Here is a 72,089-nt window from a genome sequence, read left to right as displayed (position 1 = left end):
AGCTGGAGTCCAAGGCAGCAAAGTGGTATGCCACCATTGATATTGCTAATGCATTTTTTTCCATTCTTCTGGCAGCAGAATGCAGGCCTCAGTTTGCTTTCACCTGGAGGGGTGTGCAGTACACCTGGAACCGACTGCCCCAGGTGTGGAAACACAGCCCCACCATCTGCCATGGACTGATCCAGACTGCACTATAAAAGGGTGAGGCTCCAGAACACCTGCAATAGATTGATGACATCATTGTGTGGGGGAGCACAGCGGCAGAAGTGTTTGAGAAAGGTGAGAGGATCATCCAGATACTACTAGAAGCTGGCTTCGCCATCAAGAAGAGCAAAGTCAAGGGACCTGCCCGAGAGATCCAGTTCCTGGGAGTGAAATGGCAGGATGGACGGTGCCAGATTCCCACTGAGGTCATCAACAAGATCACAGCTATGTCCCCACCAACCAGCAAAAAGGAAACACAAGCTTTCCTAGGTGCCATAGGTTTCTGGAGAACGCACATTCCCGAGTATAGCCAGATCGTGAGCCCTCTTTATCTGGTTACCCGAAAGAAGAATGATTTCCACTGGGGCCCTGAGCAGCAACAAGCCTTCACCCAGGTCAAGCAGGAGATCACTCATGCTGTAGCCCTTGGCCCAGTCAGAACGGGACCAGAGGTCAAGAACGTGCTCTACTCTGCAGCCGGGAACCATGGGTTGTCCTGGAGCCTTTGGCAGAAAGTGCCCGGGGAGACTCGAGGCCGACCACTGGGATTCTGGAGCCGAAGTTACAGAGGGTCTAAAGCCAACTACACTCCCACAGAGAAGGAAATCTTGGCTGCCTTTGAAGGAGTCCAAGCCGCCTCGGAGGTAATTGGCACAGAAACACAACTCCTCCTGGCACCCCGACTACCAGTGCTGGGGTGGATGTTTAAAGGAAAGGTTCTTACTACCCACCATGCCACTGACGCCACATGGAGAAAATGGATTGCCCTCATCACTCAGCGTGCCTGTATTGGAAACCTGAATCGCCCTGGGATTTTGGAGATAATTACAAACTGGCCAGAAGGTGAAAACTTTGGTCTCACTGATGATGAGGAGCAGGTACAAGTGGCAAGGGCTGAAGAAGCTCCACCATACAACCAACTACCAGCAGAGGAGTCCTGCTACGCTCTTTTCACTGATGGTTCCTGTCGCATTGTAGGGATGAACCGGAAATGGAAAGCAGCCGTATGGAGCCCCACACGCCAAGTTGCACAAGCTACTGAAGGAGAAGTTGGATCAAGCCAACTCGCTGAACTCAAGGCCGTTCAGCTAGCTCTAGACATTGCTGAAAAGGAGAAGTGGCCAAAGCTCTACCTTTATACTGATTCGTGGATGGTGGCCAATGCTCTGTGGGGCTGGCTGGGAAGGTGGAGGAAGGCCAACTGGCAACGTAGAGGAAAGCCAATCTGGGCTGCTGATATATGGAAAGACATTGCCTCTCGGGTGGAAAAGCTAATGGTGAAAGTCCATCATGTAGATGCCCATGTTCCCAAAAGTTGGGCTAATGAGGAGCATCGAAACAACGAGCAGGTAGATCAGGCAGCAAAAATAGAGGTGTCATAGACTTAGATTGGCATCATAAGGGGGAGTTGTTCCTGGCTCAATGCCTCAGGTCATCAGGGCAGAGATGCCACCTACAAGTGGGCACGAGACCGAGGGGTGGATCTAACCATGGACAGTGTTTCTCAGGTTATCCATGACTGTGAGACGTGTGCTGCCATCAAACAGGCCAAGAGAGTGAAGCCCCTATGGTATAGTGGGTGGTGGTCCAAGTACAAGTATGGGGAGGCCTGGCAGATTGACTACATCACACTGCCCCAGACACGCCAAGGCAAGCGCTACGTGCTGACCATGGTGGAAGCCACCACTAGATGGCTGGAGACTTTCCCTGTACCTCATGCCACTGCCCGGAACACCATCTTAGGCTTGGAAAAGCAAGTCCTGTGGAGACACGGCACACCTGAGAGAATTGAGTCTGACAACGGCACCCGTTTCAAGAACAGCCTTATCAACACCTGGGCCAGAGAACATGGTATCGAATGGATATGTCATATTCCTTATCATGCTCCAGCTGCCGGCAAAGTTGAACGGTGCAACGGACTCCTTAAGACTACCCTAAAGGCACTTGGTGGGGGAACATTTAGATACTGGGAAATTAACCTGGCAAAAGCAACCTGGATGGTCAACACCCGAGGGTCTGTCAGTCGAGCTGGCCCTGCCCAGTCAGAACCCTTACACACAGTAGATGGAGATAAGGTCCCTGTAGTAGATATGAAAGGTATTTTAGGGAAATCTGTTTAGATTAATCCCACCTCAGGCAAAGGCCAACCCATTCGTGGGGTTGTCTTTGCTCAAGGACCTGGTTACACTTGGTGGGTAATGCAGAAAGATGGTGAGACCCGCTGTGTACCACAGGGAAACTTAGTCTTAAGTGAGAACTGGGTGTAAGATTTCATTGTGTGCAGATGGAAATAGAATAAGGGGTGGATAATGTCCTGGTTTGTAAGATAAGCTTGTATTCTATTTGCCATCTGTTGGAGGTTAGGCAGGTTTGTTATCTCTTCCAAGAACAATGGTTTGCTACGAAGAGGTAATGGTTTGTTAATGGGCCATTGACTGAATCACTGCAGGGCTGGTAACATAACACCATCCCATTGTGAGATGCTCCACCCAGAGGGGGAAGCCAAGCACTCTGTTATTGTATAAAGTGGTACCTTTTGGGGAGACAGAGCAGCTCTCTCTCTTTGAGAGATTCCCAGAGAAGCAGCTCCTTCGGCAGGACTCCCGAGAGAAGCGGCCGGAGCGCGGTGAGGCAGCGGCGGCGGAGCTCGGAGGTGGCCCCCGCGCAGAGGAAGACCGGCCCAACTGCCACCAGATCTTCAGAGAAAACTGTACCATTCTAAAGATCACCATTTCAGCTGCAATTCATCAGCCACTGAAGAGGAGCAGCTGTAATTACAACTGGACTGCTACCAACACCCCGAATCCTCAGAGCGAAAGGTTGTAGAATTTATCACTAGTTTTGTTTGTACCAATTGCATTTGCCTTTTAAAATTGTTCTTTAGTTTCTCCTAGCAAAGAATTCTTACTCCCATTCCCATATCTTTGCCTGAAAGCTTTTAAATTTAAAAATCCTGGAAATTCGGAGGGAAGGGGTTTACCTTCTCCATTGCACAGGAGGCTTTTGCCCTACTTCACAGACTCCTGTCTTGTCCAAACAAGACACACAGACACTGGGACAGTTCTTGACTAATTTTGGGGTTGATTGCCTGGATTATGTTTGGTTTTGTTTTTGCTTTGTTTCCTTGGTGTGCCTGAAGTGTCCAGTCAGGAGCAGAGTGACTCTTGCCAAGGAACTCTGTGGTGCTGTCAGTTCATATTAAAGCTGTTTTATGCTACTCCACTGCTAGGATTTCTAAAGTGCTCTCAAGCCCTCCTTCATAAGAGGGTGAAGGAGCCCTGGCCAAGCTCTGGCCCTGGGGGCACAGGGATGCTGCTAGGGGGTCCCTGTCTCCCTGTTCCAACTGTGACGGCCCTGAGCCCCTGTCCCCGTGTCAGGCTCTGGGCTTGATCTCCTCGAACATCCTCAGCGGGAGGCTGCAGCGCCAGGGGCAGGGGGACCCAGAGGGACACGGAATGCCACTGTGCACCAGCAGCTTTGGACTTCTCTGGGAGGAACTGTGAGTGGGAGCTGGCTGAAGTGACCTCCCCAGTAAGGTCACAGAGCCCCTGAGATGTCACACTGCCTCCTGTGATGTCACAGCCCACCCTGGGATCTCACAAATCCCCCTTGTGATGTCACAGAGCCAGTGCTGCTCTATCACTCTGGGATGTCATACAGTTGCGCTGTGATGGCACAGAAGACTCTGGCATCACAAAGTCAGCCCGTGTCACAATCCTCTAGTGCAAGCGGGAATCATGACAGTTCATTTTCCCCGTCTCAGAATTAGCAGAAGTAGATAGGCTTATCATGAGAAACCGAATGTGATAAACATGTTAGAAATGCAAGGCTCCAAGTTATTAGTTATTATTTTAAAAAAAGTTATTAAGAGTACCAAATATAAATTTTGAGAAAAATGAAAAAATGCCACTATAAAAAAAAGTCAGCGTGGAGCCAGGGATTGCCACCGGGTGAGACACAGGTTTGACAGCTGCAGCAGAGGGTCCTCTATGCTTCACACCGACCGTCCTGTCTGACCCATTTTTATACGATTTTCCTTGCCTGAGCCAGAGTCCCCTTTCTTCCTTTTTGGAGTGCATGTATTCATGTGGAGTTCTTTTCTCTGTGGCAAGTTGAACAAGACATGTCCGGAGACTGATGAACACCTGTGTTTGCAGTCCCGGAATTCGGATTTGAGATGTACATCCCTGATGGCTCTGACTATCTCGGTCTCGGATATTTATCGTGTATTTATCGTCCAGGTGTTTCTCGGACAACCTTGATGCATGATCCCCCTCCGGGCTGGCCACTTTCATTTGCTTGTAAATAAAGTCCTCCCTCTCTTGTCCAGGTGGCTTTGACATGGTGTTGCAATCGCTGTTGCTGACTTGTGCGATTTAAAAACTCCCGATAAGAGTATAATTTAACAGCACATAACTATAAATTAGATGACAATTTTTCTTACTGACGTATAACAGTCCTAATGATTCCATGAGGCCTTGCAGTGTCACAATGTTCTCCATGGTTCCACAGGCCCCACAGTGTCATGTGACTCCTCTGTTCCATGAGTCCTGCAATGTCACAATGGACCTTTGGACCAATGGACCATGGGGCTTTGCAGTGTCACAACGCTCTCCTTTGGCTCCACAGGGTCACAATGGAGCACTGATTACAGGCAGCCTCTCTGTGTTACCCTGGAGCTTTGTTTCCATGGGGTCTCGCAGTGTCCCAATGGAGCCTTGGCTGGATGGGGCCTCACAGTGTCACAATGATGCCTACATTCCACTGAGGCACATGGCGTCACTAGGTCCCCTTGCTTCCATGAGGCCCAGCAATGTCACAGTGGTATCCATGAATCCATGAGGACTCACAGTGTCCCAATGGTCTCTTGATCTCACATGGTCCCACAGTGTCCCAATGGTCCCTTGATCTCATATGGTCCCACAGTGTCCCAATGGTCTCTTGATCTCACATGGTCCCACAATGTCCCAATTGTCCCTTGGTCTCACAAAGCCCCACAGTGTCCCAATGGTCACTTCTTCTCACATGGCCCCACAGTGTAACAATGGTCCCTTGGTTCCATGATTCTTGGTCTGGTGCATTCCCCTCTCCCCTTCTCAGGCCTCCCTGCCATCTGAGAAATGCTCACTGGGCCAGGGCCTTGGCCAGCAGCCCCTGGGCTCAGCTCCTCTGGAGCTCATCGCAGACACTGTCTGCTCCAGGCTCAACCCTTCATCCCCTGGGGAGATGCCAAAGCCTCCAAAGGCAACATTTCCCTTTGCCCAGGGGAATTTATCACAGGTGCCTTGTAGTGACTCTCTGTGTCTGTGTGCACACAGGAGTGCCTGTGCTCAGGGAAAGGTGGCACAAATGCTGCTCTCTGAGGGCTTTCATTGCCTTGGATAGCTGAGCCTGTCAGGCCTGGAAGTAAGGTTAAGTCATGTCACCCTGATTCTTAAGATTTTCTAAAACCTTCTGAGTTTCCATTCTGTTGGAGAACCTTCCCACACAATTTCTGTCAACAACATATTGTTTACAATCTTTTATGGGGCTGGACAAACTTGATGTACTAGTGCTTTGTCCAATGTCTTTGGACAGGTGGTCCATTCACTCTCCAATCCAATGTCACCTTTGGGAAAGTATAAAAGTTGGAGTCAGAGAATAAACTTTTCTCTTTACCTTGAAAATAGCAGGTGGCTCGCGCCGTGCTTTCACGTGTCTTATAGCGACAAAGTCACAAGCTGTAAGCAAAGTTAAATGCTGCTAAGAGTTGTTCTTTTGCTAATTTGTGAAGCTTAATAGAAGTTATAAGCGAAGTTGAATATTGTTAAGTGTTATTCCACAGCTCTCTTTAGCTTTTAGGCTGTATTCCTTTTATCCTTGCCCTCACTGTCCTTTCGTCTCACACACACACACACACACACACACACCCACACACACACACACACACACAAACACACAGAGACACACAGACACCGGGACAGTTCTTGACTCCTTTTTGGTTTGATTGCCTGGATTTTGTTTGGTTTTGTTGTTGCTTTGTTTCCTTGGTGTGCCTGAAGTGTCCAGTCAGGAGCAGAGTGACTCTTGCCAAGGAACTCTGTGGTGCTGTCAGTTAATATTAAAGCTGTTTTATGCTACTCCCCTGCTGGGGATTTTTAAAGTGCTCTCAAGCCCTCCTTCATAAGAGGGTGAAGGAGCCCTGGCCAAGCTCTGGCCCTGGGGGCACAGGGATGCTGCTAGGGGGTCCCTGTCTCCCTGTTCCAACTGTGACGGCCCTGAGCCCCTGTCCCCGTGTCAGGCTCTGGGCTTGATCTCCTCGAACATCCTCAGGGGGAGGCTGCAGCACCAGGGGCAGGGGGACCCAGAGGGACACGGGATGCCACCGGGCACGAGCAGCTTTGGACTTCTCTGGGAGGAACTGTGAGTGGGAGCTGGCTTGAAGTGACCTCCCCAGTAAGGTCACAGAGCCCCTGAGATGTCACACTGCCTCCTGGGATGTCACAGCCCACCCTGAGATCTCACAAATCCCCCTTGTGATGTCACAGAGCCAGTGCTGCTCTATCACTCTGGGATGTCATACAGTTGCGCTGTGATGGCACAGAAGACTCTGGCATCACAAAGTCAGCCCGTGTCACAATCCTCTAGTGCAAGCGGGAATCATGACAGTTCATTTTCCCCACCTCAGAATTAGCAGAAGTAGATAGGCTTATCATGAGAAACCGAATGTGATGAACATGTTAGAAATGCAAGGCTCCAAGTTATTAATTTTTAATTTAATAAAAGTTATTAAGTGTACCAAATATAAGTTTTGAGAAAAATGGAAAAATGCCACTATAAAATAAAGTCAGTGTGGAGCCCGGGATTGCCACCGGGTGAGACACAGGTTTGACAGCTGCAGCAGAGGGTCCTCTATGCTTCACACCGACCGTCCTGTCTGACCCATTTCTATACGATTTTCCATGCCTGAGCCAGAGTCGCTTTTCTTCCTTTTCAAAGTGCATGTATTCATGTGGAGTTCTTTTCTCTGTGGCAAGTTGAACAATACGTGTCCGGAGAGTGATGAACACCTGTGTTTGCAGTCCCGGAATTCGGATTTGAGATGTACCTCCCTGATGGCTCTGACTATCTCGGTCTCGGATATTTATCGTGTATTTATCGTCCAGGTGTTTCTTGGACAACCTTGATGCATGATCCCTCTCTGGGCTGGCCACTTTCGTTCGCTTGTAAATAAAGTCCTCCCTCTCTTGTCCAGGTGGCTTTGACATGGTGTTGCAATCGCTGTTGCTGGCTTGTGCGATTTAAAAACTTCTTATAAGAGTATAATTTAACAGCACATAACTATAAAAGAGACGACAATTTTATTTGCACGAATTATCCTATAGACATATAACAGTCCTAATGATTCCATGAGGCCTTGCAGTGTCACAATGTTCTCCATGGTTCCACAGGCCCCACAGTGTCATGTGACTCCTCTGTTCCATGAGTCCTGCAATGTCACAATGGACCTTTGGACCAATGGACCATGGGGCTTTGCAGTGTCACAACGCTCTCCTTTGGCTCCACAGGGTCACAATGGAGCACTGATTACAGGCAGCCTCTCTGTGTTACCCTGGAGCTTTGTTTCCGTGGGGTCTCGCAGTGTCCCATTGGAGCCTTGGTTGGATGGGGCCTCACAGCGTCACAATGATGCCTACATTCCACTGAGGCACACGGCGTCACTAGGGTCCCCTTCCTTCCATGAGGCCCAGCAATGTCACAGTGGTGTCCATGAATCCATGAGGACTCACAGTATGCCAATGGTCTCTTGATCTCACATGGTCCCACAGTGTCCCAATGGTCCCTTGGTCTCACAAGAACTCACAGTGTCCCAATGGTCCCTTCTTCTCACATGGCCCCACAGTGTAACAATGGTCCCTTGGTTCCATGGTTCCTGGTCTGGTGCATTCCCCTTTCCCCTTCTCAGGCCACCCTGCCAGCTGAGAAATGCTCACTGGGCCAGGGCCTTGGCCAGCAGCCCCTGGGCTCAGCTCCTCTGGAGCTCATCACAGACACTGTCTGCTCCAGGCTCAACCCTTCATCCCCTGGGGAGATGCCAAAGCCTCCACAGGGAACATTTCCCTTTGCTCAGGGGAATTTCTCACAGGTGCCTTGTAGTGACTCTTTGTGTCTGTGTGCACACAGGAGTGCCTGTGCTCAGGGAAATGTGGCAGAAATGCTGCTCTCTGAGGGCTTTGATTGCCTTGGATAGCTGAGCCAGTCAGGCCTGGAAGTAAGGTTAAGTCATGTCACCCTGATTCTTAAGATTTTCTAAAGCCTTCTGAGTTTCCATTCTGTTGGAGAACCTTCCCACACAATTTCTGTCAACAACATATTGTTTACAATCTTTTATGGGGCTGGACAAACTTGATGTACTAGTGCTTTGTCCAATGTCTTTGGACAGGTGGTCCATTCACTCTCCAATCCAATGTCACCTTTGGGAAAGTATAAAAGTTGGAGTCAGAGAATAAACTTTTAGCTTTACCTTGAAAATAGCAGGTGGCTCGCGTCGTGCTTTCACGTGTCTTATAGCGACAAAGTCACAAGCTGTAAGCAAAGTTAAATGCTGCTAAGAGTTGTTCTTTTGCTAATTTGTGAAGCTTAATAGAAGTTATAAGCGAAGTTGAATATTGTTAAGTGTTATTCCACAGCTCTCTTTAGCTTTTAGGCTGTATTCCTTTTATCCTTGCCCTCACTGTCCTTTCGTCACACACACACACACACACACACCCACACCCACACACACACACAAACACACAGAGACACACAGACACCGGGACAGTTCTTGACTCCTTTTTGGTTTGATTGCCTGGATTTTGTTTGGTTTTGTTGTTGCTTTGTTTCCTTGGTGTGCCTGAAGTGTCCAGTCAGGAGCAGAGTGACTCTTGCCAAGGAACTCTGTGGTGCTGTCACTTAATATTAAAGCTGTTTTATGCTACTCCCCTGCTGGGGATTTTTAAAGTGCTCTCAAGCCCTCCTTCATAAGAGGGTGAAGGAGCCCTGGCCAAGCTCTGGCCCTGGGGGCACAGGGATGCTGCTAGGGGGTCCCTGTCTCCCTGTTCCAACTGTGACGGCCCTGAGCCCCTGTCCCCGTGTCAGGCTCTGGGCTTGATCTCCTCGAACATCCTCAGCGGGAGGCTGCAGCGCCAGGGGCAGGGGGACCCAGAGGGACACGGGATGCCACCGGGCACGAGCAGCTTTGGACTTCTCTGGGAGGAACTGTGAGTGGGAGCTGGCTTGAAGTGACCTCCCCAGTAAGGTCACAGAGCCCCTGAGATGTCACACTGCCTCCTGGGATGTCACAGCCCACCCTGAGATCTCACAAATCCCCCTTGTGATGTCACAGAGCCAGTGCTGCTCTAGCAATCTGGGATGTCATACAGTTGCGCTGTGATGGCACAGAAGACTCTGGCATCACAAAGTCAGCCCGTGTCACAATCCTTTAGTGCAAGCGGGAATCATGACAGTTCATTTTCCCCATCTCAGAATTAGCAGAAGTAGATAGGCTTATCATGAGAAACCAAATGTGATAAACATGTTAGAAATGCAAGGCTCCAAGTTATTAATTTTTAATTTAATAAAAGTTATTAAGTGTACCAAATATAAACTTTGAGAAAAATGAAAAAAAGCCACTATAAAAAAAAGTCAATGTGGAGCCTGGGATTGCCACCAGGTGAGACACAGGTTGGACAGCTGCAGCAGAGGGTCCTCTATGCTTCACACCGACCGTCCTGTCTGACCCATTTCTATACGATTTTCCTTGCCTGAGCCAGAGTCCCTTTTCTTCCTTTTCAAAGTGCATGTATTCATGTGGAGTTCTTTTCTCTGTGGCAAGTTGAACAATACGTGTCCGGAGAGTGATGAACACCTGTGTTTGCAGTCCCGGAATTCGGATTTGAGATGTACCTCCCTGATGGCTCTGACTATCTCGGTCTCGGATATTTATCGTGTATTTATCGTCCGGGTGTTTCTCGGACAACCTTGATGCATGTTCCCTCTCTGGGCTGGCCACTTCCGTTCGCTTGTAAATAAAGTCCTCCCTCTCTTGTCCAGGTGGCTTTGACATGGTGTTGCAGTCGCTGTTGCTGGCTTGTGCGATTTAAAAACTTCTTATAAGAGTATAATTTAACAGCAGATAACTATAAAATAGACGACAATTTTATTTGCACGAATTATCCTATAGACATATAACAGTCCTAATGATTCCTTGAGGCCTTGCAGTGTCACAATGTTCTCCATGGTTCCACAGGCCCCACAGTGTCATGTGACTCCTCTGTTCCATGAGTCCTGCAATGTCACAATGGACCTTTGGACCAATGGACCATGGGGCTTTGCAGTGTCACAACGCTCTCCTTTGGCTCCACAGGGTCACAATGGAGCACTGATTACAGGCAGCCTCTCTGTGTTACCCTGGAGCTTTGTTTCCATGGGGTCTCGCAGTGTCCCAATGGAGCCTTGGCTGGATGGGGCCTCACAGTGTCACAATGATGCCTACATTCCACTGAGGCACACGGCGTCACTAGGGTCCCCTTGCTTCCATGAGGCCCAGCAATGTCACAGTGGTGTCCATGAATCCATGAGGACTCACAGTATCCCAATGGTCCCTTGTTCTCACATGGTCCCACAGTGTCCCAATGGTCCCTTGGTCTCACAAGGCCCCACAGTGTCCCAATGGTCACTTCTTCTCACATGGCCCCACAGTGTAACAATGGTCCCTTGGTTCCATGGTTCCTGGTCTGGTGCATTTCCCTTTCCCCTTCTCAGGCCGCCCTGCCAGCTGAGAAATGCTCACTGGGCCAGGGCCTTGGCCAGCAGCCCCTGGGCTCAGCTCCGCTGGAGCTCATCACAGACACTGTCTGCTCCAGGCTCAACCCTTCATCCCCTGGGGAGATGCCAAAGCCGCCACAGGGAACATTTCCCTTTGCTCAGGGGAATTTCTCACAGGTGCCTTGTAGTGACTCTTTGTGTCTGTGTGCACACAGAAGTGCCTGTGCTCAGGGAAATGTGGCAGAAATGCTGCTCTCTGAGGGCTTTGATTGCCTTGGATAGCTGAGCCAGTCAGGCCTGGAAGTAAGGTTAAGTCATGTCACCCTGATTCTTAAGATTTTCTAAAGCCTTCTGAGTTTCCATTCTGTTGGAGAACCTTCCCACACAATTTCTGTCAACAACATATTGTTTACAATCTTTTATGGGGCTGGACAAACTTGATGTACTAGTGCTTTGTCCAATGTCTTTGGACAGGTGGTCCATTCACTCTCCAATCCAATGTCACCTTTGGGAAAGTATAAAAGTTGGAGTCGGAGAATAAACTTTTAGCTTTACCTTGAAAATAGCAGGTGGCTCGCGTCGTGCTTTCACGTGTCTTATAGCGACAAAGTCACAAGCTGTAAGCAAAGTTAAATGCTGCTAAGAGTTGTTCTTTTGCTAATTTGTGAAGCTTAATAGAAGTTATAAGCGAAGTTGAATATTGTTAAGTGTTATTCCACAGCTCTGTTTAGCTTTTAGGCTGTATTCCTTTTATCCTTGCCCTCACTGTCCTTTCGTCACACACACACACACACAAACACACAGAGACACACAGACAGCGGGACAGTTCTTGACTCCTTTTTGGTTTGATTGCCTGGATTTTGTTTGGTTTTGTTGTTGCTTTGTTTCCTTGGTGTGCCTGAAGTGTCCAGTCAGGAGCAGAGTGACTCTTGCCAATGAACTCTGTGGTGCTGTCACTTAATATTAAAGCTGTTTTATGCTACTCCCCTGCTGGGGATTTTTAAAGTGCTCTCAAGCCCTCCTTCATAAGAGGGTGAAGGAGCCCTGGCCAAGCTCTGGCCCTGGGGGCACAGGGATGCTGCTAGGGGGTCCCTGTCTCCCTGTTCCAACTGTGACGGCCCTGAGCCCCTGTCCCCGTGTCAGGCTCTGGGCTTGATCTCCTCGAACATCCTCAGCGGGAGGCTGCAGCACCAGGGGCAGGGGGACCCAGAGGGACACGGAATGCCACCGGGCACGAGCAGCTTTGGACTTCTCTGGGAGGAACTGTGAGTGGGAGCTGGCTTGAAGTGACCTCCCCAGTAAGGTCACAGAGCCCCTGAGATGTCACACTGCCTCCTGGGATGTCACAGCCCACCCTGAGATCTCACAAATCCCCCTTGTGATGTCACAGAGCCAGTGCTGCTCTAGCACTCTGGGATGTCATACAGTTGCGCTGTGATGGCACAGAAGACTCTGGCATCACAAAGTCAGCCCGTGTCACAATCCTCTAGTGCAAGCGGGAATCATGACAGTTCATTTTCCCCATCTCAGAATTAGCAGAAGTAGATAGGCTTATCATGAGAAACCGAATGTGATGAACATGTTAGAAATGCAAGGCTCCAAGTTATTAATTTTTAATTTAATAAAAGTTATTAAGTGTACCAAATATAAACTTTGAGAAAAATGAAAAAAAGCCACTATAAAAAAAAGTCAATGTGGAGCCCGGGATTGCCACCGGGTGAGACACAGGTTGGACAGCTGCAGCAGAGGGTCCTCTATGCTTCACACCGACCGTCCTGTCTGACCCATTTCTATACGATTTTCCTTGCCTGAGCCAGAGTCCCCTTTCTTCCTTTTCAAAGTGCATGTATTCATGTGGAGTTCTTTTCTCTGTGGCAAGTTGAACAATACGTGTCCGGAGAGTGATGAACACCTGTGTTTGCAGTCCCGGAATTCGGATTTGAGATGTACCTCCCTGATGGCTCTGACTATCTCGGTCTCGGATATTTATCGTGTATTTATCGTCCGGGTGTTTCTCGGACAACCTTGATGCATGATCCCTCTCTGGGCTGGCCACTTTCGTTCGCTTGTAAATAAAGTCCTCCCTCTCTTGTCCAGGTGGCTTTGACATGGTGTTGCAATCGCTGTTGCTGGCTTGTGCGATTTAAAAACTTCCTATAAGAGTATAATTTAACAGCACATAACTATAAAAGAGACGACAATTTTATTTGCACGAATTATCCTATAGACATATAACAGTCCTAATGATTCCTTGAGGCCTTGCAGTGTCACAATGTTCTCCATGGTTCCACAGGCCCCACAGTGTCATGTGACTCCTCTGTTCCATGAGTCCTGCAATGTCACAATGGACCTTTGGACCAATGAACCATGGGGCTTTGCAGTGTCACAATGCTCTCCTTTGGCTCCACAGGGTCACAATGGAGCACTGATTACAGGCAGCCTCTCTGTGTTACCCTGGAGCTTTGTTTCCATGGGGTCTCGCAGTGTCCCAATGGAGCCTTGGCTGGATGGGGCCTCACAGTGTCACAATGATGCCTACATTCCACTGAGGCACACGGCGTCACTAGGGTCCCCTTGCTTCCATGAGGCCCAGCAATGTCACAGTGGTGTCCATGAATCCATGAGGACTCACAGTATCCCAATGGTCCCTTGATCTCACATGGTCCCACAGTGTCCCAATGGTCCCTTGGTCTCACAAGGCCCCACAGTGTCCCAATGGTCACTTCTTCTCACATGGCCCCACAGTGTAACAATGGTCCCTTGGTTCCATGGTTCCTGGTCTGGTGCATTCCCCTTTCCCCTTCTCAGGCCGCCCTGCCAGCTGAGAAATGCTCACTGGGCCAGGGCGTTGGCCAGCAGCCCCTGGGCTCAGCTCCGCTGGAGCTCATCACAGACACTGTCTGCTCCAGGCTCAACCCTTCATCCCCTGGGGAGATGCCAAAGCCGCCACAGGGAACATTTCCCTTTGCTCAGGGGAATTTCTCACAGGTGCCTTGTAGTGACTCTTTGTGTCTGTGTGCACACAGGAGTGCCTGTGCTCAGGGAAATGTGGCAGAAATGCTGCTCTCTGAGGGCTTTGATTGCCTTGGATAGCTGAGGCAGTCAGGCCTGGAAGTAAGGTTAAGTCATGTCACCCTGATTCTTAAGATTTTCTAAAGCCTTCTGAGTTTCCATTCTGTTGGAGAACCTTCCCACACAATTTTTGTCAACAACATATTGTTTACAATCTTTCATGGGGCTGGACAAACTTGATGTACTAGTGCTTTGTCCAATGTCTTTGGACAGGTGGTCCATTCACTCTCCAATCCAATGTCACCTTTGGGAAAGTATAAAAGTTGGAGTCAGAGAATAAACTTTTAGCTTTACCTTGAAAATAGCAGGTGGCTCGCGTCGTGCTTTCACGTGTCTTATAGCGACAAAGTCACAAGCTGTAAGCAAAGTTAAATGCTGCTAAGAGTTGTTCTTTTGCTAATTTGTGAAGCTTAATAGAAGTTATAAGCGAAGTTGAATATTGTTAAGTGTTATTCCACAGCTCTCTTTAGCTTTTAGGCTGTATTCCTTTTATCCTTGCCCTCACTGTCCTTTCGTCACACACACACACACACAAACACACAGAGACACACAGACACCGGGACAGTTCTTGACTCCTTTTTGGTTTGATTGCCTGGATTTTGTTTGGTTTTGTTGTTGCTTTGTTTCCTTGGTGTGCCTGAAGTGTCCAGTCAGGAGCAGAGTGACTCTTGCCAAGGAACTCTGTGGTGCTGTCAGTTAATATTAAAGCTGTTTTATGCTACTCCCCTGCTGGGGATTTTTAAAGTGCTCTCAAGCCCTCCTTCATAAGAGGGTGAAGGAGCCCTGGCCAAGCTCTGGCCCTGGGGGCACAGGGATGCTGCTAGGGGGTCCCTGTCTCCCTGTTCCAACTGTGACGGCCCTGAGCCCCTGTCCCCGTGTCAGGCTCTGGGCTTGATCTCCTCGAACGTCCTCAGCGGGAGGCTGCAGCGCCAGGGGCAGGGGGACCCAGAGGGACACGGGATGCCACCGGGCACGAGCAGCTTTGGACTTCTCTGGGAGGAACTGTGAGTGGGAGCTGGCTTGAAGTGACCTCCCCAGTAAGGTCACAGAGCCCCTGAGATGTCACACTGCCTCCTGGGATGTCACAGCCCACCCTGAGATCTCACAAATCCCCCTTGTGATGTCACAGAGCCAGTGCTGCTCTAGCACTCTGGGATGTCATACAGTTGCGCTGTGATGGCACAGAAGATTCTGGCATCACAAAGTCAGCCCGTGTCACAATCCTTTAGTGCAAGCGGGAATCATGACAGTTCATTTTCCCCATCTCAGAATTAGCAGAAGTAGATAGGCTTATCATGAGAAACCGAATGTGATGAACATGTTAGAAATGCAAGGCTCCAAGTTATTAATTTTTAATTTAATAAAAGTTATTAAGTGTACCAAATATAAACTTTGAGAAAAATGAAAAAAAGCCACTATAAAAAAAAGTCAATGTGGAGCCCGGGATTGCCACCGGGTGAGACACAGGTTGGACAGCTGCAGCAGAGGGTCCTCTATGCTTCACACCGACCGTCCTGTCTGACCCATTTCTATACGATTTTCCTTGCCTGAGCCAGAGTCCCCTTTCTTCCTTTTCAAAGTGCATGTATTCATGTGGAGTTCTTTTCTCTGTGGCAAGTTGAACAATACGTGTCCGGAGAGTGATGAACACCTGTGTTTGCAGTCCCGGAATTCGGATTTGAGATGTACCTCCCTGATGGCTCTGACTATCTCGGTCTCGGATATTTATCGTGTATTTATCGTCCGGGTGTTTCTCGGACAACCTTGATGCATGATCCCTCTCTGGGCTGGCCACTTTCGTTCGCTTGTAAATAAAGTCCTCCCTCTCTCGTCCAGGTGGCTTTGACATGGTGTTGCAATCGCTGTTGCTGGCTTGTGCGATTTAAAAACTTCCTATAAGAGTATAATTTAACAGCACATAACTATAAAAGAGACGACAATTTTATTTGCACGAATTATCCTATAGACATATAACAGTCCTAATGATTCCTTGAGGCCTTGCAGTGTCACAATGTTCTCCATGGTTCCACAGGCCCCACAGTGTCATGTGACTCCTCTGTTCCATGAGTCCTGCAATGTCACAATGGACCTTTGGACCAATGGACCATGGGGCTTTGCAGTGTCACAACGCTCTCCTTTGGCTCCACAGGGTCACAATGGAGCACTGATTACAGGCAGCCTCTCTGTGTTACCCTGGAGCTTTGTTTCCGTGGGGTCTCGCAGTGTCCCAATGGAGCCTTGGCTGGATGGGGCCTCACAGTGTCACAATGATGCCTACATTCCACTGAGGCACACGGCGTCACTAGGGTCCCCTTGCTTCCATGAGGCCCAGCAATGTCACAGTGGTGTCCATGAATCCATGAGGACTCACAGTATCCCAATGGTCTCTTGATCTCACATGGTCCCACAGTGTCCCAATGGTCCCTTGGGGTCACAAGGCCCCACAGTGTCCCAATGGTCACTTCTTCTCACATGGCCCCACAGTGTAACAATGGTCCCTTGGTTCCATGGTTCCTGGTCTGGTGCATTCCCCTTTCCCCTTCTCAGGCCACCCTGCCAGCTGAGAAATGCTCACTGGGCCAGGGCCTTGGCCAGCAGCCCCTGGGCTCAGCTCCTCTGGAGCTCATCACAGACACTGTCTGCTCCAGGCTCAACCCTTCATCCCCTGGGGAGATGCCAAAGCCTCCACAGGGAACATTTCCCTTTGCTCAGGGGAATTTCTCACAGGTGCCTTGTAGTGACTCTTTGTGTCTGTGTGCACACAGGAGTGCCTGTGCTCAGGGAAATGTGGCAGAAATGCTGCTCTCTGAGGGCTTTGATTGCCTTGGATAGCTGAGCCAGTCAGGCCTGGAAGTAAGGTTAAGTCATGTCACCCTGATTCTTAAGATTTTCTAAAGCCTTCTGAGTTTCCATTCTGTTGGAGAACCTTCCCACACAATTTTTGTCAACAACATATTGTTTACAATCTTTCATGGGGCTGGACAAACTTGATGTACTAGTGCTTTGTCCAATGTCTTTGGACAGGTGGTCCATTCACTCTCCAATCCAATGTCACCTTTGGGAAAGTATAAAAGTTGGAGTCAGAGAATAAACTTTTCTCTTTACCTTGCAAATAGCAGGTGGCTCGCGTCGTGCTTTCACGTGTCTTATAGCGACAAAGTCACAAGCTGTAAGCAAAGTTAAATGCTGCTAAAAGTTGTTCTTTTGCTAATTTGTGAAGCTTAATAGAAGTTATAAGCGAAGTTGAATATTGTTAAGTGTTATTCCACAGCTCTGTTTAGCTTTTAGGCTGTATTCCTTTTATCCTTGCCCTCACTGTCCTTTCGTCACACACACACACACACACACACACACACCCACACACACACACACACACAAACACACAGAGACACACAGACACCGGGACAGTTCTTGACTCCTTTTTGGTTTGATTGCCTGGATTTTGTTTGGTTTTCTTGTTGCTTTGTTTCCTTGGTGTGCCTGAAGTGTCTAGTCAGGAGCAGAGTGACTCTTGCCAAGGAACTCTGTGGTGCTGTCAGTTAATATTAAAGCTGTTTTATGCTACTCCCCTGCTGGGGATTTTTAAAGTGCTCTCAAGCCCTCCTTCATAAGAGGGTGAAGGAGCCCTGGCCAAGCTCTGGCCCTGGGGGCACAGGGATGCTGCTAGGGGGTCCCTGTCTCCCTGTTCCAACTGTGACGGCCCTGAGTCCCTGTCCCCGTGTCAGGCTCTGGGCTTGATCTCCTCGAACATCCTCAGCAGGGGGCTGCAGCGCCAGGGGCAGGGGGACCCAGAGGGACACGGGATGCCACCGGGCACGAGCAGCTTTGGACTTCTCTGGGAGGAACTGTGAGTGGGAGCTGGCTTGAAGTGACCTCCCCAGTAAGGTCACAGAGCCCCTGAGATGTCACACTGCCTCCTGGGATGTCACAGCCCACCCTGAGATCTCACAAATCCCCCTTGTGATGTCACAGAGCCAGTGCTGCTCTAGCACTCTGGGATGTCATACAGTTGCGCTGTGATGGCACAGAAGATTCTGGCATCACAAAGTCAGCCCGTGTCACAATCCTTTAGTGCAAGCGGGAATCATGACAGTTCATTTTCCCCATCTCAGAATTAGCAGAAGTAGATAGGCTTATCATGAGAAACCGAATGTGATGAACATGTTAGAAATGCAAGGCTCCAAGTTATTAATTTTTAATTTAATAAAAGTTATTAAGTGTACCAAATATAAACTTTGAGAAAAATGAAAAAAAGCCACTATAAAAAAAAGTCAATGTGGAGCCCGGGATTGCCACCGGGTGAGACACAGGTTTGACAGCTGCAGCAGAGGGTCCTCTATGCTTCACACCGACCGTCCTGTCTGACCCATTTCTATACGATTTTCCTTGCCTGAGCCAGAGTCCCCTTTCTTCCTTTTCAAAGTGCATGTATTCATGTGGAGTTCTTTTCTCTGTGGCAAGTTGAACAATACGTGTCCGGAGAGTGATGAACACCTGTGTTTGCAGTCCCGGAATTCGGATTTGAGATGTACCTCCCTGATGGCTCTGACTATCTCGGTCTCGGATATTTATCGTGTATTTATCGTCCGGGTGTTTCTCGGACAACCTTGATGCATGATCCCTCTCTGGGCTGGCCACTTTCGTTCGCTTGTAAATAAAGTCCTCCCTCTCTTGTCCAGGTGGCTTTGACATGGTGTTGCAATCGCTGTTGCTGGCTTGTGCGATTTAAAAACTTCCTATAAGAGTATAATTTAACAGCACATAACTATAAAATAGATGACAATTTTATTTGCACGAATTATCCTACACACATATAACAGTCCTAATGATTCCTTGAGGCCTTGCAGTGTCACAATGTTCTCCATGGTTCCACAGGCCCCACAGTGTTCATGTGACTCCTCTGTTCCATGAGTCCTGCAATGTCACAATGGACCTTTGGACCAATGGACCATGGGGCTTTGCAGTGTCACAACGCTCTCCTTTGGCTCCACAGGGTCACAATGGAGCACTGATTACAGGCAGCCTCTCTGTGTTACCCTGGAGCTTTGTTTCCATGGGGTCTCGCAGTGTCCCAATGGAGCCTTGGCTGGATGGGGCCTCACAGTGTCACAATGATGCCTACATTCCACTGAGGCACACGGCGTCACTAGGGTCCCCTTGCTTCCATGAGGCCCAGCAATGTCACAGTGGTGTCCATGAATCCATGAGGACTCACAGTATCCCAATGGTCTCTTGATCTCACATGGTCCCACAGTGTCCCAATGGTCCCTTGGTCTCACAAGGCCCCACAGTGTCCCAATGGTCACTTCTTCTCACATGGCCCCACAGTGTAACAATGGTCCCTTGGTTCCATGGTTCCTGGTCTGGTGCATTCCCCTTTCCCCTTCTCAGGCCACCCTGCCAGCTGAGAAATGCTCACTGGGCCAGGGCCTTGGCCAGCAGCCCCTGGGCTCAGCTCCTCTGGAGCTCATCACAGACACTGTCTGCTCCAGGCTCAACCCTTCATCCCCTGGGGAGATGCCAAAGCCTCCACAGGGAACATTTCCCTTTGCTCAGGGGAATTTCTCACAGGTGCCTTGTAGTGACTCTTTGTGTCTGTGTGCACACAGGAGTGCCTGTGCTCAGGGAAATGTGGCAGAAATGCTGCTCTCTGAGGGCTTTGATTGCCTTGGATAGCTGAGCCAGTCAGGCCTGGAAGTAAGGTTAAGTCATGTCACCCTGATTCTTAAGATTTTCTAAAGCCTTCTGAGTTTCCATTCTGTTGGAGAACCTTCCCACACAATTTCTGTCAACAACATATTGTTTACAATCTTTTATGGGGCTGGACAAACTTGATGTACTAGTGCTTTGTCCAATGTCTTTGGACAGGTGGTCCATTCACTCTCCAATCCAATGTCACCTTTGGGAAAGTATAAAAGTTGGAGTCAGAGAATAAACTTTTCTCTTTACCTTGAAAATAGCAGGTGGCTCGCGTCGTGCTTTCACGTGTCTTATAGCGACAAAGTCACAAGCTGTAAGCAAAGTTAAATGCTGCTAAGAGTTGTTCTTTTGCTAATTTGTGAAGCTTAATAGAAGTTATAAGCGAAGTTGAATATTGTTAAGTGTTATTCCACAGCTCTGTTTAGCTTTTAGGCTGTATTCCTTTTATCCTTGCCCTCACTGTCCTTTCGTCACACACACACACACACACACACACACACCCCCACACACACACACACACACACAAACACACAGAGACACACAGACACTGGGACAGTTCTTGACTCCTTTTTGGTTTGATTGCCTGGATTTTGTTTGGTTTTGTTGTTGCTTTGTTTCCTTGGTGTGCCTGAAGTGTCCAGTCAGGAGCAGAGTGACTCTTGCCAAGGAACTCTGTGGTGCTGTCAGTTAATATTAAAGCTGTTTTATGCTACTCCCCTGCTGGGGATTTTTAAAGTGCTCTCAAGCCCTCCTTCATAAGAGGGTGAAGGAGCCCTGGCCAAGCTCTGGCCCTGGGGGCACAGGGATGCTGCTAGGGGGTCCCTGTCTCCCTGTTCCAACTGTGACGGCCCTGAGCCCCTGTCCCCGTGTCAGGCTCTGGGCTTGATCTCCTCGAACATCCTCAGCGGGAGGCTGCAGCGCCAGGGGCAGGGGGACCCAGAGGGACACGGGATGCCACCGGGCACGAGCAGCTTTGGACTTCTCTGGGAGGAACTGTGAGTGGGAGCTGGCTTGAAGTGACCTCCCCAGTAAGGTCACAGAGCCCCTGAGATGTCACACTGCCTCCTGGGATGTCACAGCCCACCCTGAGATCTCACAAATCCCCCTTGTGATGTCACAGAGCCAGTGCTGCTCTATCACTCTGGGATGTCATACAGTTGCGCTGTGATGGCACAGAAGATTCTGGCATCACAAAGTCAGCCCGTGTCACAATCCTTTAGTGCAAGCGGGAATCATGACAGTTCATTTTCCCCATCTCAGAATTAGCAGAAGTAGATAGGCTTATCATGAGAAACCGAATGTGATGAACATGTTAGAAATGCAAGGCTCCAAGTTATTAATTTTTAATTTAATAAAAGTTATTAAGTGTACCAAATATAAACTTTGAGAAAAATGAAAAAAAGCCACTATAAAAAAAAGTCAATGTGGAGCCCGGGATTGCCACCGGGTGAGACACAGGTTTGACAGCTGCAGCAGAGGGTCCTCTATGCTTCACACCGACCGTCCTGTCTGACCCATTTTTATACGATTTTCCTTGCCTGAGCCAGAGTCCCCTTTCTTCCTTTTCAAAGTGCATGTATTCATGTGGAGTTCTTTTCTCTGTGGCAAGTTGAACAATACGTGTCCGGAGAGTGATGAACACCTGTGTTTGCAGTCCCGGAATTCGGATTTGAGATGTACCTCCCTGATGGCTCTGACTATCTCGGTCTCGGATATTTATCGTGTATTTATCGTCCGGGTGTTTCTCGGACAACCTTGATGCATGATCCCTCTCTGGGCTGGCCACTTTCGTTCGCTTGTAAATAAAGTCCTCCCTCTCTCGTCCAGGTGGCTTTGACATGGTGTTGCAATCGCTGTTGCTGGCTTGTGCGATTTAAAAACTTCCTATAAGAGTATAATTTAACAGCACATAACTATAAAAGAGACGACAATTTTATTTGCACGAATTATCCTATAGACATATAACAGTCCTAATGATTCCTTGAGGCCTTGCAGTGTCACAATGTTCTCCATGGTTCCACAGGCCCCACAGTGTCATGTGACTCCTCTGTTCCATGAGTCCTGCAATGTCACAATGGACCTTTGGACCAATGGACCATGGGGCTTTGCAGTGTCACAACGCTCTCCTTTGGCTCCACAGGGTCACAATGGAGCACTGATTACAGGCAGCCTCTCTGTGTTACCCTGGAGCTTTGTTTCCGTGGGGTCTCGCAGTGTCCCAATGGAGCCTTGGCTGGATGGGGCCTCACAGTGTCACAATGATGCCTACATTCCACTGAGGCACACGGCGTCACTAGGGTCCCCTTGCTTCCATGAGGCCCAGCAATGTCACAGTGGTGTCCATGAATCCATGAGGACTCACAGTATCCCAATGGTCCCTTGATCTCACATGGTCCCACAGTGTCCCAATGGTCCCTTGGTCTCACAAGGCCCCACAGTGTCCCAATGGTCACTTCTTCTCACATGGCCCCACAGTGTAACAATGGTCCCTTGGTTCCATGGTTCCTGGTCTGGTGCATTCCCCTTTCCCCTTCTCAGGCCGCCCTGCCAGCTGAGAAATGCTCACTGGGCCAGGGCGTTGGCCAGCAGCCCCTGGGCTCAGCTCCTCTGGAGCTCATCACAGACACTGTCTGCTCCAGGCTCAACCCTTCATCCCCTGGGGAGATGCCAAAGCCGCCACAGGGAACATTTCCCTTTGCTCAGGGGAATTTCTCACAGGTGCCTTGTAGTGACTCTTTGTGTCTGTGTGCACACAGGAGTGCCTGTGCTCAGGGAAATGTGGCAGAAATGCTGCTCTCTGAGGGTTTTGATTGCCTTGGATAGCTGAGGCAGTCAGGCCTGGAAGTAAGGTTAAGTCATGTCACCCTGATTCTTAAGATTTTCTAAAGCCTTCTGAGTTTCCATTCTGTTGGAGAACCTTCCCACACAATTTTTGTCAACAACATATTGTTTACAATCTTTCATGGGGCTGGACAAACTTGATGTACTAGTGCTTTGTCCAATGTCTTTGGACAGGTGGTCCATTCACTCTCCAATCCAATGTCACCTTTGGGAAAGTATAAAAGTTGGAGTCAGAGAATAAACTTTTAGCTTTACCTTGAAAATAGCAGGTGGCTCGCGTCGTGCTTTCACGTGTCTTATAGCGACAAAGTCACAAGCTGTAAGCAAAGTTAAATGCTGCTAAGAGTTGTTCTTTTGCTAATTTGTGAAGCTTAATAGAAGTTATAAGCGAAGTTGAATATTGTTAAGTGTTATTCCACAGCTCTGTTTAGCTTTTAGGCTGTATTCCTTTTATCCTTGCCCTCACTGTCCTTTCGTCACACACACACACACACAAACACACAGAGACACACAGACACTGGGACAGTTCTTGACTCCTTTTTGGTTTGATTGCCTGGATTTTGTTTGGTTTTGTTGTTGCTTTGTTTCCTTGGTGTGCCTGAAGTGTCCAGTCAGGAGCAGAGTGACTCTTGCCAAGGAACTCTGTGGTGCTGTCACTTAATATTAAAGCTGTTTTATGCTACTCCCCTGCTGGGGATTTTTAAAGTGCTCTCAAGCCCTCCTTCATAAGAGGGTGAAGGAGCCCTGGCCAAGCTCTGGCCCTGGGGGCACAGGGATGCTGCTAGGGGGTCCCTGTCTCCCTGTTCCAACTGTGACGGCCCTGAGCCCCTGTCCCCGTGTCAGGCTCTGGGCTTGATCTCCTCGAACATCCTCAGCGGGAGGCTGCAGCACCAGGGGCAGGGGGACCCAGAGGGACACGGGATGCCACCGGGCACGAGCAGCTTTGGACTTCTCTGGGAGGAACTGTGAGTGGGAGCTGGCTTGAAGTGACCTCCCCAGTAAGGTCACAGAGCCCCTGAGATGTCACACTGCCTCCTGGGATGTCACAGCCCACCCTGGGATCTCACAAATCCCCCTTGTGATGTCACGGAGCCAGTGCTGGTCTATCACTCTGGGATGTCATACAGTTGCGTTGTGATGGCACAGAAGACTCTGGCATCACAAAGTCAGCCCGTGTCACAATCCTTTAGTGCAAGCGGGAATCATGACAGTTCATTTTCGCCATCTCAGAATTAGCAGAAGTAGATAGGCTTATCATGAGAAACCGAATGTGTTGAACATGTTAGAAATGCAAGGCTCCAAGTTATTAATTTTTAATTTAATAAAAGTTATTAAGTGTACCAAATATAAACTTTGAGAAAAATGAAAAAAAGCCACTATAAAAAAAAGTCAATGTGGAGCCCGGGATTGCCACCGGGTGAGACACAGGTTGGACAGCTGCAGCAGAGGGTCCTCTATGCTTCACACCGACCGTCCTGTCTGACCCATTTCTATACGATTTTCCTTGCCTGAGCCAGAGTCCCCTTTCTTCCTTTTCAAAGTGCATGTATTCATGTGGAGTTCTTTTCTCTGTGGCAAGTTGAACAATACGTGTCTGGAGAGTGATGAACACCTGTGTTTGCAGTCCCGGAATTCGGATTTGAGATGTACCTCCCTGATGGCTCTGACTATCTCGGTCTCGGATATTTATCGTGTATTTATCGTCCGGGTGTTTCTCGGACAACCTTGATGCATGATCCCTCTCTGGGCTGGCCACTTTCGTTCGCTTGTAAATAAAGTCCTCCCTCTCTCGTCCAGGTGGCTTTGACATGGTGTTGCAATCGCTGTTGCTGGCTTGTGCGATTTAAAAACTTCCTATAAGAGTATAATTTAACAGCACATAACTATAAAAGAGACGACAATTTTATTTGCACCAATTATCCTATAGACATATAACAGTCCTAATGATTCCTTGAGGCCTTGCAGTGTCACAATGTTCTCCATGGTTCCACAGGCCCCACAGTGTCATGTGACTCCTCTGTTCCATGAGTCCTGCAATGTCACAATGGACCTTTGGACCAATGAACCATGGGGCTTTGCAGTGTCACAACGCTCTCCTTTGGCTCCACAGGGTCACAATGGAGCACTGATTACAGGCAGCCTCTCTGTGTTACCCTGGAGCTTTGTTTCCATGGGGTCTCGCAGTGTCCCAATGGAGCCTTGGCTGGATGGGGCCTCACAGTGTCACAATGATGCCTACATTCCACTGAGGCACACGGCGTCACTAGGGTCCCCTTGCTTCCATGAGGCCCAGCAATGTCACAGTGGTGTCCATGAATCCATGAGGACTCACAGTATCCCAATGGTCTCTTGATCTCACATGGTCCCACAGTGTCCCAATGGTCCCTTGGTCTCACAAGGCCCCACAGTGTCCCAATGGTCACTTCTTCTCACATGGCCCCACAGTGTAACAATGGTCCCTTGGTTCCATGGTTCCTGGTCTGGTGCATTCCCCTTTCCCCTTCTCAGGCCACCCTGCCAGCTGAGAAATGCTCACTGGGCCAGGGCCTTGGCCAGCAGCCCCTGGGCTCAGCTCCGCTGGAGCTCATCACAGACACTGTCTGCTCCAGGCTCAACCCTTCATCCCCTGGGGAGATGCCAAAGCCTCCACAGGGAACATTTCCCTTTGCTCAGGGGAATTTCTCACAGGTGCCTTGTAGTGACTCTTTGTGTCTGTGTGCACACAGGAGTGCCTGTGCTCAGGGAAATGTGGCAGAAATGCTGCTCTCTGAGGGCTTTGATTGCCTTGGATAGCTGAGCCAGTCAGGCCTGGAAGTAAGGTTAAGTCATGTCACCCTGATTCTTAAGATTTTCTAAAGCCTTCTGAGTTTCCATTCTGTTGGAGAACCTTCCCACACAATTTCTGTCAACAACATATTGTTTACAATCTTTTATGGGGCTGGACAAACTTGATGTACTAGTGCTTTGTCCAATGTCTTTGGACAGGTGGTCCATTCACTCTCCAATCCAATGTCACCTTTGGGAAAGTATAAAAGTTGGAGTCAGAGAATAAACTTTTCTCTTTACCTTGAAAATAGCAGGTGGCTCGCGTCGTGCTTTCACGTGTCTTATAGCGACAAAGTCACAAGCTGTAAGCAAAGTTAAATGCTGCTAAGAGTTGTTCTTTTGCTAATTTGTGAAGCTTAATAGAAGTTATAAGCGAAGTTGAATATTGTTAAGTGTTATTCCACAGCTCTGTTTAGCTTTTAGGCTGTATTCCTTTTATCCTTGCCCTCACTGTCCTTTCGTCACACACACACACACACACACACACACACCCCCACACACACACACACACACACAAACACACAGAGACACACAGACACTGGGACAGTTCTTGACTCCTTTTTGGTTTGATTGCCTGGATTTTGTTTGGTTTTGTTGTTGCTTTGTTTCCTTGGTGTGCCTGAAGTGTCCAGTCAGGAGCAGAGTGACTCTTGCCAAGGAACTCTGTGGTGCTGTCAGTTAATATTAAAGCTGTTTTATGCTACTCCCCTGCTGGGGATTTTTAAAGTGCTCTCAAGCCCTCCTTCATAAGAGGGTGAAGGAGCCCTGGCCAAGCTCTGGCCCTGGGGGCACAGGGATGCTGCTAGGGGGTCCCTGTCTCCCTGTTCCAACTGTGACGGCCCTGAGTCCCTGTCCCCGTGTCAGGCTCTGGGCTTGATCTCCTCGAACATCCTCAGCGGGAGGCTGCAGCGCCAGGGGCAGGGGGACCCAGAGGGACACGGGATGCCACCGGGCACGAGCAGCTTTGGACTTCTCTGGGAGGAACTGTGAGTGGGAGCTGGCTTGAAGTGACCTCCCCAGTAAGGTCACAGAGCCCCTGAGATGTCACACTGCCTCCTGGGATGTCACAGCCCACCCTGAGATCTCACAAATCCCCCTTGTGATGTCACAGAGCCAGTGCTGCTCTAGCACTCTGGGATGTCATACAGTTGCGCTGTGATGGCACAGAAGATTCTGGCATCACAAAGTCAGCCCGTGTCACAATCCTTTAGTGCAAGCGGGAATCATGACAGTTCATTTTCCCCATCTCAGAATTAGCAGAAGTAGATAGGCTTATCATGAGAAACCGAATGTGATGAACATGTTAGAAATGCAAGGCTCCAAGTTATTAATTTTTAATTTAATAAAAGTTATTAAGTGTACCAAATATAAACTTTGAGAAAAATGAAAAAAAGCCACTATAAAAAAAAGTCAATGTGGAGCCCGGGATTGCCACCGGGTGAGACACAGGTTTGACAGCTGCAGCAGAGGGTCCTCTATGCTTCACACCGACCGTCCTGTCTGACCCATTTTTATACGATTTTCCTTGCCTGAGCCAGAGTCCCCTTTCTTCCTTTTCAAAGTGCATGTATTCATGTGGAGTTCTTTTCTCTGTGGCAAGTTGAACAATACGTGTCCGGAGAGTGATGAACACCTGTGTTTGCAGTCCCGGAATTCGGATTTGAGATGTACCTCCCTGATGGCTCTGACTATCTCGGTCTCGGATATTTATCGTGTATTTATCGTCCGGGTGTTTCTCGGACAACCTTGATGCATGATCCCTCTCTGGGCTGGCCACTTTCGTTCGCTTGTAAATAAAGTCCTCCCTCTCTCGTCCAGGTGGCTTTGACATGGTGTTGCAATCGCTGTTGCTGGCTTGTGCGATTTAAAAACTTCCTATAAGAGTATAATTTAACAGCACATAACTATAAAAGAGACGACAATTTTATTTGCACGAATTATCCTATAGACATATAACAGTCCTAATGATTCCTTGAGGCCTTGCAGTGTCACAATGTTCTCCATGGTTCCACAGGCCCCACAGTGTCATGTGACTCCTCTGTTCCATGAGTCCTGCAATGTCACAATGGACCTTTGGACCAATGGACCATGGGGCTTTGCAGTGTCACAACGCTCTCCTTTGGCTCCACAGGGTCACAATGGAGCACTGATTACAGGCAGCCTCTCTGTGTTACCCTGGAGCTTTGTTTCCGTGGGGTCTCGCAGTGTCCCAATGGAGCCTTGGCTGGATGGGGCCTCACAGTGTCACAATGATGCCTACATTCCACTGAGGCACACGGCGTCACTAGGGTCCCCTTGCTTCCATGAGGCCCAGCAATGTCACAGTGGTGTCCATGAATCCATGAGGACTCACAGTATCCCAATGGTCCCTTGATCTCACATGGTCCCACAGTGTCCCAATGGTCCCTTGGTCTCACAAGGCCCCACAGTGTCCCAATGGTCACTTCTTCTCACATGGCCCCACAGTGTAACAATGGTCCCTTGGTTCCATGGTTCCTGGTCTGGTGCATTCCCCTTTCCCCTTCTCAGGCCGCCCTGCCAGCTGAGAAATGCTCACTGGGCCAGGGCGTTGGCCAGCAGCCCCTGGGCTCAGCTCCTCTGGAGCTCATCACAGACACTGTCTGCTCCAGGCTCAACCCTTCATCCCCTGGGGAGATGCCAAAGCCGCCACAGGGAACATTTCCCTTTGCTCAGGGGAATTTCTCACAGGTGCCTTGTAGTGACTCTTTGTGTCTGTGTGCACACAGGAGTGCCTGTGCTCAGGGAAATGTGGCAGAAATGCTGCTCTCTGAGGGTTTTGATTGCCTTGGATAGCTGAGGCAGTCAGGCCTGGAAGTAAGGTTAAGTCATGTCACCCTGATTCTTAAGATTTTCTAAAGCCTTCTGAGTTTCCATTCTGTTGGAGAACCTTCCCACACAATTTTTGTCAACAACATATTGTTTACAATCTTTCATGGGGCTGGACAAACTTGATGTACTAGTGCTTTGTCCAATGTCTTTGGACAGGTGGTCCATTCACTCTCCAATCCAATGTCACCTTTGGGAAAGTATAAAAGTTGGAGTCAGAGAATAAACTTTTAGCTTTACCTTGAAAATAGCAGGTGGCTCGCGTCGTGCTTTCACGTGTCTTATAGCGACAAAGTCACAAGCTGTAAGCAAAGTTAAATGCTGCTAAGAGTTGTTCTTTTGCTAATTTGTGAAGCTTAATAGAAGTTATAAGCGAAGTTGAATATTGTTAAGTGTTATTCCACAGCTCTGTTTAGCTTTTAGGCTGTATTCCTTTTATCCTTGCCCTCACTGTCCTTTCGTCACACACACACACACACAAACACACAGAGACACACAGACAGCGGGACAGTTCTTGACTCCTTTTTGGTTTGATTGCCTGGATTTTGTTTGGTTTTGTTGTTGCTTTGTTTCCTTGGTGTGCCTGAAGTGTCCAGTCAGGAGCAGAGTGACTCTTGCCAAGGAACTCTGTGGTGCTGTCACTTAATATTAAAGCTGTTTTATGCTACTCCCCTGCTGGGGATTTTTAAAGTGCTCTCAAGCCCTCCTTCATAAGAGGGTGAAGGAGCCCTGGCCAAGCTCTGGCCCTGGGGGCACAGGGATGCTGCTAGGGGGTCCCTGTCTCCCTGTTCCAACTGTGACGGCCCTGAGCCCCTGTCCCCGTGTCAGGCTCTGGGCTTGATCTCCTCGAACATCCTCAGCGGGAGGCTGCAGCACCAGGGGCAGGGGGACCCAGAGGGACACGGGATGCCACCGGGCACGAGCAGCTTTGGACTTCTCTGGGAGGAACTGTGAGTGGGAGCTGGCTTGAAGTGACCTCCCCAGTAAGGTCACAGAGCCCCTGAGATGTCACACTGCCTCCTGGGATGTCACAGCCCACCCTGGGATCTCACAAATCCCCCTTGTGATGTCACAGAGCCAGTGCTGGTCTATCACTCTGGGATGTCATACAGTTGCGTTGTGATGGCACAGAAGACTCTGGCATCACAAAGTCAGCCCGTGTCACAATCCTTTAGTGCAAGCGGGAATCATGACAGTTCATTTTCGCCATCTCAGAATTAGCAGAAGTAGATAGGCTTATCATGAGAAACCGAATGTGTTGAACATGTTAGAAATGCAAGGCTCCAAGTTATTAATTTTTAATTTAATAAAAGTTATTAAGTGTACCAAATATAAACTTTGAGAAAAATGAAAAAAAGCCACTATAAAAAAAAGTCAATGTGGAGCCCGGGATTGCCACCGGGTGAGACACAGGTTGGACAGCTGCAGCAGAGGGTCCTCTATGCTTCACACCGACCGTCCTGTCTGACCCATTTCTATACGATTTTCCTTGCCTGAGCCAGAGTCCCCTTTCTTCCTTTTCAAAGTGCATGTATTCATGTGGAGTTCTTTTCTCTGTGGCAAGTTGAACAATACGTGTCCGGAGAGTGATGAACACCTGTGTTTGCAGTCCCAGAATTCGGATTTGAGATGTACCTCCCTGATGGCTCTGACTATCTCGGTCTCGGATATTTATCGTGTATTTATCGTCCGGGTGTTTCTCGGACAACCTTGATGCATGATCCCTCTCTGGGCTGGCCACTTCCGTTCGCTTGTAAATAAAGTCCTCCCTCTCTTGTCCAGGTGGCTTTGACATGGTGTTGCAGTCGCTGTTGCTGGCTTGTGCGATTTAAAAACTTCTTATAAGAGTATAATTTAACAGCAGATAACTATAAAATAGACGACAATTTTATTTGCACCAATTATCCTATAGACATATAACAGTCCTAATGATTCCTTGAGGCCTTGCAGTGTCACAATGTTCTCCATGGTTCCACAGGCCCCACAGTGTCATGTGACTCCTCTGTTCCATGAGTCCTGCAATGTCACAATGGACCTTTGGACCAATGGACCATGGGGCTTTGCAGTGTCACAACGCTCTCCTTTGGCTCCACAGGGTCACAATGGAGCACTGATTACAGGCAGCCTCTCTGTGTTACCCTGGATCTTTGTTTCCATGGGGTCTCGCAGTGTCCCAATGGAGCCTTGGCTGGATGGGGCCTCACAGTGTCACAATGATGCCTACATTCCACTGAGGCACACGGCGTCACTAGGGTCCCCTTGCTTCCATGAGGCCCAGCAATGTCACAGTGGTGTCCATGAATCCATGAGGACTCACAGTATCCCAATGGTCCCTTGATCTCACATGGTCCCACAGTGTCCCAATGGTCCCTTGGTCTCACAAGGCCCCACAGTGTCCCAATGGTCACTTCTTCTCACATGGCCCCACAGTGTAACAATGGTCCCTTGGTTCCATGGTTCCTGGTCTGGTGCATTCCCCTCTCCCCTTCTCAGGCCACCCTGCCAGCTGAGAAATGCTCACTGGGCCTGGGCCTTGGCCAGCAGCCCCTGGGCTCAGCTCCGCTGGAGCTCATCACAGACACTGTCTGCTCCAGGCTCAACCCTTCATCCCCTGGGGAGATGCCAAAGCCGCCACAGGGAACATTTCCCTTTGCTCAGGGGAATTTCTCACAGGTGCCTTGTAGTGACTCTTTGTGTCTGTGTGCACACAGGAGTGCCTGTGCTCAGGGAAATGTGGCAGAAATGCTGCTCTCTGAGGGCTTTGATTGCCTTGGATAGCTGAGCCAGTCAGGCCTGGAAGTAAGGTTAAGTCATGTCACCCTGATTCTTAAGATTTTCTAAAGCCTTCTGAGTTTCCATTCTGTTGGAGAACCTTCCCACACAATTTCTGTCAACAACATATTGTTTACAATCTTTTATGGGGCTGGACAAACTTGATGTACTAGTGCTTTGTCCAATGTCTTTGGACAGGTGGCCCATTCACTCTCCAATCCAATGTCACCTTTGGGAAAGTATAAAAGTTGGAGTCAGAGAATAAACTTTTCTCTTTACCTTGAAAATAGCAGGTGGCTCGCGTCGTGCTTTCACGTGTCTTATAGCAACAAAGTCACAAGCTGTAAGCAAAGTTAAATGCTGCTAAGAGTTGTTCTTTTGCTAATTTGTGAAGCTTAATAGAAGTTATAAGCGAAGTTGAATATTGTTAAGTGTTATTCCACAGCTCTGTTTAGCTTTTAGGCTGTATTCCTTTTATCCTTGCCCTCACTGTCCTTTCGTCACACACACACACACACAAACACACAGAGACACACAGACAGCGGGACAGTTCTTGACTCCTTTTTGGTTTGATTGCCTGGATTTTGTTTGGTTTTGTTGTTGCTTTGTTTCCTTGGTGTGCCTGAAGTGTCCAGTCAGGAGCAGAGTGACTCTTGCCAAGGAACTCTGTGGTGCTGTCAGTTAATATTAAAGCTGTTTTATGCTACTCCCCTGCTGGGGATTTTTAAAGTGCTCTCAAGCCCTCCTTCATAAGAGGGTGAAGGAGCCCTGGCCAAGCTCTGGCCCTGGGGGCACAGGGATGCTGCTAGGGGGTCCCTGTCTCCCTGTTCCAACTGTGACGGCCCTGAGCCCCTGTCCCCGTGTCAGGCTCTGGGCTTGATCTCCTCGAACATCCTCAGCGGGAGGCTGCAGCACCAGGGGCAGGGGGACCCAGAGGGACACGGGATGCCACCGGGCACGAGCAGCTTTGGACTTCTCTGGGAGGAACTGTGAGTGGGAGCTGGCTTGAAGTGACCTCCCCAGTAAGGTCACAGAGCCCCTGAGATGTCACACTGCCTCCTGGGATGTCACAGCCCACCCTGGGATCTCACAAATCCCCCTTGTGATGTCACGGAGCCAGTGCTGGTCTATCACTCTGGGATGTCATACAGTTGCGTTGTGATGGCACAGAAGACTCTGGCATCACAAAGTCAGCCCGTGTCACAATCCTTTAGTGCAAGCGGGAATCATGACAGTTCATTTTCGCCATCTCAGAATTAGCAGAAGTAGATAGGCTTATCATGAGAAACCGAATGTGTTGAACATGTTAGAAATGCAAGGCTCCAAGTTATTAATTTTTAATTTAATAAAAGTTATTAAGTGTACCAAATATAAACTTTGAGAAAAATGAAAAAAAGCCACTATAAAAAAAAGTCAATGTGGAGCCCGGGATTGCCACCGGGTGAGACACAGGTTGGACAGCTGCAGCAGAGGGTCCTCTATGCTTCACACCGACCGTCCTGTCTGACCCATTTCTATACGATTTTCCTTGCCTGAGCCAGAGTCCCCTTTCTTCCTTTTCAAAGTGCATGTATTCATGTGGAGTTCTTTTCTCTGTGGCAAGTTGAACAATACGTGTCCGGAGAGTGATGAACACCTGTGTTTGCAGTCCCGGAATTCGGATTTGAGATGTACCTCCCTGATGGCTCTGACTATCTCGGTCTCGGATATTTATCGTGTATTTATCGTCCGGGTGTTTCTCGGACAACCTTGATGCATGATCCCTCTCTGGGCTGGCCACTTTCGTTCGCTTGTAAATAAAGTCCTCCCTCTCTCGTCCAGGTGGCTTTGACATGGTGTTGCAATCGCTGTTGCTGGCTTGTGCGATTTAAAAACTTCCTATAAGAGTATAATTTAACAGCACATAACTATAAAAGAGACGACAATTTTATTTGCACGAATTATCCTATAGACATATAACAGTCCTAATGATTCCTTGAGGCCTTGCAGTGTCACAATGTTCTCCATGGTTCCACAGGCCCCACAGTGTCATGTGACTCCTCTGTTCCATGAGTCCTGCAATGTCACAATGGACCTTTGGACCAATGGACCATGGGGCTTTGCAGTGTCACAACGCTCTCCTTTGGCTCCACAGGGTCACAATGGAGCACTGATTACAGGCAGCCTCTCTGTGTTACCCTGGAGCTTTGTTTCCGTGGGGTCTCGCAGTGTCCCAATGGAGCCTTGGCTGGATGGGGCCTCACAGTGTCACAATGATGCCTACATTCCACTGAGGCACACGGCGTCACTAGGGTCCCCTTGCTTCCATGAGGCCCAGCAATGTCACAGTGGTGTCCATGAATCCATGAGGACTCACAGTATCCCAATGGTCTCTTGATCTCACATGGTCCCACAGTGTCCCAATGGTCCCTTGGGGTCACAAGGCCCCACAGTGTCCCAATGGTCACTTCTTCTCACATGGCCCCACAGTGTAACAATGGTCCCTTGGTTCCATGGTTCCTGGTCTGGTGCATTCCCCTTTCCCCTTCTCAGGCCACCCTGCCAGCTGAGAAATGCTCACTGGGCCAGGGCCTTGGCCAGCAGCCCCTGGGCTCAGCTCCTCTGGAGCTCATCACAGACACTGTCTGCTCCAGGCTCAACCCTTCATCCCCTGGGGAGATGCCAAAGCCTCCACAGGGAACATTTCCCTTTGCTCAGGGGAATTTCTCACAGGTGCCTTGTAGTGACTCTTTGTGTCTGTGTGCACACAGGAGTGCCTGTGCTCAGGGAAATGTGGCAGAAATGCTGCTCTCTGAGGGCTTTGATTGCCTTGGATAGCTGAGCCAGTCAGGCCTGGAAGTAAGGTTAAGTCATGTCACCCTGATTCTTAAGATTTTCTAAAGCCTTCTGAGTTTCCATTCTGTTGGAGAACCTTCCCACACAATTTTTGTCAACAACATATTGTTTACAATCTTTCATGGGGCTGGACAAACTTGATGTACTAGTGCTTTGTCCAATGTCTTTGGACAGGTGGTCCATTCACTCTCCAATCCAATGTCACCTTTGGGAAAGTATAAAAGTTGGAGTCAGAGAATAAACTTTTCTCTTTACCTTGAAAATAGCAGGTGGCTCGCGTCGTGCTTTCACGTGTCTTATAGCGACAAAGTCACAAGCTGTAAGCAAAGTTAAATGCTGCTAAGAGTTGTTCTTTTGCTAATTTGTGAAGCTTAATAGAAGTTATAAGCGAAGTTGAATATTGTTAAGTGTTATTCCACAGCTCTGTTTAGCTTTTAGGCTGTATTCCTTTTATCCTTGCCCTCACTGTCCTTTCGTCACACACACACACACACACACACACACACCCACACACACACACACACACAAACACACAGAGACACACAGACACCGGGACAGTTCTTGACTCCTTTTTGGTTTGATTGCCTGGATTTTGTTTGGTTTTCTTGTTGCTTTGTTTCCTTGGTGTGCCTGAAGTGTCTAGTCAGGAGCAGAGTGACTCTTGCCAAGGAACTCTGTGGTGCTGTCAGTTAATATTAAAGCTGTTTTATGCTACTCCCCTGCTGGGGATTTTTAAAGTGCTCTCAAGCCCTCCTTCATAAGAGGGTGAAGGAGCCCTGGCCAAGCTCTGGCCCTGGGGGCACAGGGATGCTGCTAGGGGGTCCCTGTCTCCCTGTTCCAACTGTGACGGCCCTGAGTCCCTGTCCCCGTGTCAGGCTCTGGGCTTGATCTCCTCGAACATCCTCAGCAGGGGGCTGCAGCGCCAGGGGCAGGGGGACCCAGAGGGACACGGGATGCCACCGGGCACGAGCAGCTTTGGACTTCTCTGGGAGGAACTGTGAGTGGGAGCTGGCTTGAAGTGACCTCCCCAGTAAGGTCACAGAGCCCCTGAGATGTCACACTGCCTCCTGGGATGTCACAGCCCACCCTGAGATCTCACAAATCCCCCTTGTGATGTCACGGAGCCAGTGCTGGTCTATCACTCTGGGATGTCATACAGTTGCGTTGTGATGGCACAGAAGACTCTGGCATCACAAAGTCAGCCCGTGTCACAATCCTTTAGTGCAAGCGGGAATCATGACAGTTCATTTTCGCCATCTCAGAATTAGCAGAAGTAGATAGGCTTATCATGAGAAACCGAATGTGTTGAACATGTTAGAAATGCAAGGCTCCAAGTTATTAATTTTTAATTTAATAAAAGTTATTAAGTGTACCAAATATAAACTTTGAGAAAAATGAAAAAAAGCCACTATAAAAAAAAGTCAATGTGGAGCCCGGGATTGCCACCGGGTGAGACACAGGTTGGACAGCTGCAGCAGAGGGTCCTCTATGCTTCACACCGACCGTCCTGTCTGACCCATTTCTATACGATTTTCCTTGCCTGAGCCAGAGTCCCCTTTCTTCCTTTTCAAAGTGCATGTATTCATGTGGAGTTCTTTTCTCTGTGGCAAGTTGAACAATACGTGTCCGGAGAGTGATGAACACCTGTGTTTGCAGTCCCGGAATTCGGATTTGAGATGTACCTCCCTGATGGCTCTGACTATCTCGGTCTCGGATATTTATCGTGTATTTATCGTCCGGGTGTTTCTCGGACAACCTTGATGCATGATCCCTCTCTGGGCTGGCCACTTTCGTTCGCTTGTAAATAAAGTCCTCCCTCTCTCGTCCAGGTGGCTTTGACATGGTGTTGCAATCGCTGTTGCTGGCTTGTGCGATTTAAAAACTTCCTATAAGAGTATAATTTAACAGCACATAACTATAAAAGAGACGACAATTTTATTTGCACGAATTATCCTATAGACATATAACAGTCCTAATGATTCCTTGAGGCCTTGCAGTGTCACAATGTTCTCCATGGTTCCACAGGCCCCACAGTGTCATGTGACTCCTCTGTTCCATGAGTCCTGCAATGTCACAATGGACCTTTGGACCAATGGACCATGGGGCTTTGCAGTGTCACAACGCTCTCCTTTGGCTCCACAGGGTCACAATGGAGCACTGATTACAGGCAGCCTCTCTGTGTTACCCTGGAGCTTTGTTTCCGTGGGGTCTCGCAGTGTCCCAATGGAGCCTTGGCTGGATGGGGCCTCACAGTGTCACAATGATGCCTACATTCCACTGAGGCACACGGCGTCACTAGGGTCCCCTTGCTTCCATGAGGCCCAGCAATGTCACAGTGGTGTCCATGAATCCATGAGGACTCACAGTATCCCAATGGTCTCTTGATCTCACATGGTCCCACAGTGTCCCAATGGTCCCTTGGGGTCACAAGGCCCCACAGTGTCCCAATGGTCACTTCTTCTCACATGGCCCCACAGTGTAACAATGGTCCCTTGGTTCCATGGTTCCTGGTCTGGTGCATTCCCCTTTCCCCTTCTCAGGCCACCCTGCCAGCTGAGAAATGCTCACTGGGCCAGGGCCTTGGCCAGCAGCCCCTGGGCTCAGCTCCTCTGGAGCTCATCACAGACACTGTCTGCTCCAGGCTCAACCCTTCATCCCCTGGGGAGATGCCAAAGCCTCCACAGGGAACATTTCCCTTTGCTCAGGGGAATTTCTCACAGGTGCCTTGTAGTGACTCTTTGTGTCTGTGTGCACACAGGAGTGCCTGTGCTCAGGGAAATGTGGCAGAAATGCTGCTCTCTGAGGGCTTTGATTGCCTTGGATAGCTGAGCCAGTCAGGCCTGGAAGTAAGGTTAAGTCATGTCACCCTGATTCTTAAGATTTTCTAAAGCCTTCTGAGTTTCCATTCTGTTGGAGAACCTTCCCACACAATTTTTGTCAACAACATATTGTTTACAATCTTTCATGGGGCTGGACAAACTTGATGTACTAGTGCTTTGTCCAATGTCTTTGGACAGGTGGTCCATTCACTCTCCAATCCAATGTCACCTTTGGGAAAGTATAAAAGTTGGAGTCAGAGAATAAACTTTTCTCTTTACCTTGAAAATAGCAGGTGGCTCGCGTCGTGCTTTCACGTGTCTTATAGCGACAAAGTCACAAGCTGTAAGCAAAGTTAAATGCTGCTAAGAGTTGTTCTTTTGCTAATTTGTGAAGCTTAATAGAAGTTATAAGCGAAGTTGAATATTGTTAAGTGTTATTCCACAGCTCTGTTTAGCTTTTAGGCTGTATTCCTTTTATCCTTGCCCTCACTGTCCTTTCGTCACACACACACACACACAAACACACAGAGACACACAGACAGCGGGACAGTTCTTGACTCCTTTTTGGTTTGATTGCCTGGATTTTGTTTGGTTTTGTTGTTGCTTTGTTTCCTTGGTGTGCCTGAAGTGTCCAGTCAGGAGCAGAGTGACTCTTGCCAAGGAACTCTGTGGTGCTGTCAGTTAATATTAAAGCTGTTTTATGCTACTCCCCTGCTGGGGATTTTTAAAGTGCTCTCAAGCCCTCCTTCATAAGAGGGTGAAGGAGCCCTGGCCAAGCTCTGGCCCTGGGGGCACAGGGATGCTGCTAGGGGGTCCCTGTCTCCCTGTTCCAACTGTGACGGCCCTGAGCCCCTGTCCCCGTGTCAGGCTCTGGGCTTGATCTCCTCGAACATCCTCAGCGGGAGGCTGCAGCACCAGGGGCAGGGGGACCCAGAGGGACACGGGATGCCACCGGGCACGAGCAGCTTTGGACTTCTCTGGGAGGAACTGTGAGTGGGAGCTGGCTTGAAGTGACCTCCCCAGTAAGGTCACAGAGCCCCTGAGATGTCACACTGCCTCCTGGGATGTCACAGCCCACCCTGGGATCTCACAAATCCCCCTTGTGATGTCACGGAGCCAGTGCTGGTCTATCACTCTGGGATGTCATACAGTTGCGTTGTGATGGCACAGAAGACTCTGGCATCACAAAGTCAGCCCGTGTCACAATCCTTTAGTGCAAGCGGGAATCATGACAGTTCATTTTCGCCATCTCAGAATTAGCAGAAGTAGATAGGCTTATCATGAGAAACCGAATGTGTTGAACATGTTAGAAATGCAAGGCTCCAAGTTATTAATTTTTAATTTAATAAAAGTTATTAAGTGTACCAAATATAAACTTTGAGAAAAATGAAAAAAAGCCACTATAAAAAAAAGTCAATGTGGAGCCCGGGATTGCCACCGGGTGAGACACAGGTTGGACAGCTGCAGCAGAGGGTCCTCTATGCTTCACACCGACCGTCCTGTCTGACCCATTTCTATACGATTTTCCTTGCCTGAGCCAGAGTCCCCTTTCTTCCTTTTCAAAGTGCATGTATTCATGTGGAGTTCTTTTCTCTGTGGCAAGTTGAACAATACGTGTCCGGAGAGTGATGAACACCTGTGTTTGCAGTCCCGGAATTCGGATTTGAGATGTACCTCCCTGATGGCTCTGACTATCTCGGTCTCGGATATTTATCGTGTATTTATCGTCCGGGTGTTTCTCGGACAACCTTGATGCATGATCCCTCTCTGGGCTGGCCACTTTCGTTCGCTTGTAAATAAAGTCCTCCCTCTCTCGTCCAGGTGGCTTTGACATGGTGTTGCAATCGCTGTTGCTGGCTTGTGCGATTTAAAAACTTCCTATAAGAGTATAATTTAACAGCACATAACTATAAAAGAGACGACAATTTTATTTGCACGAATTATCCTATAGACATATAACAGTCCTAATGATTCCTTGAGGCCTTGCAGTGTCACAATGTTCTCCATGGTTCCACAGGCCCCACAGTGTCATGTGACTCCTCTGTTCCATGAGTCCTGCAATGTCACAATGGACCTTTGGACCAATGGACCATGGGGCTTTGCAGTGTCACAACGCTCTCCTTTGGCTCCACAGGGTCACAATGGAGCACTGATTACAGGCAGCCTCTCTGTGTTACCCTGGAGCTTTGTTTCCGTGGGGTCTCGCAGTGTCCCAATGGAGCCTTGGCTGGATGGGGCCTCACAGTGTCACAATGATGCCTACATTCCACTGAGGCACACGGCGTCACTAGGGTCCCCTTGCTTCCATGAGGCCCAGCAATGTCACAGTGGTGTCCATGAATCCATGAGGACTCACAGTATCCCAATGGTCTCTTGATCTCACATGGTCCCACAGTGTCCCAATGGTCCCTTGGGGTCACAAGGCCCCACAGTGTCCCAATGGTCACTTCTTCTCACATGGCCCCACAGTGTAACAATGGTCCCTTGGTTCCATGGTTCCTGGTCTGGTGCATTCCCCTTTCCCCTTCTCAGGCCACCCTGCCAGCTGAGAAATGCTCACTGGGCCAGGGCCTTGGCCAGCAGCCCCTGGGCTCAGCTCCTCTGGAGCTCATCACAGACACTGTCTGCTCCAGGCTCAACCCTTCATCCCCTGGGGAGATGCCAAAGCCTCCACAGGGAACATTTCCCTTTGCTCAGGGGAATTTCTCACAGGTGCCTTGTAGTGACTCTTTGTGTCTGTGTGCACACAGGAGTGCCTGTGCTCAGGGAAATGTGGCAGAAATGCTGCTCTCTGAGGGCTTTGATTGCCTTGGATAGCTGAGCCAGTCAGGCCTGGAAGTAAGGTTAAGTCATGTCACCCTGATTCTTAAGATTTTCTAAAGCCTTCTGAGTTTCCATTCTGTTGGAGAACCTTCCCACACAATTTTTGTCAACAACATATTGTTTACAATCTTTCATGGGGCTGGACAAACTTGATGTACTAGTGCTTTGTCCAATGTCTTTGGACAGGTGGTCCATTCACTCTCCAATCCAATGTCACCTTTGGGAAAGTATAAAAGTTGGAGTCAGAGAATAAACTTTTCTCTTTACCTTGAAAATAGCAGGTGGCTCGCGTCGTGCTTTCACGTGTCTTATAGCGACAAAGTCACAAGCTGTAAGCAAAGTTAAATGCTGCTAAGAGTTGTTCTTTTGCTAATTTGTGAAGCTTAATAGAAGTTATAAGCGAAGTTGAATATTGTTAAGTGTTATTCCACAGCTCTGTTTAGCTTTTAGGCTGTATTCCTTTTATCCTTGCCCTCACTGTCCTTTCGTCACACACACACACACACACACACACACACCCACACACACACACACACACAAACACACAGAGACACACAGACACCGGGACAGTTCTTGACTCCTTTTTGGTTTGATTGCCTGGATTTTGTTTGGTTTTCTTGTTGCTTTGTTTCCTTGGTGTGCCTGAAGTGTCTAGTCAGGAGCAGAGTGACTCTTGCCAAGGAACTCTGTGGTGCTGTCAGTTAATATTAAAGCTGTTTTATGCTACTCCCCTGCTGGGGATTTTTAAAGTGCTCTCAAGCCCTCCTTCATAAGAGGGTGAAGGAGCCCTGGCCAAGCTCTGGCCCTGGGGGCACAGGGATGCTGCTAGGGGGTCCCTGTCTCCCTGTTCCAACTGTGACGGCCCTGAGTCCCTGTCCCCGTGTCAGGCTCTGGGCTTGATCTCCTCGAACATCCTCAGCAGGGGGCTGCAGCGCCAGGGGCAGGGGGACCCAGAGGGACACGGGATGCCACCGGGCACGAGCAGCTTTGGACTTCTCTGGGAGGAACTGTGAGTGGGAGCTGGCTTGAAGTGACCTCCCCAGTAAGGTCACAGAGCCCCTGAGATGTCACACTGCCTCCTGGGATGTCACAGCCCACCCTGAGATCTCACAAATCCCCCTTGTGATGTCACGGAGCCAGTGCTGGTCTATCACTCTGGGATGTCATACAGTTGCGTTGTGATGGCACAGAAGACTCTGGCATCACAAAGTCAGCCCGTGTCACAATCCTTTAGTGCAAGCGGGAATCATGACAGTTCATTTTCGCCATCTCAGAATTAGCAGAAGTAGATAGGCTTATCATGAGAAACCGAATGTGTTGAACATGTTAGAAATGCAAGGCTCCAAGTTATTAATTTTTAATTTAATAAAAGTTATTAAGTGTACCAAATATAAACTTTGAGAAAAATGAAAAAAAGCCACTATAAAAAAAAGTCAATGTGGAGCCCGGGATTGCCACCGGGTGAGACACAGGTTGGACAGCTGCAGCAGAGGGTCCTCTATGCTTCACACCGACCGTCCTGTCTGACCCATTTCTATACGATTTTCCTTGCCTGAGCCAGAGTCCCCTTTCTTCCTTTTCAAAGTGCATGTATTCATGTGGAGTTCTTTTCTCTGTGGCAAGTTGAACAATACGTGTCCGGAGAGTGATGAACACCTGTGTTTGCAGTCCCGGAATTCGGATTTGAGATGTACCTCCCTGATGGCTCTGACTATCTCGGTCTCGGATATTTATCGTGTATTTATCGTCCGGGTGTTTCTCGGACAACCTTGATGCATGATCCCTCTCTGGGCTGGCCACTTTCGTTCGCTTGTAAATAAAGTCCTCCCTCTCTCGTCCAGGTGGCTTTGACATGGTGTTGCAATCGCTGTTGCTGGCTTGTGCGATTTAAAAACTTCCTATAAGAGTATAATTTAACAGCACATAACTATAAAAGAGACGACAATTTTATTTGCACGAATTATCCTATAGACATATAACAGTCCTAATGATTCCTTGAGGCCTTGCAGTGTCACAATGTTCTCCATGGTTCCACAGGCCCCACAGTGTCATGTGACTCCTCTGTTCCATGAGTCCTGCAATGTCACAATGGACCTTTGGACCAATGGACCATGGGGCTTTGCAGTGTCACAACGCTCTCCTTTGGCTCCACAGGGTCACAATGGAGCACTGATTACAGGCAGCCTCTCTGTGTTACCCTGGAGCTTTGTTTCCGTGGGGTCTCGCAGTGTCCCAATGGAGCCTTGGCTGGATGGGGCCTCACAGTGTCACAATGATGCCTACATTCCACTGAGGCACACGGCGTCACTAGGGTCCCCTTGCTTCCATGAGGCCCAGCAATGTCACAGTGGTGTCCATGAATCCATGAGGACTCACAGTATCCCAATGGTCTCTTGATCTCACATGGTCCCACAGTGTCCCAATGGTCCCTTGGGGTCACAAGGCCCCACAGTGTCCCAATGGTCACTTCTTCTCACATGGCCCCACAGTGTAACAATGGTCCCTTGGTTCCATGGTTCCTGGTCTGGTGCATTCCCCTTTCCCCTTCTCAGGCCACCCTGCCAGCTGAGAAATGCTCACTGGGCCAGGGCCTTGGCCAGCAGCCCCTGGGCTCAGCTCCTCTGGAGCTCATCACAGACACTGTCTGCTCCAGGCTCAACCCTTCATCCCCTGGGGAGATGCCAAAGCCTCCACAGGGAACATTTCCCTTTGCTCAGGGGAATTTCTCACAGGTGCCTTGTAGTGACTCTTTGTGTCTGTGTGCACACAGGAGTGCCTGTGCTCAGGGAAATGTGGCAGAAATGCTGCTCTCTGAGGGCTTTGATTGCCTTGGATAGCTGAGCCAGTCAGGCCTGGAAGTAAGGTTAAGTCATGTCACCCTGATTCTTAAGATTTTCTAAAGCCTTCTGAGTTTCCATTCTGTTGGAGAACCTTCCCACACAATTTTTGTCAACAACATATTGTTTACAATCTTTCATGGGGCTGGACAAACTTGATGTACTAGTGCTTTGTCCAATGTCTTTGGACAGGTGGTCCATTCACTCTCCAATCCAATGTCACCTTTGGGAAAGTATAAAAGTTGGAGTCAGAGAATAAACTTTTCTCTTTACCTTGAAAATAGCAGGTGGCTCGCGTCGTGCTTTCACGTGTCTTATAGCGACAAAGTCACAAGCTGTAAGCAAAGTTAAATGCTGCTAAGAGTTGTTCTTTTGCTAATTTGTGAAGCTTAATAGAAGTTATAAGCGAAGTTGAATATTGTTAAGTGTTATTCCACAGCTCTGTTTAGCTTTTAGGCTGTATTCCTTTTATCCTTGCCCTCACTGTCCTTTCGTCACACACACACACACACACACACACACACCCACACACACACACACACACAAACACACAGAGACACACAGACACCGGGACAGTTCTTGACTCCTTTTTGGTTTGATTGCCTGGATTTTGTTTGGTTTTCTTGTTGCTTTGTTTCCTTGGTGTGCCTGAAGTGTCTAGTCAGGAGCAGAGTGACTCTTGCCAAGGAACTCTGTGGTGCTGTCAGTTAATATTAAAGCTGTTTTATGCTACTCCCCTGCTGGGGATTTTTAAAGTGCTCTCAAGCCCTCCTTCATAAGAGGGTGAAGGAGCCCTGGCCAAGCTCTGGCCCTGGGGGCACAGGGATGCTGCTAGGGGGTCCCTGTCTCCCTGTTCCAACTGTGACGGCCCTGAGTCCCTGTCCCCGTGTCAGGCTCTGGGCTTGATCTCCTCGAACATCCTCAGCAGGGGGCTGCAGCGCCAGGGGCAGGGGGACCCAGAGGGACACGGGATGCCACCGGGCACGAGCAGCTTTGGACTTCTCTGGGAGGAACTGTGAGTGGGAGCTGGCTTGAAGTGACCTCCCCAGTAAGGTCACAGAGCCCCTGAGATGTCACACTGCCTCCTGGGATGTCACAGCCCACCCTGAGATCTCACAAATCCCCCTTGTGATGTCACAGAGCCAGTGCTGCTCTAGCACTCTGGGATGTCATACAGTTGCGCTGTGATGGCACAGAAGATTCTGGCATCACAAAGTCAGCCCGTGTCACAATCCTTTAGTGCAAGCGGGAATCATGACAGTTCATTTTCCCCATCTCAGAATTAGCAGAAGTAGATAGGCTTATCATGAGAAACCGAATGTGATGAACATGTTAGAAATGCAAGGCTCCAAGTTATTAATTTTTAATTTAATAAAAGTTATTAAGTGTACCAAATATAAACTTTGAGAAAAATGAAAAAAAGCCACTATAAAAAAAAGTCAATGTGGAGCCCGGGATTGCCACCGGGTGAGACACAGGTTTGACAGCTGCAGCAGAGGGTCCTCTATGCTTCACACCGACCGTCCTGTCTGACCCATTTTTATACGATTTTCCTTGCCTGAGCCAGAGTCCCCTTTCTTCCTTTTCAAAGTGCATGTATTCATGTGGAGTTCTTTTCTCTGTGGCAAGTTGAACAATACGTGTCCGGAGAGTGATGAACACCTGTGTTTGCAGTCCCGGAATTCGGATTTGAGATGTACCTCCCTGATGGCTCTGACTATCTCGGTCTCGGATATTTATCGTGTATTTATCGTCCGGGTGTTTCTCGGACAACCTTGATGCATGATCCCTCTCTGGGCTGGCCACTTTCGTTCGCTTGTAAATAAAGTCCTCCCTCTCTCGTCCAGGTGGCTTTGACATGGTGTTGCAATCGCTGTTGCTGGCTTGTGCGATTTAAAAACTTCCTATAAGAGTATAATTTAACAGCACATAACTATAAAAGAGACGACAATTTTATTTGCACGAATTATCCTATAGACATATAACAGTCCTAATGATTCCTTGAGGCCTTGCAGTGTCACAATGTTCTCCATGGTTCCACAGGCCCCACAGTGTCATGTGACTCCTCTGTTCCATGAGTCCTGCAATGTCACAATGGACCTTTGGACCAATGAACCATGGGGCTTTGCAGTGTCACAACGCTCTCCTTTGGCTCCACAGGGTCACAATGGAGCACTGATTACAGGCAGCCTCTCTGTGTTACCCTGGAGCTTTGTTTCCGTGGGGTCTCGCAGTGTCCCAATGGAGCCTTGGCTGGATGGGGCCTCACAGTGTCACAATGATGCCTACATTCCACTGAGGCACACGGCGTCACTAGGGTCCCCTTGCTTCCATGAGGCCCAGCAATGTCACAGTGGTGTCCATGAATCCATGAGGACTCACAGTATCCCAATGGTCCCTTGATCTCACATGGTCCCACAGTGTCCCAATGGTCCCTTGGTCTCACAAGGCCCCACAGTGTCCCAATGGTCACTTCTTCTCACATGGCCCCACAGTGTAAAAATGGTCCCTTGGTTCCATGGTTCCTGGTCTGGTGCATTCCCCTCTCCCCTTCTCAGGCCACCCTGCCAGCTGAGAAATGCTCACTGGGCCAGGGCCTTGGCCAGCAGCCCCTGGGCTCAGCTCCGCTGGAGCTCATCACAGACACTGTCTGCTCCAGGCTCAACCCTTCATCCCCTGGGGAGATGCCAAAGCCTCCACAGGGAACATTTCCCTTTGCTCAGGGGAATTTCTCACAGGTGCCTTGTAGTGACTCTTTGTGTCTGTGTGCACACAGGAGTGCCTGTGCTCAGGGAAATGTGGCAGAAATGCTGCTCTCTGAGGGCTTTGATTGCCTTGGATAGCTGAGCCAGTCAGGCCTGGAAGTAAGGTTAAGTCATGTCACCCTGATTCTTAAGATTTTCTAAAGCCTTCTGAGTTTCCATTCTGTTGGAGAACCTTCCCACACAATTTTTGTCAACAACATATTGTTTACAATCTTTCATGGGGCTGGACAAACTTGATGTACTAGTGCTTTGTCCAATGTCTTTGGACAGGTGGTCCATTCACTCTCCAATCCAATGTCACCTTTGGGAAAGTATAAAAGTTGGAGTCAGAGAATAAACTTTTCTCTTTACCTTGAAAATAGCAGGTGGCTCGCGTCGTGCTTTCACGTGTCTTATAGCGACAAAGTCACAAGCTGTAAGCAAAGTTAAATGCTGCTAAGAGTTGTTCTTTTGCTAATTTGTGAAGCTTAATAGAAGTTATAAGCGAAGTTGAATATTGTTAAGTGTTATTCCACAGCTCTGTTTAGCTTTTAGGCTGTATTCCTTTTATCCTTGCCCTCACTGTCCTTTCGTCACACACACACACACACACACACACACCCCCACACACACACACACACACACAAACACACAGAGACACACAGACACTGGGACAGTTCTTGACTCCTTTTTGGTTTGATTGCCTGGATTTTGTTTGGTTTTGTTGTTGCTTTGTTTCCTTGGTGTGCCTGAAGTGTCCAGTCAGGAGCAGAGTGACTCTTGCCAAGGAACTCTGTGGTGCTGTCAGTTAATATTAAAGCTGTTTTATGCTACTCCCCTGCTGGGGATTTTTAAAGTGCTCTCAAGCCCTCCTTCATAAGAGGGTGAAGGAGCCCTGGCCAAGCTCTGGCCCTGGGGGCACAGGGATGCTGCTAGGGGGTCCCTGTCTCCCTGTTCCAACTGTGACGGCCCTGAGTCCCTGTCCCCGTGTCAGGCTCTGGGCTTGATCTCCTCGAACATCCTCAGCGGGAGGCTGCAGCGCCAGGGGCAGGGGGACCCAGAGGGACACGGGATGCCACCGGGCACGAGCAGCTTTGGACTTCTCTGGGAGGAACTGTGAGTGGGAGCTGGCTTGAAGTGACCTCCCCAGTAAGGTCACAGAGCCCCTGAGATGTCACACTGCCTCCTGGGATGTCACAGCCCACCCTGAGATCTCACAAATCCCCCTTGTGATGTCACAGAGCCAGTGCTGCTCTAGCACTCTGGGATGTCATACAGTTGCGCTGTGATGGCACAGAAGATTCTGGCATCACAAAGTCAGCCCGTGTCACAATCCTTTAGTGCAAGCGGGAATCATGACAGTTCATTTTCCCCATCTCAGAATTAGCAGAAGTAGATAGGCTTATCATGAGAAACCGAATGTGATGAACATGTTAGAAATGCAAGGCTCCAAGTTATTAATTTTTAATTTAATAAAAGTTATTAAGTGTACCAAATATAAACTTTGAGAAAAATGAAAAAAAGCCACTATAAAAAAAAGTCAATGTGGAGCCCGGGATTGCCACCGGGTGAGACACAGGTTTGACAGCTGCAGCAGAGGGTCCTCTATGCTTCACACCGACCGTCCTGTCTGACCCATTTTTATACGATTTTCCTTGCCTGAGCCAGAGTCCCCTTTCTTCCTTTTCAAAGTGCATGTATTCATGTGGAGTTCTTTTCTCTGTGGCAAGTTGAACAATACGTGTCCGGAGAGTGATGAACACCTGTGTTTGCAGTCCCGGAATTCGGATTTGAGATGTACCTCCCTGATGGCTCTGACTATCTCGGTCTCGGATATTTATCGTGTATTTATCGTCCGGGTGTTTCTCGGACAACCTTGATGCATGATCCCTCTCTGGGCTGGCCACTTTCGTTCGCTTGTAAATAAAGTCCTCCCTCTCTCGTCCAGGTGGCTTTGACATGGTGTTGCAATCGCTGTTGCTGGCTTGTGCGATTTAAAAACTTCCTATAAGAGTATAATTTAACAGCACATAACTATAAAAGAGACGACAATTTTATTTGCACGAATTATCCTATAGACATATAACAGTCCTAATGATTCCTTGAGGCCTTGCAGTGTCACAATGTTCTCCATGGTTCCACAGGCCCCACAGTGTCATGTGACTCCTCTGTTCCATGAGTCCTGCAATGTCACAATGGACCTTTGGACCAATGAACCATGGGGCTTTGCAGTGTCACAACGCTCTCCTTTGGCTCCACAGGGTCACAATGGAGCACTGATTACAGGCAGCCTCTCTGTGTTACCCTGGAGCTTTGTTTCCGTGGGGTCTCGCAGTGTCCCAATGGAGCCTTGGCTGGATGGGGCCTCACAGTGTCACAATGATGCCTACATTCCACTGAGGCACACGGCGTCACTAGGGTCCCCTTGCTTCCATGAGGCCCAGCAATGTCACAGTGGTGTCCATGAATCCATGAGGACTCACAGTATCCCAATGGTCCCTTGATCTCACATGGTCCCACAGTGTCCCAATGGTCCCTTGGTCTCACAAGGCCCCACAGTGTCCCAATGGTCACTTCTTCTCACATGGCCCCACAGTGTAAAAATGGTCCCTTGGTTCCATGGTTCCTGGTCTGGTGCATTCCCCTCTCCCCTTCTCAGGCCACCCTGCCAGCTGAGAAATGCTCACTGGGCCAGGGCCTTGGCCAGCAGCCCCTGGGCTCAGCTCCGCTGGAGCTCATCACAGACACTGTCTGCTCCAGGCTCAACCCTTCATCCCCTGGGGAGATGCCAAAGCCTCCACAGGGAACATTTCCCTTTGCTCAGGGGAATTTCTCACAGGTGCCTTGTAGTGACTCTTTGTGTCTGTGTGCACACAGGAGTGCCTGTGCTCAGGGAAATGTGGCAGAAATGCTGCTCTCTGAGGGCTTTGATTGCCTTGGATAGCTGAGCCAGTCAGGCCTGGAAGTAAGGTTAAGTCATGTCACCCTGATTCTTAAGATTTTCTAAAGCCTTCTGAGTTTCCATTCTGTTGGAGAACCTTCCCACACAATTTTTGTCAACAACATATTGTTTACAATCTTTCATGGGGCTGGACAAACTTGATGTACTAGTGCTTTGTCCAATGTCTTTGGACAGGTGGTCCATTCACTCTCCAATCCAATGTCACCTTTGGGAAAGTATAAAAGTTGGAGTCAGAGAATAAACTTTTCTCTTTACCTTGAAAATAGCAGGTGGCTCGCGTCGTGCTTTCACGTGTCTTATAGCGACAAAGTCACAAGCTGTAAGCAAAGTTAAATGCTGCTAAGAGTTGTTCTTTTGCTAATTTGTGAAGCTTAATAGAAGTTATAAGCGAAGTTGAATATTGTTAAGTGTTATTCCACAGCTCTGTTTAGCTTTTAGGCTGTATTCCTTTTATCCTTGCCCTCACTGTCCTTTCGTCACACACACACACACACACACACACACCCCCACACACACACACACACACACAAACACACAGAGACACACAGACACTGGGACAGTTCTTGACTCCTTTTTGGTTTGATTGCCTGGATTTTGTTTGGTTTTGTTGTTGCTTTGTTTCCTTGGTGTGCCTGAAGTGTCCAGTCAGGAGCAGAGTGACTCTTGCCAAGGAACTCTGTGGTGCTGTCAGTTAATATTAAAGCTGTTTTATGCTACTCCCCTGCTGGGGATTTTTAAAGTGCTCTCAAGCCCTCCTTCATAAGAGGGTGAAGGAGCCCTGGCCAAGCTCTGGCCCTGGGGGCACAGGGATGCTGCTAGGGGGTCCCTGTCTCCCTGTTCCAACTGTGACGGCCCTGAGTCCCTGTCCCCGTGTCAGGCTCTGGGCTTGATCTCCTCGAACATCCTCAGCGGGAGGCTGCAGCGCCAGGGGCAGGGGGACCCAGAGGGACACGGGATGCCACCGGGCACGAGCAGCTTTGGACTTCTCTGGGAGGAACTGTGAGTGGGAGCTGGCTTGAAGTGACCTCCCCAGTAAGGTCACAGAGCCCCTGAGATGTCACACTGCCTCCTGGGATGTCACAGCCCACCCTGAGATCTCACAAATCCCCCTTGTGATGTCACAGAGCCAGTGCTGCTCTAGCACTCTGGGATGTCATACAGTTGCGCTGTGATGGCACAGAAGATTCTGGCATCACAAAGTCAGCCCGTGTCACAATCCTTTAGTGCAAGCGGGAATCATGACAGTTCATTTTCCCCATCTCAGAATTAGCAGAAGTAGATAGGCTTATCATGAGAAACCGAATGTGATGAACATGTTAGAAATGCAAGGCTCCAAGTTATTAATTTTTAATTTAATAAAAGTTATTAAGTGTACCAAATATAAACTTTGAGAAAAATGAAAAAAAGCCACTATAAAAAAAAGTCAATGTGGAGCCCGGGATTGCCACCGGGTGAGACACAGGTTTGACAGCTGCAGCAGAGGGTCCTCTATGCTTCACACCGACCGTCCTGTCTGACCCATTTTTATACGATTTTCCTTGCCTGAGCCAGAGTCCCCTTTCTTCCTTTTCAAAGTGCATGTATTCATGTGGAGTTCTTTTCTCTGTGGCAAGTTGAACAATACGTGTCCGGAGAGTGATGAACACCTGTGTTTGCAGTCCCGGAATTCGGATTTGAGATGTACCTCCCTGATGGCTCTGACTATCTCGGTCTCGGATATTTATCGTGTATTTATCGTCCGGGTGTTTCTCGGACAACCTTGATGCATGATCCCTCTCTGGGCTGGCCACTTTCGTTCGCTTGTAAATAAAGTCCTCCCTCTCTCGTCCAGGTGGCTTTGACATGGTGTTGCAATCGCTGTTGCTGGCTTGTGCGATTTAAAAACTTCCTATAAGAGTATAATTAACAGCACATAACTATAAAAGAGACGACAATTTTATTTGCACGAATTATCCTATAGACATATAACAGTCCTAATGATTCCTTGAGGCCTTGCAGTGTCACAATGTTCTCCATGGTTCCACAGGCCCCACAGTGTCATGTGACTCCTCTGTTCCATGAGTCCTGCAATGTCACAATGGACCTTTGGACCAATGGACCATGGGGCTTTGCAGTGTCACAACGCTCTCCTTTGGCTCCACAGGGTCACAATGGAGCACTGATTACAGGCAGCCTCTCTGTGTTACCCTGGAGCTTTGTTTCCGTGGGGTCTCGCAGTGTCCCAATGGAGCCTTGGCTGGATGGGGCCTCACAGTGTCACAATGATGCCTACATTCCACTGAGGCACACGGCGTCACTAGGGTCCCCTTGCTTCCATGAGGCCCAGCAATGTCACAGTGGTGTCCATGAATCCATGAGGACTCACAGTATCCCAATGGTCTCTTGATCTCACATGGTCCCACAGTGTCCCAATGGTCCCTTGGTGTCACAAGGCCCCACAGTGTCCCAATGGTCACTTCTTCTCACATGGCCCCACAGTGTAACAATGGTCCCTTGGTTCCATGGTTCCTGGTCTGGTGCATTCCCCTTTCCCCTTCTCAGGCCACCCTGCCAGCTGAGAAATGCTCACTGGGCCAGGGCCTTGGCCAGCAGCCCCTGGGCTCAGCTCCTCTGGAGCTCATCACAGACACTGTCTGCTCCAGGCTCAACCCTTCATCCCCTGGGGAGATGCCAAAGCCTCCACAGGGAACATTTCCCTTTGCTCAGGGGAATTTCTCACAGGTGCCTTGTAGTGACTCTTTGTGTCTGTGTGCACACAGGAGTGCCTGTGCTCAGGGAAATGTGGCAGAAATGCTGCTCTCTGAGGGCTTTGATTGCCTTGGATAGCTGAGCCAGTCAGGCCTGGAAGTAAGGTTAAGTCATGTCACCCTGATTCTTAAGATTTTCTAAAGCCTTCTGAGTTTCCATTCTGTTGGAGAACCTTCCCACACAATTTCTGTCAACAACATATTGTTTACAATCTTTTATGGGGCTGGACAAACTTGATGTACTAGTGCTTTGTCCAATGTCTTTGGACAGGTGGTCCATTCACTCTCCAATCCAATGTCACCTTTGGGAAAGTATAAAAGTTGGAGTCGGAGAATAAACTTTTAGCTTTACCTTGAAAATAGCAGGTGGCTCGCGTCGTGCTTTCACGTGTCTTATAGCGACAAAGTCACAAGCTGTAAGCAAAGTTAAATGCTGCTAAGAGTTGTTCTTTTGCTAATTTGTGAAGCTTAATAGAAGTTATAAGCGAAGTTGAATATTGTTAAGTGTTATTCCACAGCTCTCTTTAGCTTTTAGGCTGTATTCCTTTTATCCTTGCCCTCACTGTCCTTTCGTCACACACACACACACACACCCACACACACCCACACACACACACACACACACAAACACACAGAGACACACAGACACCGGGACAGTTCTTGACTCCTTTTTGGTTTGATTGCCTGGATTTTGTTTGGTTTTGTTGTTGCTTTGTTTCCTTGGTGTGCCTGAAGTGTCCAGTCAGGAGCAGAGTGACTCTTGCCAAGGAACTCTGTGGTGCTGTCAGTTAATATTAAAGCTGTTTTATGCTACTCCCCTGCTGGGGATTTTTAAAGTGCTCTCAAGCCCTCCTTCATAAGAGGGTGAAGGAGCCCTGGCCAAGCTCTGGCCCTGGGGGCACAGGGATGCTGCTAGGGGGTCCCTGTCTCCCTGTTCCAACTGTGACGGCCCTGAGCCCCTGTCCCCGTGTCAGGCTCTGGGCTTGATCTCCTCGAACATCCTCAGCAGGGGGCTGCAGCGCCAGGGGCAGGGGGACCCAGAGGGACACGGGATGCCACCGGGCACGAGCAGCTTTGGACTTCTCTGGGAGGAACTGTGAGTGGGAGCTGGCTTGAAGTGACCTCCCCAGTAAGGTCACAGAGCCCCTGAGATGTCACACTGCCTCCTGGGATGTCACAGCCCACCCTGAGATCTCACAAATCCCCCTTGTGATGTCACAGAGCCAGTGCTGCTCTAGCACTCTGGGATGTCATACAGTTGCGCTGTGATGGCACAGAAGACTCTGGCATCACAAAGTCAGCCCGTGTCACAATCCTTTAGTGCAAGCGGGAATCATGACAGTTCATTTTCCCCATCTCAGAATTAGCAGAAGTAGATAGGCTTATCATGAGAAACCGAATGTGATGAACATGTTAGAAATGCAAGGCTCCAAGTTATTAATTTTTAATTTAATAAAAGTTATTAAGTGTACCAAATATAAACTTTGAGAAAAATGAAAAAAAGCCACTATAAAAAAAAGTCAATGTGGAGCCCGGGATTGCCACCGGGTGAGACACAGGTTTGACAGCTGCAGCAGAGGGTCCTCTATGCTTCACACCGACCGTCCTGTCTGACCCATTTTTATACGATTTTCCTTGCCTGAGCCAGAGTCCCCTTTCTTCCTTTTCAAAGTGCATGTATTCATGTGGAGTTCTTTTCTCTGTGGCAAGTTGAACAATACGTGTCCGGAGAGTGATGAACACCTGTGTTTGCAGTCCCGGAATTCGGATTTGAGATGTACCTCCCTGATGGCTCTGACTATCTCGGTCTCGGATATTTATCGTGTATTTATCGTCCGGGTGTTTCTCGGACAACCTTGATGCATGATCCCTCTCTGGGCTGGCCACTTTCGTTCGCTTGTAAATAAAGTCCTCCCTCTCTCGTCCAGGTGGCTTTGACATGGTGTTGCAATCGCTGTTGCTGGCTTGTGCGATTTAAAAACTTCCTATAAGAGTATAATTTAACAGCACATAACTATAAAAGAGACGACAATTTTATTTGCACGAATTATCCTATAGACATATAACAGTCCTAATGATTCCTTGAGGCCTTGCAGTGTCACAATGTTCTCCATGGTTCCACAGGCCCCACAGTGTCATGTGACTCCTCTGTTCCATGAGTCCTGCAATGTCACAATGGACCTTTGGACCAATGGACCATGGGGCTTTGCAGTGTCACAACGCTCTCCTTTGGCTCCACAGGGTCACAATGGAGCACTGATTACAGGCAGCCTCTCTGTGTTACCCTGGAGCTTTGTTTCCGTGGGGTCTCGCAGTGTCCCAATGGAGCCTTGGCTGGATGGGGCCTCACAGTGTCACAATGATGCCTACATTCCACTGAGGCACACGGCGTCACTAGGGTCCCCTTGCTTCCATGAGGCCCAGCAATGTCACAGTGGTGTCCATGAATCCATGAGGACTCACAGTATCCCAATGGTCTCTTGATCTCACATGGTCCCACAGTGTCCCAATGGTCCCTTGGTCTCACAAGGCCCCACAGTGTCCCAATGGTCACTTCTTCTCACATGGCCCCACAGTGTAACAATGGTCCCTTGGTTCCATGGTTCCTGGTCTGGTGCATTCCCCTTTCCCCTTCTCAGGCCACCCTGCCAGCTGAGAAATGCTCACTGGGCCTGGGCCTTGGCCAGCAGCCCCTGGGCTCAGCTCCTCTGGAGCTCATCAAAGACACTGTCTGCTCCAGGCTCAACCCTTCATCCCCTGGGGAGATGCCAAAGCCTCCACAGGGAACATTTCCCTTTGCTCAGGGGAATTTCGCACAGGTGCCTTGTAGTGACTCTTTGTGTCTGTGTGCACACAGGAGTGCCTGTGCTCAGGGAAATGTGGCAGAAATGCTGCTCTCTGAGGGCTTTGATTGCCTTGGATAGCTGAGCCAGTCAGGCCTGGAAGTAAGGTTAAGTCATGTCACCCTGATTCTTAAGATTTTCTAAAGCCTTCTGAGTTTCCATTCTGTTGGAGAACCTTCCCACACAATTTCTGTCAACAACATATTGTTTACAATCTTTTATGGGGCTGGACAAACTTGATGTACTAGTGCTTTGTCCAATGTCTTTGGACAGGTGGTCCATTCACTCTCCAATCCAATGTCACCTTTGGGAAAGTATAAAAGTTGGAGTCAGAGAATAAACTTTTCTCTTTACCTTGAAAATAGCAGGTGGCTCGCGCCGTGCTTTCACGTGTCTTATAGCGACAAAGTCACAAGCTGTAAGCAAAGTTAAATGCTGCTAAGAGTTGTTCTTTTGCTAATTTGTGAAGCTTAATAGAAGTTATAAGCGAAGTTGAATATTGTTAAGTGTTATTCCACAGCTCTCTTTAGCTTTTAGGCTGTATTCCTTTTATCCTTGCCCTCACTGTCCTTTCGTCTCACACACACACACACACACACACACACCCACACACACACACACACACACAAACACACAGAGACACACAGACACCGGGACAGTTCTTGACTCCTTTTTGGTTTGATTGCCTGGATTTTGTTTGGTTTTGTTGTTGCTTTGTTTCCTTGGTGTGCCTGAAGTGTCCAGTCAGGAGCAGAGTGACTCTTGCCAAGGAACTCTGTGGTGCTGTCAGTTAATATTAAAGCTGTTTTATGCTACTCCCCTGCTGGGGATTTTTAAAGTGCTCTCAAGCCCTCCTTCATAAGAGGGTGAAGGAGCCCTGGCCAAGCTCTGGCCCTGGGGGCACAGGGATGCTGCTAGGGGGTCCCTGTCTCCCTGTTCCAACTGTGACGGCCCTGAGCCCCTGTCCCCGTGTCAGGCTCTGGGCTTGATCTCCTCGAACATCCTCAGCAGGGGGCTGCAGCGCCAGGGGCAGGGGGACCCAGAGGGACACGGGATGCCACCGGGCACGAGCAGCTTTGGACTTCTCTGGGAGGAACTGTGAGTGGGAGCTGGCTTGAAGTGACCTCCCCAGTAAGGTCACAGAGCCCCTGAGATGTCACACTGCCTCCTGGGATGTCACAGCCCACCCTGAGATCTCACAAATCCCCCTTGTGATGTCACAGAGCCAGTGCTGCTCTATCACTCTGGGATGTCATACAGTTGCGCTGTGATGGCACAGAAGACTCTGGCATCACAAAGTCAGCCCGTGTCACAATCCTTTAGTGCAAGCGGGAATCATGACAGTTCATTTTCCCCATCTCAGAATTAGCAGAAGTAGATAGGCTTATCATGAGAAACCGAATGTGATGAACATGTTAGAAATGCAAGGCTCCAAGTTATTAATTTTTAATTTAATAAAAGTTATTAAGTGTACCAAATATAAACTTTGAGAAAAATGAAAAAAAGACACTATAAAAAAAAGTCAATGTGGAGCCCAGGATTGCCACCGGGTGAGACACAGGTTGGACAGCTGCAGCAGAGGGTCCTCTATGCTTCACACCGACCGTCCTGTCTGACCCATTTTTATACGATTTTCCTTGCCTGAGCCAGAGTCCCCTTTCTTCCTTTTCAAAGTGCATGTATTCATGTGGAGTTCTTTTCTCTGTGGCAAGTTGAACAATACGTGTCCGGAGAGTGATGAACACCTGTGTTTGCAGTCCCGGAATTCGGATTTGAGATGTACCTCCCTGATGGCTCTGACTATCTCGGTCTCGGATATTTATCGTGTATTTATCGTCCGGGTGTTTCTCGGACAACCTTGATGCATGATCCCTCTCTGGGCTGGCCACTTTCGTTCGCTTGTAAATAAAGTCCTCCCTCTCTCGTCCAGGTGGCTTTGACATGGTGTTGCAATCGCTGTTGCTGGCTTGTGCGATTTAAAAACTTCCTATAAGAGTATAATTTAACAGCACATAACTATAAAAGAGACGACAATTTTATTTGCACGAATTATCCTATAGACATATAACAGTCCTAATGATTCCTTGAGGCCTTGCAGTGTCACAATGTTCTCCATGGTTCCACAGGCCCCACAGTGTCATGTGACTCCTCTGTTCCATGAGTCCTGCAATGTCACAATGGACCTTTGGACCAATGGACCATGGGGCTTTGCAGTGTCACAACGTTCTCCTTTGGCTCCACAGGGTCACAATGGAGCACTGATTACAGGCAGCCTCTCTGTGTTACCCTGGAGCTTTGTTTCCGTGGGGTCTCGCAGTGTCCCAATGGAGCCTTGGTTGGATGGGGCCTCACAGTGTCACAATGATGCCTACATTCCACTGAGGCACACGGCGTCACTAGGGTCCCCTTGCTTCCATGAGGCCCAGCAATGTCACAGTGGTGTCCATGAATCCATGAGGACTCACAGTATCCCAATGGTCTCTTGATCTCACATGGTCCCACAGTGTCCCAATGGTCCCTTGGTGTCACAAGGCCCCACAGTGTCCCAATGGTCACTTCTTCTCACATGGCCCCACAGTGTAACAATGGTCCCTTGGTTCCATGGTTCCTGGTCTGGTGCATTCCCCTTTCCCCTTCTCAGGCCACCCTGCCAGCTGAGAAATGCTCACTGGGCCTGGGCCTTGGCCAGCAGCCCCTGGGCTCAGCTCCTCTGGAGCTCATCAAAGACACTGTCTGCTCCAGGCTCAACCCTTCATCCCCTGGGGAGATGCCAAAGCCTCCACAGGGAGCATTTCCCTTTGCTCAGGGGAATTTCTCACAGGTGCCTTGTAGTGACTCTTTGTGTCTGTGTGCACACAGGAGTGCCTGTGCTCAGGGAAATGTGGCAGAAATGCTGCTCTCTGAGGGCTTTGATTGCCTTGGATAGCTGAGCCAGTCAGGCCTGGAAGTAAGGTTAAGTCATGTCACCCTGATTCTTAAGATTTTCTAAAGCCTTCTGAGTTTCCATTCTGTTGGAGAACCTTCCCACACAATTTCTGTCAACAACATATTGTTTACAATCTTTTGTGGGGCTGGACAAACTTGATGTACTAGTGCTTTGGCCGATGTCTTTGGACAGGTGGTCCATGCACTCTCCAATCCAATGTCACCTTTGGGAAAGTATAAAAGTTGGAGTCAGAGAATAAACTTTTCTCTTTACCTTGAAAATAGCAGGTGGCTCGCGTCGTGCTTTCACGTGTCTTATAGCGACAAAGTCACAAGCTGTAAGCAAAGTTAAATGCTGCTAAGAGTTGTTCTTTTGCTAATTTGTGAAGCTTAATAGAAGTTATAAGCGAAGTTGAATATTGTTAAGTGTTATTCCACAGCTCTGTTTAGCTTTTAGGCTGTATTCCTTTTATCCTTGCCCTCACTGTCCTTTCGTCTCACACACACACACACACACACACACACACACACACACACCCACACACCCACACACACACACAAACACACAGAGACACACAGACACCGGGACAGTTCTTGACTCCTTTTTGGTTTGATTGCCTGGATTTTGTTTGGTTTTGTTGTTGCTTTGTTTCCTTGGTGTGCCTGAAGTGTCCAGTCAGGAGCAGAGTGACTCTTGCCAAGGAACTCTGTGGTGCTGTCAGTTAATATTAAAGCTGTTTTATGCTACTCCCCTGCTGGGGATTTTTAAAGTGCTCTCAAGCCCTCCTTCATAAGAGGGTGAAGGAGCCCTGGCCAAGCTCTGGCCCTGGGGGCACAGGGATGCTGCTAGGGGGTCCCTGTCTCCCTGTTCCAACTGTGACGGCCCTGAGTCCCTGTCCCCGTGTCAGGCTCTGGGCTTGATCTCCTCGAACATCCTCAGCAGGGGGCTGCAGCGCCAGGGGCAGGGGGACCCAGAGGGACACGGGATGCCACCGGGCACGAGCAGCTTTGGACTTCTCTGGGAGGAACTGTGAGTGGGAGCTGGCTTGAAGTGACCTCCCCAGTAAGGTCACAGAGCCCCTGAGATGTCACACTGCCTCCTGGGATGTCACAGCCCACCCTGAGATCTCACAAATCCCCCTTGTGATGTCACAGAGCCAGTGCTGCTCTAGCACTCTGGGATGTCATACAGTTGCGCTGTGATGGCACAGAAGACTCTGGCATCACAAAGTCAGCCCGTGTCACAATCCTTTAGTGCAAGCGGGAATCATGACAGTTCATTTTCCCCATCTCAGAATTAGCAGAAGTAGATAGGCTTATCATGAGAAACCGAATGTGATGAACATGTTAGAAATGCAAGGCTCCAAGTTATTAATTTTTAATTTAATAAAAGTTATTAAGTGTACCAAATATAAACTTTGAGAAAAATGAAAAAAAGCCACTATAAAAAAAAGTCAATGTGGAGCCCGGGATTGCAACCGGGTGAGACACAGGTTGGACAGCTGCAGCAGAGGGTCCTCTATGCTTCACACCGACCGTCCTGTGTGACCCATTTTTATACGATTTTCCTTGCCTGAGCCAGAGTCCCCTTTCTTCCTTTTCAAAGTGCATGTATTCATGTGGAGTTCTTTTCTCTGTGGCAAGTTGAACAATACGTGTCCGGAGAGTGATGAACAACCTGTGTTTGCAGTCCCGGAATTCGGATTTGAGATGTACCTCCCTGATGGCTCTGACTATCTCGGTCTCGGATATTTATCGTGTATTTATCGTCCGGGTGTTTCTCGGACAACCTTGATGCATGATCCCTCTCTGGGCTGGCCACTTTCGTTCGCTTGTAAATAAAGTCCTCCCTCTCTCGTCCAGGTGGCTTTGACATGGTGTTGCAATCGCTGTTGCTGGCTTGTGCGATTTAAAAACTTCCTATAAGAGTATAATTTAACAGCACATAACTATAAAAGAGACGACAATTTTATTTGCACGAATTATCCTATAGACATATAACAGTCCTAATGATTCCTTGAGGCCTTGCAGTGTCACAATGTTCTCCATGGTTCCACAGGCCCCACAGTGTCATGTGACTCCTCTGTTCCATGAGTCCTGCAATGTCACAATGGACCTTTGGACCAATGGACCATGGGGCTTTGCAGTGTCACAACGCTCTCCTTTGGCTCCACAGGGTCACAATGGAGCACTGATTACAGGCAGCCTCTCTGTGTTACCCTGGAGCTTTGTTTCCGTGGGGTCTCGCAGTGTCACAATGGAGCCTTGGCTGGATGGGGCCTCACAGTGTCACAATGATGCCTACATTCCACTGAGGCACACGGCGTCACTAGGGTCCCCTTGCTTCCATGAGGCCCAGCAATGTCACAGTGGTGTCCATGAATCCATGAGGACTCACAGTATCCCAATGGTCTCTTGATCTCACATGGTCCCACAGTGTCCCAATGGTCCCTTGGTGTCACAAGGCCCCACAGTGTCCCAATGGTCACTTCTTCTCACATGGCCCCACAGTGTAACAATGGTCCCTTGGTTCCATGGTTCCTGGTCTGGTGCATTCCCCTTTCCCCTTCTCAGGCCACCCTGCCAGCTGAGAAATGCTCACTGGGCCAGGGCCTTGGCCAGCAGCCCCTGGGCTCAGCTCCTCTGGAGCTCATCACAGACACTGTCTGCTCCAGGCTCAACCCTTCATCCCCTGGGGAGATGCCAAAGCCTCCACAGGGAACATTTCCCTTTGCTCAGGGGAATTTCTCACAGGTGCCTTGTAGTGACTCTTTGTGTCTGTGTGCACACAGGAGTGCCTGTGCTCAGGGAAATGTGGCAGAAATGCTGCTCTCTGAGGGCTTTGATTGCCTTGGATAGCTGAGCCAGTCAGGCCTGGAAGTAAGGTTAAGTCATGTCACCCTGATTCTTAAGATTTTCTAAAGCCTTCTGAGTTTCCATTCTGTTGGAGAACCTTCCCACACAATTTCTGTCAACAACATATTGTTTACAATCTTTTATGGGGCTGGACAAACTTGATGTACTAGTGCTTTGTCCAATGTCTTTGGACAGGTGGTCCATTCACTCTCCAATCCAATGTCACCTTTGGGAAAGTATAAAAGTTGGAGTCAGAGAATAAACTTTTAGCTTTACCTTGAAAATAGCAGGTGGCTCGCGTCGTGCTTTCACGTGTCTTATAGCGACAAAGTCACAAGCTGTAAGCAAAGTTAAATGCTGCTAAGAGTTGTTCTTTTGCTAATTTGTGAAGCTTAATAGAAGTTATAAGCGAAGTTGAATATTGTTAAGTGTTATTCCACAGCTCTCTTTAGCTTTTAGGCTGTATTCCTTTTATCCTTGCCCTCACTGTCCTTTCGTCACACACACACACACACACACACACACACCCACACACACACACACACACACAAACACACAGAGACACACAGACACCGGGACAGTTCTTGACTCCTTTTTGGTTTGATTGCCTGGATTTTGTTTGGTTTTGTTGTTGCTTTGTTTCCTTGGTGTGCCTGAAGTGTCCAGTCAGGAGCAGAGTGACTCTTGCCAAGGAACTCTGTGGTGCTGTCAGTTAATATTAAAGCTGTTTTATGCTACTCCTCTGCTGGGGATTTTTAAAGTGCTCTCAAGCCCTCCTTCATAAGAGGGTGAAGGAGCCCTGGCCAAGCTCTGGCCCTGGGGGCACAGGGATGCTGCTAGGGGGTCCCTGTCTCCCTGTTCCAACTGTGACGGCCCTGAGTCCCTGTCCCCGTGTCAGGCTCTGGGCTTGATCTCCTCGAACATCCTCAGCAGGGGGCTGCAGCGCCAGGGGCAGGGGGACCCAGAGGGACACGGGATGCCACCGGGCACGAGCAGCTTTGGACTTCTCTGGGAGGAACTGTGAGTGGGAGCTGGCTTGAAGTGACCTCCCCAGTAAGGTCACAGAGCCCCTGAGATGTCACACTGCCTCCTGGGATGTCACAGCCCACCCTGAGATCTCACAAATCCCCCTTGTGATGTCACAGAGCCAGTGCTGCTCTAGCACTCTGGGATGTCATACAGTTGCGCTGTGATGGCACAGAAGACTCTGGCATCACAAAGTCAGCCCGTGTCACAATCCTTTAGTGCAAGCGGGAATCATGACAGTTCATTTTCCCCATCTCAGAATTAGCAGAAGTAGATAGGCTTATCATGAGAAACCGAATGTGATGAACATGTTAGAAATGCAAGGCTCCAAGTTATTAATTTTTAATTTAATAAAAGTTATTAAGTGTACCAAATATAAACTTTGAGAAAAATGAAAAAAAGCCACTATAAAAAAAAGTCAATGTGGAGCCCGGGATTGCCACCGGGTGAGACACAGGTTTGACAGCTGCAGCAGAGGGTCCTCTATGCTTCACACCGACCGTCCTGTCTGACCCATTTTTATACGATTTTCCTTGCCTGAGCCAGAGTCCCCTTTCTTCCTTTTCAAAGTGCATGTATTCATGTGGAGTTCTTTTCTCTGTGGCAAGTTGAACAATACGTGTCCGGAGAGTGATGAACACCTGTGTTTGCAGTCCCGGAATTCGGATTTGAGATGTACCTCCCTGATGGCTCTGACTATCTCGGTCTCGGATATTTATCGTGTATTTATCGTCCGGGTGTTTCTCGGACAACCTTGATGCATGATCCCTCTCTGGGCTGGCCACTTTCGTTCGCTTGTAAATAAAGTCCTCCCTCTCTCGTCCAGGTGGCTTTGACATGGTGTTGCAGTCGCAGTTGCTGGCTTGTGCGATTTAAAAACTTCCTATAAGAGTATAATTTAACAGCACATAACTATAAAAGAGACGACAATTTTATTTGCACGAATTATCCTATAGACATATAACAGTCCTAATGATTCCTTGAGGCCTTGCAGTGTCACAATGTTCTCCATGGTTCCACAGGCCCCACAGTGTCATGTGACTCCTCTGTTCCATGAGTCCTGCAATGTCACAATGGACCTTTGGACCAATGGACCATGGGGCTTTGCAGTGTCACAACGCTCTCCTTTGGCTCCACAGGGTCACAATGGAGCACTGATTACAGGCAGCCTCTCTGTGTTACCCTGGAGCTTTGTTTCCGTGGGGTCTCGCAGTGTCCCAATGGAGCCTTGGCTGGATGGGGCCTCACAGTGTCACAATGATGCCTACATTCCACTGAGGCACACGGCGTCACTAGGGTCCCCTTGCTTCCATGAGGCCCAGCAATGTCACAGTGGTGTCCATGAATCCATGAGGACTCACAGTATCCCAATGGTCTCTTGATCTCACATGGTCCCACAGTGTCCCAATGGTCCCTTGGTCTCACAAGGCCCCACAGTGTCCCAATGGTCACTTCTTCTCACATGGCCCCACAGTGTAACAATGGTCCCTTGGTTCCATGGTTCCTGGTCTGGTGCATTCCCCTTTCCCCTTCTCAGGCCACCCTGCCAGCTGAGAAATGCTCACTGGGCCTGGGCCTTGGCCAGCAGCCCCTGGGCTCAGCTCCTCTGGAGCTCATCAAAGACACTGTCTGCTCCAGGCTCAACCCTTCATCCCCTGGGGAGATGCCAAAGCCTCCACAGGGAGCATTTCCCTTTGCTCAGGGGAATTTCTCACAGGTGCCTTGTAGTGACTCTTTGTGTCTGTGTGCACACAGGAGTGCCTGTGCTCAGGGAAATGTGGCAGAAATGCTGCTCTCTGAGGGCTTTGATTGCCTTGGATAGCTGAGCCAGTCAGGCCTGGAAGTAAGGTTAAGTCATGTCACCCTGATTCTTAAGATTTTCTAAAGCCTTCTGAGTTTCCATTCTGTTGGAGAACCTTCCCACACAATTTCTGTCAACAACATATTGTTTACAATCGTTTGTGGGGCTGGACAAACTTGATGTACTAGTGCTTTGTCCAATGTCTTTGGACAGGTGGTCCATTCACTCTCCAATCCAATGTCACCTTTGGGAAAGTATAAAAGTTGGAGTCAGAGAATAAACTTTTCTCTTTACCTTGAAAATAGCAGGTGGCTCGCGTCGTGCTTTCACGTGTCTTATAGCGACAAAGTCACAAGCTGTAAGCAAAGTTAAATGCTGCTAAGAGTTGTTCTTTTGCTAATTTGTGAAGCTTAATAGAAGTTATAAGCGAAGTTGAATATTGTTAAGTGTTATTCCACAGCTCTGTTTAGCTTTTAGGCTGTATTCCTTTTATCCTTGCCCTCACTGTCCTTTCGTCACACACACACACACACACACCCACACACCCACACACACACACAAACACACAGAGACACACAGACACCGGGACAGTTCTTGACTCCTTTTTGGTTTGATTGCCTGGATTTTGTTTGGTTTTGTTGTTGCTTTGTTTCCTTGGTGTGCCTGAAGTGTCCAGTCAGGAGCAGAGTGACTCTTGCCAAGGAACTCTGTGGTGCTGTCAGTTAATATTAAAGCTGTTTTATGCTACTCCCCTGCTGGGGATTTTTAAAGTGCTCTCAAGCCCTCCTTCATAAGAGGGTGAAGGAGCCCTGGCCAAGCTCTGGCCCTGGGGGCACAGGGATGCTGCTAGGGGGTCCCTGTCTCCCTGTTCCAACTGTGACGGCCCTGAGTCCCTGTCCCCGTGTCAGGCTCTGGGCTTGATCTCCTCGAACATCCTCAGCAGGGGGCTGCAGCGCCAGGGGCAGGGGGACCCAGAGGGACACGGGATGCCACCGGGCACGAGCAGCTTTGGACTTCTCTGGGAGGAACTGTGAGTGGGAGCTGGCTTGAAGTGACCTCCCCAGTAAGGTCACAGAGCCCCTGAGATGTCACACTGCCTCCTGGGATGTCACAGCCCACCCTGAGATCTCACAAATCCCCCTTGTGATGTCACAGAGCCAGTGCTGCTCTAGCACTCTGGGATGTCATACAGTTGCGCTGTGATGGCACAGAAGACTCTGGCATCACAAAGTCAGCCCGTGTCACAATCCTTTAGTGCAAGCGGGAATCATGACAGTTCATTTTCCCCATCTCAGAATTAGCAGAAGTAGATAGGCTTATCATGAGAAACCGAATGTGATGAACATGTTAGAAATGCAAGGCTCCAAGTTATTAATTTTTAATTTAATAAAAGTTATTAAGTGTACCAAATATAAACTTTGAGAAAAATGAAAAAAAGCCACTATAAAAAAAAGTCAATGTGGAGCCCGGGATTGCCACCGGGTGAGACACAGGTTGGACAGCTGCAGCAGAGGGTCCTCTATGCTTCACACCGACCGTCCTGTCTGACCCATTTCTATACGATTTTCCTTGCCTGAGCCAGAGTCCCCTTTCTTCCTTTTCAAAGTGCATGTATTCATGTGGAGTTCTTTTCTCTGTGGCAAGTTGAACAATACGTGTCCGGAGAGTGATGAACACCTGTGTTTGCAGTCCCGGAATTCGGATTTGAGATGTACCTCCCTGATGGCTCTGACTATCTCGGTCTCGGATATTTATCGTGTATTTATCGTCCGGGTGTTTCTCGGACAACCTTGATGCATGATCCCTCTCTGGGCTGGCCACTTTCGTTCGCTTGTAAATAAAGTCCTCCCTCTCTCGTCCAGGTGGCTTTGACATGGTGTTGCAATCGCTGTTGCTGGCTTGTGCGATTTAAAAACTTCCTATAAGAGTATAATTAACAGCACATAACTATAAAAGAGACGACAATTTTATTTGCACGAATTATCCTATAGACATATAACAGTCCTAATGATTCCTTGAGGCCTTGCAGTGTCACAATGTTCTCCATGGTTCCACAGGCCCCACAGTGTCATGTGACTCCTCTGTTCCATGAGTCCTGCAATGTCACAATGGACCTTTGGACCAATGGACCATGGGGCTTTGCAGTGTCACAACGCTCTCCTTTGGCTCCACAGGGTCACAATGGAGCACTGATTACAGGCAGCCTCTCTGTGTTACCCTGGAGCTTTGTTTCCGTGGGGTCTCGCAGTGTCACAATGGAGCCTTGGCTGGATGGGGCCTCACAGTGTCACAATGATGCCTACATTCCACTGAGGCACACGGCGTCACTAGGGTCCCCTTGCTTCCATGAGGCCCAGCAATGTCACAGTGGTGTCCATGAATCCATGAGGACTCACAGTATCCCAATGGTCTCTTGATCTCACATGGTCCCACAGTGTCCCAATGGTCCCTTGGTGTCACAAGGCCCCACAGTGTCCCAATGGTCACTTCTTCTCACATGGCCCCACAGTGTAACAATGGTCCCTTGGTTCCATGGTTCCTGGTCTGGTGCATTCCCCTTTCCCCTTCTCAGGCCACCCTGCCAGCTGAGAAATGCTCACTGGGCCAGGGCCTTGGCCAGCAGCCCCTGGGCTCAGCTCCTCTGGAGCTCATCACAGACACTGTCTGCTCCAGGCTCAACCCTTCATCCCCTGGGGAGATGCCAAAGCCTCCACAGGGAACATTTCCCTTTGCTCAGGGGAATTTCTCACAGGTGCCTTGTAGTGACTCTTTGTGTCTGTGTGCACACAGGAGTGCCTGTGCTCAGGGAAATGTGGCAGAAATGCTGCTCTCTGAGGGCTTTGATTGCCTTGGATAGCTGAGCCAGTCAGGCCTGGAAGTAAGGTTAAGTCATGTCACCCTGATTCTTAAGATTTTCTAAAGCCTTCTGAGTTTCCATTCTGTTGGAGAACCTTCCCACACAATTTCTGTCAACAACATATTGTTTACAATCTTTTATGGGGCTGGACAAACTTGATGTACTAGTGCTTTGTCCAATGTCTTTGGACAGGTGGTCCATTCACTCTCCAATCCAATGTCACCTTTGGGAAAGTATAAAAGTTGGAGTCAGAGAATAAACTTTTAGCTTTACCTTGAAAATAGCAGGTGGCTCGCGTCGTGCTTTCACGTGTCTTATAGCGACAAAGTCACAAGCTGTAAGCAAAGTTAAATGCTGCTAAGAGTTGTTCTTTTGCTAATTTGTGAAGCTTAATAGAAGTTATAAGCGAAGTTGAATATTGTTAAGTGTTATTCCACAGCTCTCTTTAGCTTTTAGGCTGTATTCCTTTTATCCTTGCCCTCACTGTCCTTTCGTCACACACACACACACACACCCACACACACCCACACACACACACACACACACAAACACACAGAGACACACAGACACCGGGACAGTTCTTGACTCCTTTTTGGTTTGATTGCCTGGATTTTGTTTGGTTTTGTTGTTGCTTTGTTTCCTTGGTGTGCCTGAAGTGTCCAGTCAGGAGCAGAGTGACTCTTGCCAAGGAACTCTGTGGTGCTGTCAGTTAATATTAAAGCTGTTTTATGCTACTCCCCTGCTGGGGATTTTTAAAGTGCTCTCAAGCCCTCCTTCATAAGAGGGTGAAGGAGCCCTGGCCAAGCTCTGGCCCTGGGGGCACAGGGATGCTGCTAGGGGGTCCCTGTCTCCCTGTTCCAACTGTGACGGCCCTGAGCCCCTGTCCCCGTGTCAGGCTCTGGGCTTGATCTCCTCGAACATCCTCAGCAGGGGGCTGCAGCGCCAGGGGCAGGGGGACCCAGAGGGACACGGGATGCCACCGGGCACGAGCAGCTTTGGACTTCTCTGGGAGGAACTGTGAGTGGGAGCTGGCTTGAAGTGACCTCCCCAGTAAGGTCACAGAGCCCCTGAGATGTCACACTGCCTCCTGGGATGTCACAGCCCACCCTGAGATCTCACAAATCCCCCTTGTGATGTCACAGAGCCAGTGCTGCTCTAGCACTCTGGGATGTCATACAGTTGCGCTGTGATGGCACAGAAGACTCTGGCATCACAAAGTCAGCCCGTGTCACAATCCTTTAGTGCAAGCGGGAATCATGACAGTTCATTTTCCCCATCTCAGAATTAGCAGAAGTAGATAGGCTTATCATGAGAAACCGAATGTGATGAACATGTTAGAAATGCAAGGCTCCAAGTTATTAATTTTTAATTTAATAAAAGTTATTAAGTGTACCAAATATAAACTTTGAGAAAAATGAAAAAAAGCCACTATAAAAAAAAGTCAATGTGGAGCCCGGGATTGCCACCGGGTGAGACACAGGTTTGACAGCTGCAGCAGAGGGTCCTCTATGCTTCACACCGACCGTCCTGTCTGACCCATTTTTATACGATTTTCCTTGCCTGAGCCAGAGTCCCCTTTCTTCCTTTTCAAAGTGCATGTATTCATGTGGAGTTCTTTTCTCTGTGGCAAGTTGAACAATACGTGTCCGGAGAGTGATGAACACCTGTGTTTGCAGTCCCGGAATTCGGATTTGAGATGTACCTCCCTGATGGCTCTGACTATCTCGGTCTCGGATATTTATCGTGTATTTATCGTCCGGGTGTTTCTCGGACAACCTTGATGCATGATCCCTCTCTGGGCTGGCCACTTTCGTTCGCTTGTAAATAAAGTCCTCCCTCTCTCGTCCAGGTGGCTTTGACATGGTGTTGCAGTCGCAGTTGCTGGCTTGTGCGATTTAAAAACTTCCTATAAGAGTATAATTTAACAGCACATAACTATAAAAGAGACGACAATTTTATTTGCACGAATTATCCTATAGACATATAACAGTCCTAATGATTCCTTGAGGCCTTGCAGTGTCACAATGTTCTCCATGGTTCCACAGGCCCCACAGTGTCATGTGACTCCTCTGTTCCATGAGTCCTGCAATGTCACAATGGACCTTTGGACCAATGGACCATGGGGCTTTGCAGTGTCACAACGCTCTCCTTTGGCTCCACAGGGTCACAATGGAGCACTGATTACAGGCAGCCTCTCTGTGTTACCCTGGAGCTTTGTTTCCGTGGGGTCTCGCAGTGTCCCAATGGAGCCTTGGCTGGATGGGGCCTCACAGTGTCACAATGATGCCTACATTCCACTGAGGCACACGGCGTCACTAGGGTCCCCTTGCTTCCATGAGGCCCAGCAATGTCACAGTGGTGTCCATGAATCCATGAGGACTCACAGTATCCCAATGGTCTCTTGATCTCACATGGTCCCACAGTGTCCCAATGGTCCCTTGGTCTCACAAGGCCCCACAGTGTCCCAATGGTCACTTCTTCTCACATGGCCCCACAGTGTAACAATGGTCCCTTGGTTCCATGGTTCCTGGTCTGGTGCATTCCCCTTTCCCCTTCTCAGGCCACCCTGCCAGCTGAGAAATGCTCACTGGGCCTGGGCCTTGGCCAGCAGCCCCTGGGCTCAGCTCCTCTGGAGCTCATCAAAGACACTGTCTGCTCCAGGCTCAACCCTTCATCCCCTGGGGAGATGCCAAAGCCTCCACAGGGAGCATTTCCCTTTGCTCAGGGGAATTTCTCACAGGTGCCTTGTAGTGACTCTTTGTGTCTGTGTGCACACAGGAGTGCCTGTGCTCAGGGAAATGTGGCAGAAATGCTGCTCTCTGAGGGCTTTGATTGCCTTGGATAGCTGAGCCAGTCAGGCCTGGAAGTAAGGTTAAGTCATGTCACCCTGATTCTTAAGATTTTCTAAAGCCTTCTGAGTTTCCATTCTGTTGGAGAACCTTCCCACACAATTTCTGTCAACAACATATTGTTTACAATCTTTTATGGGGCTGGACAAACTTGATGTACTAGTGCTTTGTCCAATGTCTTTGGACAGGTGGTCCATTCACCCTCCAATCCAATGTCACCTTTGGGAAAGTATAAAAGTTGGAGTCAGAGAATAAACTTTTCTCTTTACCTTGAAAATAGCAGGTGGCTCGCGTCGTGCTTTCACGTGTCTTATAGCGACAAAGTCACAAGCTGTAAGCAAAGTTAAATGCTGCTAAGAGTTGTTCTTTTGCTAATTTGTGAAGCTTAATAGAAGTTATAAGCGAAGTTGAATATTGTTAAGTGTTATTCCACAGCTCTGTTTAGCTTTTAGGCTGTATTCCTTTTATCCTTGCCCTCACTGTCCTTTCGTCACACACACACACACACACACACACACACCCACACACACACACACACACAAACACACAGAGACACACAGACACCGGGACAGTTCTTGACTCCTTTTTGGTTTGATTGCCTGGATTTTGTTTGGTTTTGTTGTTGCTTTGTTTCCTTGGTGTGCCTGAAGTGTCCAGTCAGGAGCAGAGTGACTCTTGCCAAGGAACTCTGTGGTGCTGTCAGTTAATATTAAAGCTGTTTTATGCTACTCCCCTGCTGGGGATTTTTAAAGTGCTCTCAAGCCCTCCTTCATAAGAGGGTGAAGGAGCCCTGGCCAAGCTCTGGCCCTGGGGGCACAGGGATGCTGCTAGGGGGTCCCTGTCTCCCTGTTCCAACTGTGACGGCCCTGAGTCCCTGTCCCCGTGTCAGGCTCTGGGCTTGATCTCCTCGAACATCCTCAGCAGGGGGCTGCAGCGCCAGGGGCAGGGGGACCCAGAGGGACACGGGATGCCACCGGGCACGAGCAGCTTTGGACTTCTCTGGGAGGAACTGTGAGTGGGAGCTGGCTTGAAGTGACCTCCCCAGTAAGGTCACAGAGCCCCTGAGATGTCACACTGCCTCCTGGGATGTCACAGCCCACCCTGAGATCTCACAAATCCCCCTTGTGATGTCACAGAGCCAGTGCTGCTCTAGCACTCTGGGATGTCATACAGTTGCGCTGTGATGGCACAGAAGACTCTGGCATCACAAAGTCAGCCCGTGTCACAATCCTCTAGTGCAAGCGGGAATCATGACAGTTCATTTTCCCCACCTCAGAATTAGCAGAAGTAGATAGGCTTATCATGAGAAACTGAATGTGATGAACATGTTAGAAATGCAAGGCTCCAAGTTATTAATTTTTAATTTAATAAAAGTTATTAAGTGTACCAAATATAAACTTTGAGAAAAATGAAAAAAAGACACTATAAAAAAAAGTCAATGTGGAGCCCGGGATTGCCACCGGGTGAGACACAGGTTGGACAGCTGCAGCAGAGGGTCCTCTATGCTTCACACCGACCGTCCTGTCTGACCCATTTTTATACGATTTTCCTTGCCTGAGCCAGAGTCCCCTTTCTTCCTTTTCAAAGTGCATGTATTCATGTGGAGTTCTTTTCTCTGTGGCAAGTTGAACAATACGTGTCCGGAGAGTGATGAACACCTGTGTTTGCAGTCCCGGAATTCGGATTTGAGATGTACCTCCCTGATGGCTCTGACTATCTCGGTCTCGGATATTTATCGTGTATTTATCGTCCGGGTGTTTCTCGGACAACCTTGATGCATGATCCCTCTCTGGGCTGGCCACTTTCGTTCGCTTGTAAATAAAGTCCTCCCTCTCTCGTCCAGGTGGCTTTGACATGGTGTTGCAATCGCTGTTGCTGGCTTGTGCGATTTAAAAACTTCCTATAAGAGTATAATTTAACAGCACATAACTATAAAAGAGACGACAATTTTATTTGCACTAATTATCCTATAGACATATAACAGTCCTAATGATTCCTTGCGGCCTTGCAGTGTCACAATGTTCTCCATGGTTCCACAGGCCCCACAGTGTCATGTGACTCCTCTGTTCCATGAGTCCTGCAATGTCACAATGGACCTTTGGACCAATGGACCATGGGGCTTTGCAGTGTCACAACGCTCTCCTTTGGCTCCACAGGGTCACAATGGAGCACTGATTACAGGCAGCCTCTCTGTGTTACCCTGGAGCTTTGTTTCCGTGGGGTCTCGCAGTGTCCCAATGGAGCCTTGGTTGGATGGGGCCTCACAGTGTCACAATGATGCCTACATTCCACTGAGGCACACGGCGTCACTAGGGTCCCCTTGCTTCCATGAGGCCCAGCAATGTCACAGTGGTGTCCATGAATCCATGAGGACTCACAGTATCCCAATGGTCTCTTGATCTCACATGGTCCCACAGTGTCCCAATGGTCCCTTGGTGTCACAAGGCCCCACAGTGTCCCAATGGTCACTTCTTCTCACATGGCCCCACAGTGTAACAATGGTCCCTTGGTTCCATGGTTCCTGGTCTGGTGCATTCCCCTTTCCCCTTCTCAGGCCACCCTGCCAGCTGAGAAATGCTCACTGGGCCTGGGCCTTGGCCAGCAGCCCCTGGGCTCAGCTCCTCTGGAGCTCATCAAAGACACTGTCTGCTCCAGGCTCAACCCTTCATCCCCTGGGGAGATGCCAAAGCCTCCACAGGGAACATTTCCCTTTGCTCAGGGGAATTTCGCACAGGTGCCTTGTAGTGACTCTTTGTGTCTGTGTGCACACAGGAGTGCCTGTGCTCAGGGAAATGTGGCAGAAATGCTGCTCTCTGAGGGCTTTGATTGCCTTGGATAGCTGAGCCAGTCAGGCCTGGAAGTAAGGTTAAGTCATGTCACCCTGATTCTTAAGATTTTCTAAAGCCTTCTGAGTTTCCATTCTGTTGGAGAACCTTCCCACACAATTTCTGTCAACAACATATTGTTTACAATCTTTTATGGGGCTGGACAAACTTGATGTACTAGTGCTTTGTCCAATGTCTTTGGACAGGTGGTCCATTCACTCTCCAATCCAATGTCACCTTTGGGAAAGTATAAAAGTTGGAGTCAGAGAATAAACTTTTCTCTTTACCTTGAAAATAGCAGGTGGCTCGCGTCGTGCTTTCACGTGTCTTATAGCGACAAAGTCACAAGCTGTAAGCAAAGTTAAATGCTGCTAAGAGTTGTTCTTTTGCTAATTTGTGAAGCTTAATAGAAGTTATAAGCGAAGTTGAATATTGTTAAGTGTTATTCCACAGCTCTGTTTAGCTTTTAGGCTGTATTCCTTTTATCCTTGCCCTCACTGTCCTTTCGTCACACACACACACACACACACACACACCCCCACACACACACACAAACACACAGAGACACACAGACACCGGGACAGTTCTTGACTCCTTTTTGGTTTGATTGCCTGGATTTTGTTTGGTTTTGTTGTTGCTTTGTTTCCTTGGTGTGCCTGAAGTGTCCAGTCAGGAGCAGAGTGACTCTTGCCAAGGAACTCTGTGGTGCTGTCAGTTAATATTAAAGCTGTTTTATGCTACTCCCCTGCTGGGGATTTTTAAAGTGCTCTCAAGCCCTCCTTCATAAGAGGGTGAAGGAGCCCTGGCCAAGCTCTGGCCCTGGGGGCACAGGGATGCTGCTAGGGGGTCCCTGTCTCCCTGTTCCAACTGTGACGGCCCTGAGTCCCTGTCCCCGTGTCAGGCTCTGGGCTTGATCTCCTCGAACATCCTCAGCAGGGGGCTGCAGCGCCAGGGGCAGGGGGACCCAGAGGGACACGGGATGCCACCGGGCACGAGCAGCTTTGGACTTCTCTGGGAGGAACTGTGAGTGGGAGCTGGCTTGAAGTGACCTCCCCAGTAAGGTCACAGAGCCCCTGAGATGTCACACTGCCTCCTGGGATGTCACAGCCCACCCTGAGATCTCACAAATCCCCCTTGTGATGTCACAGAGCCAGTGCTGCTCTAGCACTCTGGGATGTCATACAGTTGCGCTGTGATGGCACAGAAGACTCTGGCATCACAAAGTCAGCCCGTGTCACAATCCTTTAGTGCAAGCGGGAATCATGACAGTTCATTTTCCCCATCTCAGAATTA

Source organism: Lonchura striata, unplaced genomic scaffold (assembly GCF_046129695.1).
Source record: "Lonchura striata isolate bLonStr1 unplaced genomic scaffold, bLonStr1.mat Scaffold_82, whole genome shotgun sequence".
NCBI classification, from domain to species: Eukaryota; Metazoa; Chordata; class Aves; order Passeriformes; family Estrildidae; genus Lonchura; species Lonchura striata.
Note: the sequence above shows the minus strand (reverse complement) of the source record.